Source organism: Gymnoscopelus microlampas, assembly GCF_963454915.1.
Source record: "Gymnoscopelus microlampas genome assembly, chromosome: 5".
Lineage (NCBI taxonomy): Eukaryota > Metazoa > Chordata > Actinopteri > Myctophiformes > Myctophidae > Gymnoscopelus > Gymnoscopelus microlampas.
The window spans coordinates 15,129,265-15,190,939 of record NC_139942.1 but is presented as its reverse complement, the minus strand read 5'-3'; the positions used below and the strand labels follow the sequence as shown (position 1 = coordinate 15,190,939).

General features: G+C 41.0%; 3 protein-coding genes across 3 annotated transcripts; all 3 read left to right on the top strand.

Moving 5' to 3' along the window:
- Positions 1–8,901: 8,901 nt before the first annotated feature.
- LOC311046265 (beta-1,3-galactosyltransferase 2-like) lies at positions 8,902–11,024 on the top strand. Its single transcript, XM_084058478.1, has one exon. It carries the CDS (start codon positions 9,001–9,003, stop codon positions 10,081–10,083), a length of 1,083 nt encoding a protein of 360 aa, XP_083914604.1. The 5' UTR covers positions 8,902–9,000; the 3' UTR covers positions 10,084–11,024.
- A 27,906-nt stretch (positions 11,025–38,930) lies between these two features.
- Positions 38,931–41,069, top strand: LOC311046264 (beta-1,3-galactosyltransferase 2-like). Its single transcript, XM_084058477.1, has one exon. It carries the CDS (start codon positions 39,159–39,161, stop codon positions 40,239–40,241), a length of 1,083 nt encoding a protein of 360 aa, XP_083914603.1. The 5' UTR covers positions 38,931–39,158; the 3' UTR covers positions 40,242–41,069.
- Positions 41,070–44,768: 3,699 nt separating this feature from the next.
- LOC311045944 (beta-1,3-galactosyltransferase 2-like) lies at positions 44,769–46,007 on the top strand (the record flags this gene model as incomplete). Its single annotated transcript, XM_084058015.1, has 1 exon — positions 44,769–46,007. Exon 1 carries the CDS (start codon positions 44,925–44,927, stop codon positions 46,005–46,007), a length of 1,083 nt encoding a protein of 360 aa, XP_083914141.1. The 5' UTR covers positions 44,769–44,924.
- Positions 46,008–61,675: the final 15,668 nt, after the last annotated feature.

Sequence of the window (61,675 nt, the reverse complement as noted above, 5' to 3'; positions counted from 1 at the left end):
AGTAACTCCATTTATTGTAGCCTTTGGCCAACATTCATACAGTTTATACATTCTTAATGTTTAAAGTGAATGTCCATATCACCACATTGCAGGTCACCTTAAAATAAATTATGTTTATGATGTAATAGTAATCATAAAATAATGGTTCAATAAATTAATTGGTTTTACATGTACATGTGTTTTGAATTTCCCCAAAATAATAAAATAGGGTGAAGAGTGTGTTGATTTGAGGTAGCCTATCTGCAGAGATGAGGTAAGTGTGTGTTTGGGTTGCTTAGACCAGAACAAATATGTCAGTCTCTATGCTGTTGTTCTCAGCACACAATCAAGAATCTCAATAAAGAGAAAAATAATTTTAGGTGGGGTACAACAAGGAGACAGAACCCCACAAAGAGTATTTATCAGCTTCAATTGTAGTGTTTTTTTGTCAGCTCAATTTTTTTTTCTTCACTTCCAATTGGCCACTTGTTTGACCTGGATTCTGTGTGAGTTCTCTGTCCTAATTGGATGAAATTGGTATCCTCACTATCCTGACCCGAAAACGTATTTTCTGTTTACTAAACTAAAGAGCTGGAGAGACATGGAGAGCCCTGTTAGAACAAACACTCTATAGCAATAATTACTATCACAACATAGAGCTAATTAGTGTTTTAACAATAAACATTTAGTATTCACCCCACAGAAATATCACATACAGCACCTCTAAGCCCTATATACTTCTAGCCTGGCATGGGCAGACTATTATTCCTGCCAAGAGCTTTTTCTTTTTTCTTTTCCACTGTACTTGTCTGGTTTCCAGGCTAATGTACTTCGTCGTACGATTGATAGTGAAAATACCCGATCATCGGGTTGAAATCGGTTAACCACTTGAACCCCAGCATCCATATTCCGGGGGGAACATTAGCGATGTAGAGAGAACCAGTCGGTCCAAGTACAGCGCTAATTCGGGTCCAGTTGTACTTAAGTATAATTTTTACTTAATTGGGTAGGCTATTTCCTCTCTTTCCTTCTCTTGATTATATTTCTACTCCACTACATCTCAGAGGCAAATATTTGTACTTTTTACTCCACTACAATTATTTGACAGCTATACTGTGCCGATTGATTATCGTCTCTGTCGGGTGGAAACCTCATACTGTATGTTCAAAACTGTCACTTTCCAGGATTCAAATTCAAAAATAGTAGCTGATCTACAAGCTCGAAACAAAGTGTTTCGAGCTTGTGGATCTGCTACTTTTGATGCTTTTGAGTGACGCTGTAGTATGATCAAGTAGGGTATTAATTTAGCAAAAAACACAAAAAGTTAAAAACAAAATGAGATACAAGGTTTCTACCCGACAGCAACGTTATGTATTATGATAGGTTAATCTACCCAGCAACACATAAAGTAATTAAAATAAGTCCCACCTTTACCAGCTGCAACATTAAAGTGATGAACACGTTAATGCATTAACATTTACAATCCAATAATATGCTTGTGAAATGGACCTTTCTGCATGAGTACTTCAACGTTTGGTATTGTACAGTAAGTATATTTTGATGCCTATACTTTTGTACTTTTACTCAAGTCAAATTATGAATACATACCTTTTACTTGTAACAGAGTATTTTTATATTGTGGTATTGCTACAGTTACTAAAACAGGGAGTGTGTGTGAGGTACATATGCAGTTCTGGGGGCATCTTTAGTGCTAACCAGTTGGTTGTATTAACAGGTAATATAATAAACATCAAACTTGTACTACTAGAAACCTCTTATCTCCATATTTTAACTTTTTTTCTTTTTCTCAACTAACGCACTAATTGATCACACCACAGCGTCACACAAAAGCATCCAAAGTAGCAGATCTACAAGCTCGAAATGCGACGCGAAGCGACACGTTTTGAGCTTGTAGATCTGCTACTTTTGAATTTGAATCCTGGAAAGTAACCGTTTTGCACATGTGAGGTTTCCACCCGACAGAGACAAAATTCCAGAATGTGATCGTATTTGATTGTTATTATTTTGGAAATGAGAAACATGAAACGATTGGAAAAAAAGAAGGCTTGTTCCTCTGGAGTTTAATACAGCTTTTTGATTGAATACTTAGTCAAAAATGTAAACAGCACGGAGGTACAGTGAAACATTTATGCTAAAAGGATAGTCCCGGGGACTTGCTTCCATTGTGGTCCTATGTATTCAATAAATCGACAGAGCATAGAATATTAACACATTAATACATGTCATCAACAAATACAAATAGCTATATTTACAGTACAGGGGGGAAAAGAGGGAAACATTAAAATCGGGCGGCAGTGTATGACCCCTCATCTCCGCTTTTGCAGGCCAGTGATTCACATCGTCCTAATGGATGCTGCCAGGGCATTCCACACTGGGTGGAAGAGTAGTAGAATAAAAATGTCCCCATGTTTATGCTAAATTTGGGGGGTAGGCGCTCCCTCTGGTGTTGTAACTGTGGGTGTCACTCACTGAAGCTAATATAAATATTTAAGGCTTAGAAAGAAATATCAGAACATATATGTGGTATGGTTTTGTTTACATTTTGTCTACAAGATTTTTTTCTACACTGTGGTATTGCTACTTTTACTTAATCAATAAACCGGAGTTTCCCGCCAACCAGAAATCTGTCAAAATCGTCTATGAATAGTCACAAGCCACAGGTTCTTTTTAATGTTTTTAATTCCCTAATTAATCCTTGCATCTTACCACCTGTTGTGCAATCATCAGCTCTTTGCGCGAGGTTTTTAAAGTTTTTCATAGACACAACAGTAAACCTTAGGTCAGCTCTTGTCACTCCTGAACCGATCCCTCCATTATGTCATGCTGTCCTTGATACCTTTTTACCCATATCTCTGCCATCACTCTCTGGTATTGTTAAGCCCCTGCGACGCACAGCTTGCCCCTTTGACACTATTCCCTCTCGTCTCCTTAAGGACGTTTTTCATGCTATTGAGCCCAGTGTGCTATTTATTATTAACACATGTCTTTCCTCAGGATGCGTTCCTGCTGTTTTTAAACAAGCGGTGGTCCAGCCCCTTTAAAAAAAAGCAAAATTTGGATCCCACCATCCTGTCAAACTTTAGACCTATCTCCCAACTCCCATTCCTTTCAAATATCCTTGAAAAAGTGGGCTACGCCCAGCTTCAGTTGTTTTTAACCACAAATAACATCCATGAAAAAATTCAGTCTGGATTCAAGCCTGTTTATAACGACCTACTCTTATCAGTTGACTCTCGTAATTTTGCTGTCCTAGTGCTGTTAGGTCTGACCGCAGCCTTTGACACGATCGACCATAGAATCCTATTACACAGGTCGTAACATTATGTAGGCATCACAGGCACCGGCCTGAGCGGCCTCAAATGGTTTCAGTCATACTTAGCTGATACAGTAAAAAAAATCTTGGTGTCACCTTTGATGCCAACTTCAAATTCGATAAGACGGTCAGCTACGTGCAAACGATCCAGTTTCTTCCAGCTGCGCCTATTGGCAAAGGTCAAGCCTACCTCTCTCCCAGTGACCTTGAGAGAGTGATCCACGCCTTTATTTCAACCAGGCTGCATTACTGCAATTCACTCTATGTCGGCATAGACCAGTCGCTGCTTAAGGCGTTTGCAGCTCATCCAGAATGCTGCTGCCCGCCTCCTCACTGGTACAAAAAAAAGCGTGATCACATTACTCCATTGGCTCCCGGTCCATTTTTAGAATAGATTTTAAGGTTTTAATGTTTGCTTTTAAAGTGAGAAATGAGCTTTCCCCGCCTTTCCTCACAGACCTTATTGAGGATTACATTCCACCCAGACCCCTAAGGGTTGAGCTCACAAACAAGAAAAGGACTAGAGGTGATCGAGCCTCTCAGTCCATAGACATTTTTAAATCATTATTGAAGACATATTTATTTTCTCTGTCTTTTGAGCACAGCTAACCTGATACACCATGACCACTGACTCTACCTCACTATTTCCTGCTGTGCATTTTTAAACAGTTTTTCAATTGCTGCATGTAGTTGTATTATCCTACTGTGACATTGTTGTTCTCTACTTCTGTGTTGTATAGCACTTTGGTTGGCTTCGGTCATTTGAAATGTGCTCTATAAATAAAGTTGGAGTTGAGTTGGAGTTGGCCTAGGCCTACTTCTTCCACCACAGTATTAAGTATGATATTGTTAATCCCATGCCCTGGACGTATAGGAGTAGGCTAATTAGAGCAGTTTATGTTTAAGCAATATTACACGAGAGGGTGTGCTTTACCGTCATTATTGGCACGCCAGTGATGCGGTCAGGAACGAGGCGGAGCCAAGTTCTGCAAGCATCACTGAAGTGCCAATAATGTAGGTAAAGCACACCCTCGAGTGTAATATTGCCATAGGCGGATTAGGAAGAAACGGGCCCCTGGGCCGAGACACGCAAAAGGCCCCCCCGACCCCTTCCGTGGGTGCACGCGCGTGCAGCGCGCGTGCACGCACCCACCCCCTTTTGCGGTTAAATCTCGGTTAATAATGGAAATTAATAGGGTTTTTTTCGGTTAAAAACGTCTGTGCACGGCGGCAGATAGGCTAATATAATGCATGTTTTACCTATAACTTAAATACAAAGAAATTGTTCGGTTATATTGCGGTTAATAAGGGAAATTATTAGGTTTTTTTTATGTTAAAATTGTTAAAAAAATATGTTAACATTTTTTTTTATTAAAAAAAAAGAAAAGGCTCAAGCTCAGGGGCCCCCTAGCTCAGGGGCCCCTGGGCCTGGGCCCAGTCGGCCCGTTGGGTGATCCTCCTCTGAATATTGCTGTTATACAACAGTTACCAACAAAACACATCCAAATGTATTCATATTGTGGGGCAATTCATAATAAAAATGTTTCGCTATTATCCGTTTCCCTGTAAAGAGAAGAGTTTATTTGACTGAGACATTAGATAGTCCCTGTAGCAGCGCTCTGAGGCAGCGTCTCATCAACACAGCTGATTCCAGTAGGCTATATGCTCCGTCGTACGACCGTGTCACGTGGCCAAAATAGCTGATCTACAAGCTGACAACGCGTCGCGATGGCGACGCGTTGTGAACTTGTAGATCGGCTATTTTCGCATACATAGTCCATTTTGCATAGCTGTTTGTTCACCGGTGGTGGCGGTGGGTCATGCTACTGTCTGTTTGTTTTCCTACCGTGGGACAGCGTGACGTCACAGCACAGCTGTGCCATACTGTAGCCTATATGGTCTAATCAGGTGTGGACTGCAGTGCGGAGTGATTTATTAATGTGATTAGGCCCGTGCTATCATGCTGGTTTGAAGCACGGCTAGATAGCTATTTCAACCAATCAGATTGCTTGGTCGGAACTACCTGTTGTATAATTTTCTTTCACAGAGCCCCTTGCTCAAACAAATTTGGAGCTATGCTTTGCTGCCATCTAGAGGACATTTTCCAGATTGCTCAAAGTACTACATTTTGGGGTAAATAGTAGGCTATATAATGTAAATGTCTTTTTTTTATTAGTATAGCATGACTTTTTTATGACAAAGTGACCACTGTCTGTGGTCAAATGCACACATTTGATGACTCCGATACTCATGCATTAATGCGAAGTAAAGAAACTTCCTCTGATGACTGAGAATGTCAATGCAGTACATGATCAGACAGTATTTCGACAACTACATAGAGAGGGATGTTATAGTAGGGTTGCAGTGCATAAACCCCTCATTACAAAGTCAAATGCACATTTCACAGTTCAGTTGTTCGAAAACCATCTAAGCACTGGTCTACAGAGATGTGGAAAGAATGATATGTTCAGAAGAGTTATCTTTCACTATATTCTTCACAAGTGGGTGAGTCTATGAGTGGTTTACACAGAAGAACAGGCCTGAATTATTGACTCCTACAGTGAGGGGACATTTCCTCCTATGGTTTGGGTCAGAGTGCTCATATTGTGCATATTGGCTCACTGGAAACACTTCAGCTGCACCAGTGGGTCTAAAATTCAGGTCCAAATGGCCCCTTACGGATGTGTAACTCTGAGAGTGTACAAATGGTTCCATTTGTACACTCTCAGAGTTATGGGGGTCGTGGAAATGTAAAAGTCTGAGAACTACGGTGCTACACTAAATTGAACAGAGCCTTCATTAGTATCATTGGTAACACCTGTGAAGGAAGTGATAATATTGCTGCTGTGCATAGAACCTATTGCTCAAATCAGAGAGAATTTAGGAGACTGCATTTGAAAGCTTAGTTGTCTCAACCCATGTTTTGAACTTTAAGCCTTGTACTGTAAGTAATAAATCTATAATTGAGAGAGTAATGAGTCATCATAGTTCCACACTATTGTTTGCTGTGTTATTTACAAGATGGTTTGGCCACCATCGAATGGTTGCATATATTATGTGTCTTAGAGAATTCTAATTGAAGACTTTTAAATGATGATGCAGTTTTCAAGTGACACTGTTGTAACTTTACAATCTATAACCTATGTCTGAAATTAGAGTTTCCTGGCCGTTGATGTTGATGCTATCAGGGCTCTTTGCCACACCTTAGCTTTACCTGAATTGACACAACAAACTTGTCAAGAATGTACCGGTGCATGACATGTATATTTGTGAATTTCCACATACTGTAGATATCAATAAATACATGTGTACATATGTATGGTGATACAGGTGAAGTGGGACACTTAACATTTTCTCCTGTATTTGCTATTTATGTGTATTGTGGTATGGGGAAGGCCCAATACAAGTCATACTAATCGGTCACTCCCACAAACGTTCAGGAAGAGACAGACTCTGTCATGACAGGCTGGGCATTTCATCTTAATAATTTACAAAGGTTTTGGCCTCAAAATATACTTAAAGTATCTAAACTAAAAGTACTCATTATGCAGAATGTCCCGTTTCACAAGGTATATATAAAATGTATTCAAATCTTTTGAAAATAGCAGATATACAAGCTCACAACACGTTGCGATCTTGTAGATCAGTTATTTTCAAATAATAAGTTTGAATCGGGCTGAAGTGGTTAATGTGTGTTTTATAATAATCAAATCTACAAAGTAACAAGTAACTAAAGTTTTCAATTAATTGTAGTGGAGTAAAAAGTACAATATTTCCCTCTGGGATGCAGTGTAGTGGAGTAGAAGTTAAAGTATTTAAATGTGTAAATACTCCAGTAAAGTAGAAGTACCTCACAATTGTACTTAAGTACAGTACTTGAGTAAATGTACTTAGTTACTTTCCACCACTGCAACTTGATGGCACCCATAGGTCAAGATGATTTGAGGAAAACTATTGTTTTGGCTCAGTAGCCCTAGCAACAAGGTATGTGTTCATTATACTAAACATGTGTCACTGCCACTGGAATACTAAACATCCATTGCTGTGGAAAACACATCACAAAGGCAACTACGCAAATGACAATAATGTGTATGTTTACATAATGTCTGAAATAGTATATTGCATATGCCACATACTGTATTACCATAATAAAAAAAGCATAGGCTTTGGTGTGCAAAGGTTTGGTGCACTATCAATTTAGGCTACATAAATATTGTACTTTTACTCCACTACAATTATTTGAAAACCACCATTTGTGATCTTGTTTTAGGTTTATTTTCATGCTGTGTTCCCTATGTATGTAATGTATGTATGTACATAATCTATGTAATGTATGTTAGGGACCAGTCGAAATTTACAGAAGGGGTTCCCTGGAGGAAAATAGGGGAGGGTCATGCCTTTCTAATTTTAGTCCAAGGGAGGGTCAGCTAATTTGACTTTGAATCCAAGGGAGGGTCATGCAATTTTGAATTGATAAAATAGTCAGTTTTTTATATACCTTTTTAGTACAACAGAACAGTGGTCAATGACCCCTCTCTATTTCAAAGGATACAAAGGATTCACCCTAGAGCCTAGGGTCTGCCTGACGTTTCTTCCAGTTAAGCGTTAAGCGAGTTTTTCGTTGCCACTGTAGCAAAATTGCTTGCTCAGGGTGGGATGTCGGGTCTCTTCTCTACATGTAAAGTGTCTTGAGACAACTTGTTGTGATTTGACACTATAATAAAATTGAATTGAATTGAAATTAGGCTTGGGGGCACCCACCAAGCCAAGATTTACGTTTTTTTAAATAATAGAAAAATATACATATTTGGGCCTGATTCACTAAGTTGTTCGTAAATAGTGCCTAAATAAAGTGACTAAAAGGGTGCGTATTTTCGATTAGCACAAATGGACGTGCGTGCCAACCGTGCATAAGTTGGGAGTGAAACCCGTTTTTATTTAGAACTTAATATACATGAACTTAAATAGACTTTAACGTGTGTGTGCGGGCAGGGGTGATGGCCTCCATAAGATGAATTTGAGGGCGGAACACACGTGTTGCATGATGAACAAAAAATATGATGAATGTAAAAACGTCAGAGGCTTGACATGTTTGACATTTCAAATCCGTTTCAATATGCAAATAACTCGACCTGTATTGTTAGAAGGGTGCATTCCACCGGTTTATAATTTCATGGTACTACCATGAAATTATAAACCGGTTTGCGTCATGTACTTTCTGTACCATGATGGTACAGAAAGTACATGACGCAAACTTGCGTGCAAAATGCACATGCAACGGCCACGTGAATGGCAATGACGTGTTAACTTACATTTCTTTAATAAGACTTTCAGAGTCTCTCTCTCTCTCTCTCTCTCAGTGGCTCTAACAAGGGGTTAAATTCATTCTCCTGCTATGCCACAAAAATGTGGAACGTCCTGCCAACAGTCGTAAGGATAAAAGCTTGCTGCTTGCTTACAGAGGAATCAAACTAAACTGAATCATAACTCACCGCCCATAATAGAGGACCTTCCTATCATAGGAGGGTACATTCACAACTCGCAGAATTAGATAGATCTCTAGATTAGAGAGCTGCCGTCACATTACTTCCACGTTTTATGCAGCTGTGAGAAGCTGCTTGCGACTTCCCTGACCAATGTGACTGAGGTCCAAGTGGATTAAAGGTCCCACAGAGCCTCTGGACACCATGCAGTGGAGGACACATCTCTGCCGTCCGCATATCGCTGGACTCCTGTTTCTCCTCTTACTCCTGGGGGTCATGGTCTTTCTGGTCCATCAGCCGTGGTGGAGAGAGCTTCCCGTGGAACTTTATAATAACATCAGATTCTGGCAAGATGCGGATGACTCCTCTCCTCAGGGGGAGACAGGTCTGGAGAACTCTCTGGCAGCTAAAGCCATCCAAAGTGAAGAGGGCGGCCTAAGTGGCATGCTGTCCCCCGGGTCGTACTCCTACATCATTAACGAGGCAAACAAATGCCCAGAGGGGAAAGCACAACCATTCCTGGTGTTGCTGATAAGCACCCGTGTCTCTGAGGTAGAGGCACGGGACGCCATACGGCAGACGTGGGGCAATGAGAACCTCGCTCCAGGCTTAGGAATCATCCGGCTGTTCCTGCTGGGGAAGATTAAAGGCGAGCTGGGACGCCTACATCAGATGAACGTGGAGTCCGAGAGCCAGAAGCACCACGATATCCTTCAGAAGGACTTCTTGGATACCTACAACAACCTGACTATAAAGACACTGATGGGGATGAACTGGGTGGCCATGCATTGTCCACAAGCCAGATTTGTAATGAAAACTGACGGTGACATGTTTGTCAACACCAATTACCTCATCCACAAGCTGCTCAGACCCGAACTGAATCCTAATCCTAAGAACTACTTCACAGGATGTATCTTGAGAGGCGAATCCCCGATCAGAGACAAAATCTATAAGAATTACATGTCCCCGGAGGAGTACCCGGGTGACGAGTACCCCGCCTGGCCCTCCGGTTCAGGTTACGTGTTCTCCGGAGACATGGCGGCGAAAATCTACCGAGCCTCTCTGAGCATTCCCCGGCTGCATTTGGACGATGTGTACGTGGGGATCTGCCTGGCCGAGCTACGGATCGAGCCCACACCGCCGCCCAACGAGTTCCTGTTCAACCGCCGGCGAGTGGAATACTCCAGCTGCAAGTACAGCAACCTGATCACGTCCCACGGGTTTCAACACAGTGAGCTGCTCAAGTACTGGCACGATCTGCAGAACAGCGCCTGTATCAACGCCTAGGGCTGGGGACAATAACTGCTTCACCTCGGTTATGATGTGTACTGTGGGCGCAATTATTAAAATTTGATTTTATTATGATTATGATTTTTGCTGGTAAGTTACAGGAGTGGATATGGTGAGCTTACCATATACACAATATTTGTTTAGTTAAAGCAGCACTGTAACTTTCCTCTTCTACCCTGGATTTCAACTGGTTTCATTCGCAAGTGCTGGATTTTTTACCATTGATTGAGCTAATAGAACCTGCCTGCTTGCTCAGGTTATAAATTGAATCTTGACCATCAGGTCAAAATTTGTGTCAGATCCTGTGTTTAGGTGTGTAAAATACAACCACCCCAATTATATAAGTTATATTGTATTAACATACTCAACCATACAGATTGGACAACATTTAGATGTATTCATTAAAAAAAACTTATCCAGTGAGGCTTTAATATCACTAGGGCTGACCTACAGACCTAGTGATAATAAAGAAGTGAATGAAAGCAGCCTGTAACTGCAAGTTCTTGTTTGCTGATGAAACTGTTTGTTTTGTGAAATTGAAAATGTGGTTCACTTTTTATTGCTCTAAATATGATGATATAAGAGAGGTATTTGTTATGTCTTCTATTTGTGGTGATTTCCTTGAGTTTATGAAAAACTGTGTTATATGTTTTGTTAAAGGAGATTTTGTTGTGGCAGATTGTATTTGTCAAGCTTGGGAGAAAAGACAGAACAGTCTGTGTAATTCTGAGATGTAATTGAATGTATATATGTGAATATATTGTAAGCTTAAAATGGTGTCTTATAAACGTTTTGGAAGCTCTCAGATCTGAACATAGTCAAATCCGTACTTGGCTTTCTGATAACAAACTGTCATTACACCTTGGTAAGACAATCCATTCTTTTTGGGTCCAAACACTCCCTTAGTAATGTAAATGTAAATGATTTCAAGGTCAGAGTTGACAATATAGTAATCTCAAGCAAAGAAGTGGTTTCCTATTTGGGCTTGACATTATTCTTGACAACAAACTGATAGGATCAAAAGTAAATAAAAAATAACAATTGCATGAAAGTCAATCAAATAACAAGATTTTTGGGCAGACTTTTCTCTTTTGTCAACAAAAGTGCTCTTGTCGGAGCCTTCATTCAATAGCATTTTTACTATGTTTGCACCTCTTGGTTCTCCAACATCTCAATGTCACTAAAAACTAAGCTTCAGACCTCACAAAACAAACTGATTCGACTACTTCTGGGGAATACCAAAACGCTTGCCCCAAAACACAGTCGCCCGGGGAGCCTATTCACCTGGTATTCCTAAACCTCAGTAAAGGTATACCTAAACCTAGTGGTGTAAAGTAACTAATTACATTACTCAAGTACTCAAGTACAATTTTGAGGTATGTTTTACTTTACTGGGGTATTTCCAATTGTCAGTACTTTTACTTCTACTCCACTACATCTCAGAGGCAAATATTGTACTTTTACTCCACTACAATTATTTGAAAACTTTTAAAACTAGTTACTTTGTAGATTCTGATTATTATTACAAAACATACAGTAACCACTTCAGCCCTATAATATACATTTTGGCTTCAAATGGTTTCAGTCATACTTAGCTGATACAGTAAAAAAATCTTGGTGTCACCTTTGATGCCAACTTCAAATTCGATAAGACGGTCAGCTACGTGCAAACGATCCAGTTTCTTCCAGCTGCGCCTATTGGCAAAGGTCAAGCCTACCTCTCTCCCAGTGACCTTGAGAGAGTGATCCACACCTTTATTTCAACCAGGCTGCATTACTGCAATTCACTCTATGTCGGCATAGACCAGTCGCTGCTTAAGGCGTTTGCAGCTCATCCAGAATGCTGCTGCCCGCCTCCTCACTGGTACAAAAAAAAGCGTGATCACATTACTCCATTGGCTCCCGGTCCATTTTTAGAATAGATTTTAAGGTTTTAATGTTTGCTTTTAAAGTGAGAAATGAGCTTTCCCCGCCTTTCCTCACAGACCTTATTGAGGATTACAGCCTCTCAGTCCATAGACATTTTTAAATCATTATTGAAGACATATTTATTTTCTCTGTCTTTTGAGCACAGCTAACCTGATACACCACGACCACTGACTCTACCTCACTATTTCCTGCTGTGCATTTTTAAACAGTTTTTCAATTGCTGCATGTAGTAGTATTATCCTACTGTGACATTGTTGTTCTCTACTTCTGTGTTGTATAGCACTTTGGTTGGCTTCGGTCATTTGAAATGTGCTCTATAAATAAAGTTGGAGTTGAGTAGGAGTTGGCCTAGGCATACTTCTTCCACCACAGTATTAAGTATGATATTGTTAATCCCATGCCCTGGACGTATAGGAGTAGGCTAATTAGAGCAGTTTATGTTCAAGCAATATTACACAAGAGGGTGTGCTTTACCGTCATTATTGGCACGCCAGTGATGCGGTCAGGAACGAGGCGGAGCCGACTTCCGCAAGCATCACTGAAGTGCCAATAATGTAGGTAAAGCATGCACACCATCGAGTGTAATATTGTGATTATACAACAGTTACCAACAAAACACATCCAAATGTATTCATATTGTGGGGCAATTCATAATAAAACATTTTCGCTATTATCCGTTTCCCTGTAAAGAGAAGAGTTTATTTGACTGAGACATTAAATAGTCCCTGTAGCAGCGCTCTGATAGCCTGATTATCAGACAGAAGCTGCGTGGAGCTTCAGTCTGACATTGGCTGCAGTGTCCGCGATTCCGCGAGGGAGGGGATTCGAATTTCCCTAAACCAATCAAAAGAGATTCACGGATCCGCCTACATCTGACGTCATCGTACAGCTTGTTTTAGCAGATATTCACTGATTGGCTTGTCGTTAGACCACTCCCACCTCCGACTCTGATTTGTCAGGTATCTCTCGGTATCTCTTCGATCGCGACAAGCCATAGGCCGACATTATAATGCCAGACCAAGAGGAGCTCACTCAGAGAGTGGGCGGGGTCTATGGTCAGGAACCAGGCTAGCGCTCTGAGGCACCGTCTCATCAACACAGCTGATTCCAGTAGGCTAGGCTATATGCTCCGTCGTACAACCGTGTCACGTGGCCAAAATAGCTGATCTACAAGCTGACAACGCGTCGCGATGGCGACGCGTTGTGAACTTGTAGATCGGCTATTTTCGCATACATAGTCCATTTTGCATAGCTGTTTGTTCACCGGTGGTGGCAGTGGGTCATGCTACTGTCTGTTTGTTTTCCTACCGTGGGACAGCGTGACGTCACAGCACAGCTGTGCCATATATGGTCTAATCAGGTGTGGACTGCAGTGCGGGTGATTTCTTAATGTGATTAGGCCTGTGCTATCATTCTGGTTTGAAGCACGGCTAGATAGCTATTTCAACCAATCAGATTGCTTGGTCGGAACTACCTGTTGTATCCACCTGTTTCTTGGCTGTGTGTTTTCCACTTCCTGTCGGATTTCATTGGATATCACTAGCGGTTTCATTGGATTTCATTGGATCAAAAGACAGGAAGTGGAACACAGTTAAGAGCCTAGGAAACAGGTGGATAATTTTCTTTCACAGAGCCCCTTGCTCAAACAAATTTGGAGCTATGCTTTGCTGCCATCTAGAGGACATTTTCCAGATTGCTCAAAGTAGGCCTACTACATTTTGGGGTAAATAGTAGGCTATATAATGTAAATGTCTTTTTTACGGGGCCAGCATGGACACGTTTTGTTATTGGCATTATTCCATTTCTTCTGCCACTTTTGGCAGTTCTGGCTGAACCGTGCAGTCGCTTTTTATGAAACTCGGCCATATGATAGATGTTCATGAAAAACGATCAAGAAATAATTCTCACAATTTTTCGTCAAAAGGTGGTGCTATAGCACTCAATTGAAAAATGCCAACTTTGAACAGGTACAACTCATGCCCTATTTGACCTACAGCCATGAAACTTCAATACACATATGCGTCTCCTCATGCTGAACAACTTTCACACTCTGACTTTTGACCTCTGACCTTTAGATCTCCCACCATTTTGAATTATATGAAAAACAGTTAAAACCTATCTCCTCCTGGGATTTTTGAGTAATCTGCACGAAACTTTTTACACATGAACTTTGGACCTATGCCAAAAAACATTTGCAAAATATTTCCCATAAGTGAAAAAATGAAGCTTTAATGAGCCAATGAATATTGCAGTTTTATGACAATTATTCATCTGCCCCTAACACATACATGCAGACTTACCATTCTTTGAAACTTTGCAGAAATGTAAAGGGCCATTCCAAATATCACTGAAACCAATCTTACTCCAATTGGTCAAACGGGGGCGCTATAGCAATTTTTTGAAAATTGAAACTTTAAACAGGCAAAAGTCATGCCTCGTTTGGCCGACAGCCATTAGACCTGCTTACACATGTGCCTTGACTAATGAGGAACACATCTATCACGTTGACCAGTAAGCACCGCCCTTAGGTTGTCCGCAATCTTGAGCAGTTTGAAAAACACTTAAACCCAGGATTTTTCAGCTATTTGCGTGAAACTGTATCATCTGTGTGATCTCCTTTTTCACAGGTTCTTGTCTGTTGGTGGCTTCTCGCTTAAATGTGTGCCCCACAACCTGAAGGTCACCAGTTCAAGCCTCACTTGGTGCAGACTTCATCTAAGTTGCATTTCACACAACATGACTATCAATGAATACATCTGCAATTGTTAAAGATAACATGAAATACTTAATTGAGTGTTTTTTACATACAGCTGATCTACAATCTCACAACTTTTCAGATAGCAATGAGAGTATGTTTTTTCAATGTATAACATACTTCATTGTGAAAATAGCCGATGTACAATCTGACAACTTTTAATGGTTTGTGAGCTTGTAGATCGGCTACTTTCACTAGTTTTGCTTCTGAGGAGATGTACAATTTCTTAATTGGTAAATGGTTTGTGAACGAGTGATCTTAGTGTTAGTGAAACAGGGGCTTGGGTCATGACAGAAGGCAAGAGTTTGTGATCCTCAACAGACAACATCAGCCTGGACAAAGCTATAGCACTATAGGTAGTGTTGCAGCTACCTAAGAGTGCCTCACGACCGCAAGGTTGCTGGTTCAAGCCTCACTTGATGCACACTCATTTAAGTTGAATTGCAAAAAACATGACTCAATCTATTCCGTTTCCATGGCTCTCTCTCTCTCTCTTCAATCTATTCCGTTTCCATGTCTTTCTCTTCAATCTATTCCGTTTCCATGTCTCTCTCTCTGTCTCTTCAATCTATTCCGTTTCTATCTTCAATCTATTCCGTATCCATCTCTCTCTCTCTCTCTCTCTCTCTCTCTCTCTCTCTCTCTCTCTCTCTCTCTCTCTCTCTCTCTCTCTCTCCTCTCTCTCTCTCTCTCTCTCTCTCTCTCTCTCTCTCTCTCTCTCTCTCTCTCTCTCAAGGGCGGCCATAGCTGAGTGGTTAGTGAGCCCGCCTAGGGAGCCAGAGGCTCTGCTTGCCCCAGGTACGATTCCAGGCCAGGTCAGCAAATGTGTCGATGAAATTTGTCATCGACACAAGCAAGACTCTTAACCCCTAATTGCTCACAGGCCCTCATTGGAAACAAGACCGCAAGGACTTTCATGAACTGACCTGTTAAAGGAATTATCATTTCTCTTTCTCTCTCCTGGCCCCGTATTATCGCTGCTTGCAGCTATATTTGAACTTTTAATCCTGTTGTTTTTCTTCTTTTTTGTGTGTTTTTGGTCTCCCCTACCTCTCTTCTATCCTCAAAAATACCCCAGTTTGAACACTCAGGCTTTCACAGCAAATCTGTTTTTAAGGTTTCGAGAGCCTATCAGGCTTCGAAGCCTTATTACATCTCTACACTTTCACGATCTTCTGCCGGTTTTGCCAGTTCTGGCCTAACCGCGTGGTCACTTTTTACGAAATTCGGCAATATGGTAGAGGGCTATGCCAAACGGCGAAAACCCGAAATTCACAGCCATTGGCCAAAGGGTGGCGCTGTAGCACTCAATTGAAATATGCCAAATTTGAACAGGTACAACTCATGCCCTGTTTGACCCACAGCCATGAAACTTCGATGCACACATGCGTCTCCTCATGCCTAACAACTTTCACTGTTTGACTTTTGACCTCTGACCTTTAGATCTCCCACCATTTCGAATTCTATGAAAAGCAGTAAAAAAGACTCTCCCTTCGTACAGATTGAGCAATCTGTACGAAACTGTATACACATGAACTTTGGACCAATGCCGACAGACGTGAGCAAGCGGATTTTCCATAAGTGAAAATGTTAAGCTTTTATAAGCCAATGAAAATTGCAGTTGTATGACAATTATTCATCTGCCCCTAACACATACATGCAGACTCGCATTTGTTTGACACTTTGCAATATTGTAGAAGGTCATTCCAAGTATCACTGATATCAATTTTACTCCAATTGGTCAAAGGGGGGCGCTATAGCAATTTTTTGAAAATGCAAACTTTAAACGGCCGACAGCCGTTAAACCTGCTTACACATGTGCCTTGACTCATGAGGAACACATGTATCACTTTGACCAGTAAGCTCTGCCCTTAGATTGTCTGCAATTTTGAGCAGTTTGAAAAACATTTAAATCCAGGATTTCTGAGCAATTTGCATGAAAGTGTGTCATGTGTGTGAACTCCCTTTTCACTATTTCATGTCTGTTGGCCCAATAGCTTGATCGCTTAATCATCTGCCTTGAAACCACAGGGTTGCTGGTTCGAATCCCACCTCATGTAGACTTCATTATAATTGCATTGCACACAACATGACTGTATCAATGAATGCATGTGCAATTGTTAACCTATTTAAAAATCTCACAACTTTTCAGATAGCAACGCGTTGTGAGCTTGTAGGTCGACTATTTTCACTAGTTTCCATTCCGAAATATATTGAGCAGTTTGAAAAACATTTAAAGCAAGGATTTCTGAGCAATTTGCGTGAAACTGTGTCAAATAAATCTGGCCCTTTTTTACAGGTTCAGGTGTGTTGGATCAATAGCTTGATCGCTTAATCATCTGCCTTGAAACCACAGGGTTGCTGGTTCGAATCCCACCTCATGTAGACTTCATTATAATTGCATTGCACACAACATGACTGTATCAATGAGGAACATATCTATCACTTTGACCAGTAAGCTCCGCCCTTAGATTGTCTGCAATTTTGAGCAGTTTGAAAAACATTTAAATCCAGCATTTCTGAGCAATTTGCGTGAAAGTGTGTCATGTGTGTGAACTCCTTTTTCATCAGTTCGGGTCTGTTGGCCCAATGGCTTAATCATCTGCCTTGATACCACAGGGTCGCCGGTTCAAATCCCACGCCATGCAGACTTCAACTCAATTGCATTGCACACAACATGATTGTATCAATGAATAAACATGCAATTGATAAATGAAATGCTTATTGAGAGTAGTTATTTTCAATATATGATGTACTTCATTCCCTCTTTTGTTTTGTTTTGTTGGATTCTCCTTTTTCACTGACTAAGGCTGTGGATTGAATAGCTTGATCAATACACTCTTAGTCTCATGTGCCAGAGGTCCGTGGTTCAAACCCCACTCGTCACAGTTTACATTTAAATTGCATTGTACAAAACATGACCCTGTTAATTCAGACATGTGCAATTTGATGCATGTTCACTTCTTCTCTCGCGCTCTCTCACTGCCTCTCTTTCTCACTGCCTCTCTTTCTCTTTTCTCTCTCTCTCTCTCTCACTGCCTCTCTTTCTCACTGCCTCTCTTTCTCTTTCTCTTTTCTCTCTCTCTCTCTCTCTCTCTCTCTTTCTCTTTTCTCTCTCTCTCTCTCTCTCTCTCTCTCTCTCTCTCTCTCTCTCTCTCTCTAGCCAAATTCCATTCCCCAAAGCTCGGTCACTCGCTCACTTTCCTCGCTTCCTCCACTCGCGCCTAAGCCCCGCCCCTGCGAGGAGCCGAGGATTATTTGTGAGGACGAGTGGTCGAGTGGTTGCCCTCAAAGGATCGGACTGCACTCAGCAGCGTCATTTCAAAGCGACGGCAAATTCCACGATCACTTATGACATCTCACACAGCTGGACCAGAGCGTGGATGAAAATATGCATGCATAGAATAATATGCGGGTATAGAATTATGATAGAATAGAATAGACAATTCAATTCCCCAATGCTGATGGCCACACCGTTATCTTTATAGTTAACATTGTTGTGCAAAGCCATTTATTCCTGAAATAGTGAATGAAGCGCCAGGATGAGCAAACTTACATTTATGAATTTAATCCTGACCTCTCTTTGCTCGTACAGTCCCCAGAACCCCAGTACAAAAATGTAGGCCTACTCCATGAAGTGTAGATGTGTGGCAAAAAGGAAACGTCGCAGCCAAGGGGCGCGCAGAACGGTGGATGCATATTTATAGCAGAAACAGGTTCACATTTAACTATAGCCCTACTCATTCAATTCTGAACCGATTCTTAAAATGAAAAATTCTCTATTAGCTGTGAAGGGTCTTCTTTCATGTGTATCAGTCATGATTTTCCACCCGTTGTCTTTTCTTTTTCTTTTTCTTCGTCCCAGAAGTTAACAATGTTAATATAATCTTTGTCGCAGTCATTTATAGTAGTCCGTGCACTGCATTGAGTCATGCGTAGAGAGAAACTATCAGCTTTTGAGACAGAATAAATGTGCACAATATATTTTACAATGTATAATTGTATTATGCTTTATATCATACAACTCTCTCTCTCTCTCTCTCTCTGCCTCTCTCTCTCTCTCTCTCTGCCTCTCTCTCTCTCTCTCTCTCTGCCCCTCTCTCTCTCTCTCTCTCTCTCTCTCTCTCTCTCTCTCTCTCTCTCTCTCTCTCTCTCTCTCTTATTCTCTAAACCGCTTATTGCTGCTTGCAGCTATATTTACGGGGCCAGAGCTCTGCTCTGGACACGTATTGTTATTCGCATTATTCTGTCACTTCTGCCACTTTTCGCAGTTCTGGCTGAACCGCGCTGTCGCTTTTTACGAAACTCGGCCATATGGTAGATGGTCATGAAAAACGATCAAAAAATAATTCTCACAATCTTTCGTCCAAAGGTGGCGCTATAGCACTCAATTGAAAATGCCAACTTTGACCAGGTACAACTCATGCCCTGTTTGACCTACAGCCATGAAACTTGGATACACATATGCGTCTCCTCATGCTGAACAACTTTCACACTCTGACTTTTGACCTCTGACCTTTAGATCTCCCACCATTTTGAATTATATGAAAAACAGTCATTGGCTCCTAACTTCTGCATTTTTTCACTTATGGAAAATCCGTTGGAAATTTTTGTAGAAAGTGGTCCAAAGTTCAAGTGTGAAACGTTTCGTGCAGATTGCTGAAAAATCCCAGGAGGAGATAGATTTTAACTATTACAGTTTTATGAAAATTATTCATCTGTGCCTAAAACATACATGCAGACTCACATTTCTTTGAAACTTTGCAGAAATGTACAGGGTCATTCCAAATATCACTGAAACCAATCTTACTCCAATTGGCCAAAAGGGGGCGCTATAGCAATTTTTTGAAAAGGCAGATTTTAAACAGGCATAAGTCATGCCTCGTTTGGCCGAAAGTCGTGAAACTTGCTTACACATGTGCCTTGACTCATGAGGAACACACGTATCGATTTGACCATTAAGCTCCGCCCTTAGATTTTCCGCAATTTTGAGCAGTTTGAAAAATACTTGTTTTTGCCAGTTCTGGCTTAACCGTGCATACGCTTTTTACGAAACTCGGCCATATGGTAGATGCTCATGAAAAACTACCAAGAAATAATTCTCACACTCATTCGTCAAAGGGTGGCGCTATAGCACTCAATTGAAAGTGCCAACTTTGAACAGGTACAACTCATGCCCTGTTTGACCTACAACCATGAAACTTCGATACACACATGCGTCTCTTCATGCCCGACAACTTTCGTGGTCTGACTTTTGACCTCTGACCTTTAGATCGCCCGCCATTTTGAATTATATGAAAAACAGTCATTGGCTCCTAACTTCTGCATTTTTTCACTTATGGAAAATCCGTTGGAATTTTTTGTAGGCAGTGGTCCAAAGTTCATGTGTAAAATGTTTCGTGCAGATTGCTCAAAAATCCCAGGAGGAGATAGATTTTAACTATTACAGTTTTATGAAAATTATTCATCTGTGCCTAAAACATACATGCAGACTCACATTTCTTTGAAACTTGGCAGAAATGTACAGGGTCATTCCAAATATCACTGAAACCAATCTCACTCCAATTGGCCAAAAGGGGGCGCTATAGCACTTTTTTGAAAAGGCAGACTTTAAACAGGCATAAGTCATGCCTCGTTTGGCCGAAAGTCGTGAAACTTGCTTACACATGTGCCTTGACTCATGAGGAACACATCTATCTCTTTGACCAGTAAGCTCCGCCCTTAGATTGTCCGCAATTTTGAGCAGTTTGAAAAACACTTAAACCCAGGATTTTTCGGCTATTTGCGTGAAACTGTATCATCTGTGTGATCTCCTTTTTCACAGTTACTTATCTGTTGGGCCAATGGCGTCTCCCTTAAATGAATGCCTCACAATCTCAGGGTCGCCAGTTCAAGCCTCACTTGATGCAGACTTAATTTAAGTTGAATTGCAAACAACATGACTGTATCATTGAATACATGTGCAACTGGTAAAGGTAATGATGAAATGCTTCTTGGAGAGAGTATGTTTTTGCAATGTATGACAAACTTCATTGTGAAAATAACCGATCTACAATCTCAAAACTTTTCAGATAGCAACATGTTTCTGAGCTTGTAGATCGGCTGCTTTCACTGGTTCACTTTTATCTTCAACAGATGACCTCAGCCTGGACAAAGCTATAGCCCTATAGGTAGTGTCTCAGCCTGTGAATCCAAAGGTCGAGAGTTTGATTCCTGTCAATGGCAATAGGTTGAGATGTCAATGGGTGAGGTTTTTCACCTGGGATTGCCCCCCTGCGTCCTATATATGACCACCTCAGCTGGGTTGGGCTGAAAAGAATATTCGCCTGTTGGAATCATTTGCTTTGTCTCAATTTCAATCTATTCCCTTTCCATGTCTTATTGTGCTATTATTACGGGGCCAGAGCTCAGCTCTGGACCTGTTTTGTTATTGGCAGTATTCTGTCACTTCTTCTGCCACTTTTCGCAGTTCTGGCTGAACCGTGCAGTCGCTTTTTACGAAACTCTGCCATAAGGTAGATGGTCATGAAAAACGATCAAGAAATAATTCTCACAATCTTTCGTCCAAAGGTGGCGCTATAGCACTCAATTGAAAATGGCAACTTTGAACAGGTACAACTCATGCCCTGTTTGACCTAGAGTAATGAAACTTGAATACACATATGCGTCTCCTCATGCTGAACAACTTTCACCCTCTGACTTTTGACCTCTGACCTTTAGATCGCCCACCATTTTGAATTATATGTAAAACAGTCATTGGCTCCTAACTTCTGCATTTTTTCACTTATGGAAAATCCGTTGGAAATTTTTGTAGGCAGTGGTCCAAAGTTCAAGTGTTAAACGTTTCGTGCAGATTGCTCAAAAATCCCAGGAGGAGATAGATTTTAACTATTACAGTTTTATGAAAATTATTCATCTGTGCCTAAAACATACATGCAGACTCACATTTCTTTGAAACTTGGCAGAAATGTACAGGGTCATTCCAAATATCACTGAAACCAATCTCACTCCAATTGGCCAAAAGAGGGCGCTATAGCAATTTTTTGAAAAGGCAGACTTTAAACAGGCATAAGTCATGCCTCGTTTGGCCGAAAGTCGTGAAACTTGCTTACACATGTGCCTTGACTCATGAGGAACACATCTATCGCTTTGACCAGTAAGCTCCGCCCGTAGATTGTCCGCAATTTTGAGCAGTTTGAAAAACACTTAAACCCAGGATTTTTCAGCTATTTGCGTGAAACTGTATCATCTGTGTAATCTCCTTTTTCATAGTTCCTTGTCTGTTGGTCCAATGGCGTCTCCCTTAAATGAGTGCCTCACAGTCTCAAGGTCGCCAGTTCAAGCCTCTCTTAACGCAGACTTAATTTAAGTTGAATTGCAAACAACATGACTGTATCAATGAATACATGTGCAAATGGTAAAGATAACCTGAAATGCTTATTTGAGAGTACGATTTCTCAATGTATGACATACTTCATTCTGAAAATAGCCGATATACAATCTCAAAACTTTTCAGATAGCAACATGTTTCTGAGCTTGTAGATCGGCTGCTTTCACTGTTTTCGGTAGCGAGGAGACATACAATTTCTCTATTGGTAAATGGTTTGTGAACGAGTGATCTTAGTGTTGGCTTGGTTCATGACAGAAGGCAAGAGTTTATGATCTTCAACAGACAACATCAGCCTGGACAAAGCTATAGCACTATAGGTAGTGTTGCAGCCTATTAGCCTATCATGGGGCGGCCATAGCTGGGTGGTTAGTGAGCACGCCTAGGGAACCAGAGGCCCTGGTTGCCCCAGGTTTGATTCCGGGCCATCCCAGCATATGCGTCGATGAAATGCAATTTGTCCCTGAGCAAGACTCTTAACCCCTAATTGCTCACAGGTTCTCATTGGAAACAAGACCACAAGGACTTTCATGAACGACCTGTTAAAAGGAATTATCCTTATCCTAGTCCGAAGGTTGAGAGTTCGATTCCTGTTAATGGCAATAGGTTGAGATGTCCAATCTATCCATTCTGTTTCCATCTCTCTCTCTCTCATCAATCTATTCCGTTTCCATGTCTCTCTTCAATCTATTCCGTTTCCATGTGTCTCTCTCTCTCTCTCTCTCTCTCTCTCTCTCTCTCTCTCTCTCTCTAGTCTCTCTCTCTCCAGTTTCCATGTCTGTCTGTCTCTCTCTCACTGGCCCCGTATTATCGCTGCTTGCAGCTATATTACGAATTGTTTTTCGCTCCCTCTCAATTCAAGGCTAATCTTAGTTCTGGCTGAACCGTGCATACGCTTTTTACGAAACTCGGCCATATGGTAGATGGTCATGAAAAACGATAAAAAAATAATTCTCACAATCTTTCGTCAAAAGGTGGCGCTATAGCACTCAATTGAAAATGGCAACTTTGAACAGGTACAACTCATGCCCTGTATGACCTACAGCCATGAAACTTCGATACACACATGCGTCTCTTCATGCCCGACAACTTTCGTGGTTTGACTTTTGACCTCTGACCTTTAGATCTCCCACCATTTTGAATTATATGAAAAACAGTCATTGGCTCCTAACTTCTGCATTTTTTCACTTATGGAAAATCCGTTGGAAATTTTTGTAGGCAGTGGTCCAAAGTTCAAGTGTTAAACGTTTCGTGCAGATTGCTAAAAAATCCCAGGAGGAGATAGATTTTAACTATTACAGTTTTATGAAAATTATTCATCTGTGCCTAAAACATTCATGCAGACTCACATTTCTTTGAAACTTTGCAGAAATGTACAGGGTCATTCCAAATATCATTGAAACCAATCTCACTCCAATTGGCCAAAGGGGGGCGCTATAGCAATTTTTTGAAAACGCAAACTTTAAACAGGCAAAAGTCATGCCTCGTTTGGCCGAAAGTCGTGAAACTTGCTTACACTTGTGCCTTGACTCATGAGGAACACATCTATCGCTTTGACCAGTAAGCTCCGCCCTTAGATTGTCCGCAATTTTGAGCAGTTTGAAAAACACTTAAACCCAGGATTTTTCAGCTATTTGCGTGAAACTGTATCATCTGTGTGATCTCCTTTTTCACAGTTACTTGTCTGTTGGGCCAATGGCGTCTCCCTTAAATGAATGCCTCACAATCTCAAGGTCGCCAGTTCAAGCCTCACTTGATGCAGACTTCATTTAAGTTGAATTGCAAACAACATGACTGTATCAATGAATACATGTGCAAATGGTAAAGATAACCTGAAATGCTTATTTGAGAGTACGTTTTTTTAACGTATGACATAATAGCTGATCTACAATCTCACAACTTTTCATGGTTTGTGAGCTTGTAGATCGGCTACTTTCACTAGTTTTGGTTCTGAGGAGATGTACAATTTCTTCATTGGTAAATGGTTTGTGAACGAGTGATCTTAGTGTTAGTGAAACAGGGGCTTGGTTCATGAAAGAAGGCAAGAGTTTATGATCTTCAACAGACAATATCAGCCTGGACAAAGCTATAGCACTATAGGTAGTGTTAGAGCCTATTAGTCTGAAGGTTGAGAGTTTGAATCCTGTTAATGGCAATAGGTTGAGATGTCCAATCAAACCATTATGTTTCCATCTCTCTCTCTCTCATCAATCTATTGTTTCCATGTCACTGTCTCTCTCTTCAATCTATTCCGTTTCCATGTCTCTCTCTCTCTCTATTCACTGGCCCCGTATTATCGCTGCTTGCAGCTATATTGATAATTGTTTTTCGCTCCCTCTCCCTCCAAGGCTAATCTTAGTTCTGGCTTAACCGTGCTGTCGCTTTTTTACGAAACTCGGCCATATGGTAGTTTGTCATGAAAAACTGTCAAGAAATTAATCTCACAGTCATGCGTCAAAGGGTGGCGCTATAGCACTCAATTGAAAGTGCCAACTTTGAACAGGTAAAACTCATGCCCTGTTTGACCTACAGCCATGAAACTTCAATACACATATGCGTCTACTCATGATGAACAACTTTGATGGTCTGACTTTTGACCTCTGACCTTTAGATCTCCCACCATTTTCAATTATATGAAAAACAGTTAAATACTATCTCCTCCTGGAATTTTTGAGTAATCTGCACGAAACCTTTTACACAAGAACTTTTGACCTATGCCGACAAAACGTTAGAGGCGGATTTTTGAAGTGAAAAAATGAAGCCAAACCAATCTTACCCCAATTGGTCAAAGGAGGTTTTAGCACACCTTACATCTCACCCACGCATGCTTTAAGGGCGGATTCACACTGCGGCCTTGGAACCAGCCTTGAGGCTGGTTGGAAGGAATACCTGGGAAGGAATTGGTAAAGCTAGCATCTATTATAAGTGTACTTTGTGAGAAGTTTTAGATTTTTGGAATGGTATTAGGTAAGGGTATAGCTTTTTAAAAAACATTGCAAACAAGTTAGGCTCGCCCCCTATTGAAAACCTTATAAAACTTCTCACAAAGTGCACACGCTTTACCAATTCCTTCCCAGGTATTCCTTCCTACCAGTCTCAAGGCTGGTTCCAAGGCCGAAGTGTGAATCCGCCCTAAGACTCTCTCATCAACACAGAATACCTGTTCACATGAATGGAAACCACAGCTATTAAAGCTATTCCGTGACAAACACACATCTGGTCAAACCTGATCTCCTCTTGTCCTCAACTAACACTGTCCTCACGCTGTGGCATCCACACACCTGCATTATTATGATTTATTATTATCCACACACCTGCTTTATTATGATTATTTATTATTATTATTATCATTATTATTTATTATTATCCACAAACCTGCTTTATTATTATTATTATTTATTATTATTATTTTCCACAAACCTGCTTTATTATGATTTATTATTATCCACACACCTGCTTCACTATTAGGATTTAGTATTATCCACACCTGCTTTATTATTATTATTTATTATTATCCACACACCTGCTTTACTATTAGGATTTAGTATTATCCACACACCTGCTTTATTATTATTATTTATTATTATCCACACACCTGCTTTACTATTAGGATTTAGTATTATCCACACACCTGCTTTATTAAGCAGGTGTTATTATCCAAACACCTGCTTTACTATGAGGATTTATTATTATCCACACACCTGCTTTATTATTATTATTTATTATTATGATTTATTAGTATCCACACACCTGCTTTATTATTATGATTTATTATTATCCACACACCTGCTTTATTATTATTATTATTTATTATTATACACACACCTGCTTTATTATTATGATTTATTATTATCCACACACCTGCTTTATTATTATGATGTATTATTATCCACACACCTGCTTTATTATTATTCTTTATTATTATCCAAACACATGCCTCATTTCTTTATTTTATTTTATTCCATTTTTGTCATATAAGCCAAGAGCCTAAAAATAGCTGATCTACAAGGGCTTGTAGGTCAGCTATTTTTCGGTGCACAACACCAACTTGCAATAAAGTGTAAATGAGTCATAACTATCTCTAATCACTAAACCAAACCTCTAAATGTCTAACCCTAACCTGAATATTTTCATAATTGTAAACGTGTCTCTAAAACACACACACACACACACACACACACACACACACACACACACACACACACACACACACACACACACACACACACACACACACACACACACACACACACACACACACGCACACAGGTGCAAAACATAGTCTCGGTCACGCCTTCGGATTTGGAGGAGACAATAATAATAGTCTGATGGCAGTTAGGAGCCCTGGCATCAAACCACTGACACTGCATTCCTTTAAAAGGTCTCATACCTTCATTAATGTGTTATCAGGTTCAGTATCTGTTCCCATTGTTCCTTTTAGCACACCTTACATCTCACCCATGCATGCTTTAAGACTCTCTCATCAACACAGAATACCTGTTTACATGAATGGAAACCACAGCTATTAAAGCTACCGTTACAAACACACATCTGGTCAAACCTGATCTCCTCTTGTCCTCAACTAACACTGTCCTCACGCTGTGCCATCCACACACCTGCTTTATTATGGGGCCAGGCTCTGCAGAGCAAGGCTCCGTTTTGTTATTGGCATTATTCACAATTAATGGGGCCAGGCTTCAAGCATGGCTCCGTTTTGATATTGGCATTATTCTGTTTCTTCTCCTTTTTCTGACGTTTTTGGCAATTCTGGCTTAATACGCTTTTTACGAAACTCGGCCATATATGGTAGATGGTCATGAAAAACTATCGAGAAATTAATCCCACGATCTTTCGTCAAAAGGTGGCGCTATAGCAGTCAATTGAAAACTTTAAACAGGTACAACTCATGCCCTTTTTGACCTAGAACCATAAAACCTCGATAGGGTAATTCCAAATATCACTGAAACCAATCTTACTCCAATTGGTCCAATTGGCGCTATAGATTTTTTTTGAAAATGCAAACTTTAAACAAGCAAAAGTCATGCCTCGTTTGGCCGACAGCCATTAAACCTGCTTACACATGTGCCTTGACTCTCTCTCTTTGTCTCAATTTCAATCTATTCCGTTTCCATGTGTTATTGTGCTATTATTGCACTATGCTCTTTTGTCTGTCTGTCTCACTGTCTGTCTGTCTGTCTGTCTGTGGGTGGGTCATTCCACTTTTTAATTGCATCGCACAAAGCATAATTGCATCAAATAATGCATGTGCAATTTTTAAAGATAACATGAAATGCTTATTTGAGAGTATGTTTTTACAATATGTGACTTCATTGTGAAAATAGCCGACAATCACACAACTTTTCAGATAGTAACCCTTTGTGAGCTTGTAGATCGGATACTTTCACTAGTTTTCGTTCCGAGGAGACAAAAGAAATGAGGCTTGGTTCATAATGGACGGAAATAATTATAGATGTCAACAGATACTGTCAGGGAAGCCATACAGTATATCTAGATCAATGAGAAGAAAGGCAGCCTGTGAGTCCGTAGGTCGCTGGTTCGATCCCTGTCCCGACAATGTATTGAGGTGATCATGATTTGGCTTTCTTAGGTTTACATAGTGTTTCTTGAGGATAGGCTTAGGCGTTGTTTTACTGAGGTTAGTGTTAGTGAGGGTTTAAAATGCTCATTTGTTAATTGCATGGTCTTCTTTCTCTCAAGTTCAGTCTTCTATGTTTCTATGGCTTATTGTGCATATTACTTATCATTGCTTCTTTCTTTTTTCTTTCTGCATTCACTGGCCCCGTATTATCGCTGCTTGCAGCTATATTACGAATTGTTTTTTGATCCCTCTCAATTCAAGGCTAATCTTAGTTCTGGCTTAACCGTGCTGTCGCTTTTTACGAAACTCGGCCATATGGTAGATGGTCATGAAAAACTATCAAGAAATAATTCTCACAATCTTTCGTCAAAAGGTGGCGCTATAGCACTCAATTGAAAATGCCAACTTTGAACAGGTACAACTCATGCCCTGTTTGACCTACAGCAATAAAACTTCGGTACACACATGCGTCTACTCATGATGAACAACTTTCACACTCTGACTTTTGACCTCTGACCTTTAGATCTCCCACCATTTTGAATTATATGAAAAACAGTTAAAATCTCCTCCTGGGATTTTTGAGTAATCTGCACAAAACTTTTTACACATGAACTTTGGACTTATAGCCGACAAAACGATGCAGCGGATCCTTAACAATTGCATGTGCAATTGTTAAAGATAACCTGAAATGCTTATTTGAGAGTATGTTTTTTCAATGTATGACATACTTCATTCTGAAAATAGCCGATCTACAATCTCACAACTTTTCAGATAGCAATATGTTTCTGAGCTTGTAGATACTTTCACTAGTTTTGGTTCCGAGGAGACGTACAATTTATCCATTGGTAAATGGTTTGTGAACAAGTGATCTTAGTGTTAGTGAAACAGGGGCTTGGTTCATGACAGAAGGCAAAAGTTTATGATCTTCAACAGACAACTTCAGCCTGGACAAAGCTGTAGCACTACAGGTCGCGTCTCAGCCTGTTGTGACAACAAATGCAAAGTTAATAACTGTGACATCATACAGAGGCAGTGGTGGATCCCGAGCGGGCTTAGTGGCCCCAGGGCCAGGGGCGGCCCTCTAGAATAATGGGCCGACTGATATCCACTGTTCCAGAGCCCGAGTCCGACCCTTAATTAAATGAAAACTAAATAGGCCCCCACATAGAGAGCCCCCCCGTCCAGCTCTCGTCTATTGAATTTGTATTTTTTTCCCTGTGTCCGTCCGTCTGTCTGTCAGCAGCTAATCTCCGGCACCGTTGGCCCGGTCACTGCGCAATTGTGCATACCCACTCCCTGGATGCCAATTCAGAACCCCTTTTTTCAGATTGGTCTGTTATAGCGCCACCAGGAGGCCAATTTGTGCAAAACATGTTTGGATATTACCCCAACAGATTTTGTCCAAACATCACACAAATCGGTACACAGTATCTCTATAGTCATGTGAGCAACAAGGATCTACCCAATTTCCCATATTCCATCCTGATTGCCTAAGATTGGCTTCCAAAGTTTGCAGGCTTGGTTCGTTTTGAACAAAATGCCTCAAATCATGAACGCAGCATGCAATATCCGTGAAATATTGCGCATACATTCCCACTAGGCCGGGGAAGAAATGCCACTTGAACATTTTCAAATCAGCTTCATGGTGGTGCTATAACATGTCTGTGTCGCGTTTTTACCTATAACTGCACCGATCTGTGTGAAAGTTTGCACGCACACTCCCTATAGAGGCCAAGGAAAAACCTTTGCCCTGCATTTTTTGGAACCCCTGTTTTGTTGTGGGTACTTGTATTGTTGTGGAGCATTTCCTATAACAAAGTATAGATAGCCTACACCCTACAGTAGTGTCATCGCTGTAACTTGGTATCTGGAATGTGATGCTGTTGCTGCAGGGTGAACTATGGGTATCATATAATATAATGGATGTCATTTAGCCCCCCACCCAAAATCACCGCCAGCCGCTACTGAAACTATGCATATGATAAAGAACTTGCACACAACAAAGCGATGACAGCGTTTAACGTTCGCATGATAGAAACAGAAGCAGAACATGACCTGAGGACTGAAATGAGACGAAGCCTTGTCCAATGAAAATCTTTTATTGTACACATCTGTTCTAAAGAGGATACAATCGTTGCTGTCAGTTAGAATCCTTTTATCTCCATATTTTATATGTCCTACACTTCATCATACTACAGTGTCACACAAAAGTAGCAAAAATAGCAAATCTACTAGCTCTTGTAGATTGGCTATTTTAGCTACTTTTGATTTAGTTTTATGTGAAAGTGGTTACAATTTACAATGTAGGCATTTATCAGACTCTCTTTATCCAGAGTGACTTATAGTAAACAAGGTAAACACATACATAGAATGTAGAGAGACAGTGTAGTGTGTCAGTACATTTCCACCTGACAGAGACACATTGAAAAGCTGTTATAATACAGGTTTATTTTGTTAATAATACAGGTGCAGGGGATGAACGATTAAGTGACACTGAGATCAGTGGTAATGATCCCCACATATAGGCCCCCACATAGAGAGCCCCCCCGTCCAGCTCTCGTCTATTGAATTTGTATTTTTTTCCCTGTGTCCGTCCGTCTGTCTGTCAGCAGCTAATCTCCGGCACCGTTGGCCCGGTCACTGCGCAATTGTGCACACCCACTCCCTGGATGCCAATTCAGAACCCCTTTTTTCAGATTGGTCTGTTATAGCGCCACCAGGAGGCCAATTTGTGCAAAACATGTTTGGATATTACCCCAACAGATTTTGTCCAAACATCACACAAATCGGTACACAGTATCTCTATAGTCATGTGAGCAACAAGGATCTACCCAATTTCCCATATTCCATCCTGATTGCCTAAGATTGGCTTCCAAAGTTTGCAGGCTTGGTTCGTTTTGAACAAAATGCCTCAAATCATGAACGCAGCATGTAATATCCGTGAAATATTGCGCATACATTCCCACTAGGCCGGGGAAGAAATGCCACTTGAACATTTTCAAATCAGCTTCATGGTGGTGCTATAACATGTCTGTGTCGCGTTTTTACCTATAACTGCACCGATCTGTGTGAAAGTTTGCACGCACACTCCCTATAGAGCATCGCAGTTGCGCAGAATCCGGGTGCCGGAAGTAAATACTCAATGCATTTTTCCCATTGACTTTTCCAAAAATATTTATGTCAATGAATTTAAGCCTAGAATCAAGCCATCCAGGATTCTGGTGAATCATGACCATAAAACCTTTTTTTCTGTGATTTTTTTAAATTTTATATTTAATGATATGATATACTATGTTTAATAAATACCCTTTGTTTTGCCGTTTTCAAAAAAGTTTTTTCACAGAATCAAACGTTTTATGGTCATGATTCACCAGCATCCTGGATAGCTTGATTCTAGCCTTAAATTAATTTATATAAATATTTTTGGAAAAGTCAATGGGAAAAATGCATTGAGTATTTACTTCCGGCAACTGGAAGTGGGCGGGAACTGCGACGCTCTATAGAGGCCAAGGAAAAACCTTTGCCCTGCATTTTTTGGAACCCCTGTTTTGTTGTGGGTACTTGTATTGTTGTGGAGCATTTCCTATAACAAAGTATAGATAGCCTACACCCTTCAGTAGTGTCATTGCTGTAACTTGGTATCTGGAATGTGATGCTGTTGCTGCAGGGTGAACTATGGGTATCATATAATATAATGGATGTCATTTAGCCCCCCACCCAAAATCACCGCCAGCCACTACTGAAACTATGCATATGATAAAGAACTTGCACACAACAAAGCGATGACAGCGTTTAACGTTCGCATGATAGAAACAGAAGCAGAACATGACCTGAGGACTGAAATGAGACGAAGCCTTGTCCAATGAAAAGCTTTTATTGTACACAGCTGTTCTAAAGAGGATACAATCGTTGCTGTCAGTTAGAATCCTTTTATCTCCATATTTTATATGTCCTACACTTCATCATACTACAGTGTCACACAAAAGTAGCAAAAATAGCAAATCTACAAGCTCTTGTAGATTGGCTATTTTAGCTACTTTTGATTTAGTTTTATGTGAAAGTGGTTACAATTTACAATGTAGGCATTTATCAGACTCTCTTTATCCAGAGTGACTTATAGTAAACAAGGTAAACACATACATAGAATGTAGAGAGACAGTGTAGTGTGTCAGTACATTTCCACCTGACAGAGACACATTGAAAAGCTGTTATAATACAGGTTTATTTTGTTAATAATACAGGTTTATTGTTAATAATACAGGTGCAGGGGATGAACGAGTAAGTGACACTGAGATCAGTGGTAATTGTTGTCAAGACCGGTTCCATCTGGTCTGGATGGAGCCCTGAGGCCACAAACCAAGCCACGCCAACACTATAGTTGTGTGTCTATCACACTCACCACTACACAACACTAGTTGCGTGTCTATCACACTCACCACTACACAACACTAGTTGCGTGTCTATCACACTCACCACTACACAACACTAGTTGTGTGTCTATCACACTCACCACTACACAACACTAGTTGTGTGTCTATCACACTCACCACTACACAACACTAGTTGTGTGTCTATCACACTCACCACTACACAACACTAGTTGCGTGTCTATCACACTCAGCACTACACAACACTAGTTGTGTGTCTATCACACTCAGCACTACACAACACTAGTTGCGTGTCTATCACACTCAGCACTACACAACACTAGTTGCGTGTCTATCACACTCACCACTACACAACACTAGTTGTGTGTCTATCACACTCACCACTACACAACACTAGTTGTGTGTCTATCACACTCACCACTACACAACACTAGTTGCGTGTCTATCACACTCAGCACTACACAACACTAGTTGTGTGTCTATCACACTCACCACTACACAACACTAGTTGTGTGTCTATCACACTCACCACTACACAACACTAGTTGCGTGTCTATCACACTCACCACTACACAACACTAGTTGCGTGTCTATCACACTCAGCACTACACAACACTAGTTGTGTGTCTATCACACTCACCACTACACAACACTAGTTGCGTGTCTATCACACTCAGCACTACACAACACTAGTTGTGTGTCTATCACACTCACCACTACACAACACTAGTTGTGTGTCTATCACACTCACCACTACACAACACTAGTTGCGTGTCTATCACACTCACCACTACACAACACTAGTTGTGTGTCTATCACACTCACCACTACACAACACTAGTTGCGTGTCTATCACACTCACCACTACACAACACTAGTTGCGTGTCTATCACACTCACCACTACACAACACTAGTTGTGTGTCTATCACACTCACCACTACACAACACTAGTTGTGTGTCTATCACACTCACCACTACACAACACTAGTTGTGTGTCTTTCACACTCACCACTACACAACACTAGTTGTGTGTCTATCACACTCACCACTACACAACACTAGTTGTGTGTCTATCACACTCACCACTACACAACACTAGTTGTGTGTCTATCACACTCACCACTACACAACACTAGTTGCGTGTCTATCACACTCAGCACTACACAACACTAGTTGTGTGTCTATCACACTCACCACTACACAACACTAGTTGTGTGTCTATCACACTCACCACTACACAACACTAGTTGCGTGTCTATCACACTCACCACTACACAACACTAGTTGCGTGTCTATCACACTCAGCACTACACAACACTAGTTGCGTGTCTATCACACTCAGCACTACACAACACTAGTTGTGTGTCTATCACACTCACCACTACACAACACTAGTTGTGTGTCTATCACACTCACCACTACACAACACTAGTTGCGTGTCTATCACACTCACCACTACACAACACTAGTTGTGTGTCTATCACACTCACCACTACACAACACTAGTTGCGTGTCTATCACACTCACCACTACACAACACTAGTTGTGTGTCTATCACACTCACCACTACACAACACTAGTTGTGTGTCTATCACACTCACCACTACACAACACTAGTTGTGTGTCTATCACACTCAGCACTACACAACACTAGTTGTGTGTCTATCACACTCACCACTACACAAAACTAGTTGTATAATTATTACTGTTGGTTCAAAATAATTGAATGGTTTAGCTGATCTTGTGTGATATCATGAACTATCCAGACCGCTCAAGTCATCTGGGGTCAGGTCTACTTTCTGTCCCTAGAATCACAACTAAACATTCAGTTTTTATGCTCCATATATCTGGAACAAACTCCCAGAAAACTGCAGGTCTGCTGCCACTCTTATTCATTGTCTCCGCCAAGCCGAAAGGCAAGGCCGAGACATGCAGCTGGATCCGCTCTGACACCAGGCCCAAGACGACGGAGCTAGACGATACCATCCCGGCCCTCCCCAGTGCTTGGTCCCAAGCCGGGGCCAGACCCAAGGATCCACCTTTGGTCAGCTCCACTCCAGTCCCCTGGACAACGGTCTCCCGGGGGGGCACCCTGCCCCCACTCCCCTCCTCCCTCTACCAAAAATAAGTACTCCCTCTTTAGCCTGGCGTAGCCAGACTATATCACTGCGTGGATATGAGTCTGGTGCTTCCATGAGGACGTTTTTTTCCCCCAAGGGGCGGTATCAAAGCAATGGCCCTCGACGCAGTTGGTTAGACCTACAACCAACTACCAATTACAGTCTCCAATATTCGAATACTGGGCCTTGATTGGTCACACACGTCTTCGGGAGCAGGAAATGGATTCTCTATGGAGCGGTGCCAGACCCAAATTGCAGAGTGCAATTTTTTTTTGCACTCGCAGATTTGTCTGGTCCCAGGCTACTCCCTCTTGGCCATTGAAGATTTTCCACCGATCCCGACCACAATGTAACACCCTCGATGTGGCCTCAGGGCTACTGGCTCCCGGACAGGTAAATGACCTGTTGCTGAAGGCGGTGGTCGCTCCAGCTTTCGGCGAAAAAGTGTGTCCCCGTCACACCGGTCACACATCTCGGCCTTTCACTGTGCCCTCCGTCCCAGCCCCATCCACCCGTCCCCTTAGCCAACAATGTGGATTCCTTGCCTCCATCTACAGTCCTCCCCTCATACCTCCCTCAGCGGTGATCATTGGTGACTCTATTATCAGGCACACCCGTTTTCCCAACGCAATCACTCACTTCTTTCCTGATGCCACTATTCCAGCCTTCTAAATAAACTCCCCGGTCTCATAGAGTCACTCCCATCATCTGTCTCAAAACTCATAGTTCATATAGTTGTTATAGATGTTTCTTTGGCTTATGTGCATATTACTTATCATTGCTTAGTTCTTTCGTCTCTCTGCAATCGCTGGCCCCGTATTATCGCTGCTTGCAGCTATATTTTTTTATTAGTATAGCATGACTTTTTTATGACAAAGTGACCACTGTCTGTGGTCAAATGCACACATTTGATGACTCCAAAACTCATGCATTAATGCGAAGTACTGAGAATGTCAATGCAGTACATGATCAGACAAGAACAGTATGTCGACAACTACATAGAGAGGGATGTTATAGTAGGGTTGCAGTGCATAAACCCCTCATTACAAAGTCAAATGCACATTTCACAGTTCAGTTGTTCAAAAACCATCTAAGCACTGGTCTACAGAGATGTGGAAAGAATGATATGTTCAGAAGAGTTATCTTTCTCTATATTCTTCACAAGTGGGTGAGTCTATGAGTGGTTTACACAGAAGAACAGGCCTGAATTATTGACCCCTACAGTGAGGGGACATTTCCTCCTATGGTTTGGGTCCCCTTGTTCCACTAGAATTAAGAGGGAAGGATTATTACAAACCAACACTGTCCATGGTGCTAAATAGGCTCTATGCACAGCAGCCATATTGTGAAGAAATTCCCCAGGTGTTGCCAATGATACTAATGAAGGCTCTGTTCCATTCTGGTCAAACAGAGTCAGAGTGCTCATATTGTGCATATTGGCTCACTGGAAACACTTCTGCTGCACCAGTGGGTCTAAAATGCAGGTCCAAATGGCCCCTTACGGATGTGTAACTCTGAGAGTGTACAAATGGTTCCATTTGTACACTCAAAGTTATGGGGGTCGTGGAAATGTAAAAGTCTGAGAACTGTGCTACACTAAATTGAACAGAGCCTTCATTAGTATCATTGGTAACACCTGTGAAGGAAGTGATAATATTGCTGCTGTGCATAGAACCTATTGCTCAAATCAGAGAGAATTTAGGAGACTGCATTTGAAAGCTTAGTTGTCTCAACCCATGTTTTGAACTTAAGCCTTGTAAGTAAATCTATAATTGAGGGAGTAATGAGTCATCTTAGTTCCACACTATTGTTTGCTGTGTTATTTACAAGATGGTTTGGCCACCATCGAATGGTTGCATATATTATGTGTCTTAGAGAATTCTAATTGAAGACTTTTAAATGAAGATGCAGTTTTCAAGTGACACTGTTGTAACTTTACAATCTATAACCTATGTCTGAAATTAGAGTTTCCTGGCCGTTGATGTTGATGCTATCAGGGCTCTTTGCCACACCTTAGCTTTACCTGAATTGACACAACAAACTTGTCAAGAGTGTACCGGTGCATGACATGTATATTTGTGAATTTCCACATACTGTAGATATCAATAAATACATGTGTACATATGTATGGTGATACAGGTGAAGTGGGACACTTAACATTTTCTCCTGTATTTGCTATTTATGTGTATTGTGGTATGGGGAAGGCCCAATACAAGTCATACTAATCGGTCACTCCCACAAACGTTCAGGAAGAGACAGACTCTGTCGTGACAGGCTGGGCATTTCATCTTAATAATTTACAAAGGTTTTGGCCTCAAAATATACTTAAAGTATCTAAACTAAAAGTACTCATTATGCAGAATGTCCCGTTTCACAAGGTATATATAAAATGTATTAAAATCTTTTGAAAATAGCAGATAAACAAGCTCACAACACGTTGCGATCTTGTAGATCAGTTATTTTCAAATAATAAGTTTGAATCGGGCTGAAGTGGTTAATGTGTGTTTTATAATAATCAAATCTACAAAGTAACAAGTAACTAAAGTTTTCAATTAATTGTAGTGGAGTAAAAAGTACAATATTTCCCTCTGGGATGCAGTGTAGTGGAGTAGAAGTAAAAGTATTTAAATGTGTAAATACTCCAGTAAAGTAGAAGTACCTCACAATTGTACTTAAGTACAGTACTTGAGTAAATGTACTTAGTTACTTTCCACCACTGCAACTTGATGGCACCCATAGTTCAAGATGATTTGAGGAAAACTATTGTTTTGGCTCAGTAGCCCTAGCAACAAGGTATGTGTTCATTATACTAAACATGTGTCACTGCCACTGGAATACTAAACATCCATTGCTGTGGAAAACACATCACAAAGGCAACTACGCAAATGACAATAATGTGTATGTTTACATAATGTCTGAAATAGTATATTGCATATATGCCACATACTGTATTACCATAATAAACAAAGCATAGGCTTTGGTGTGCAAAGGTTTGGTGCACTATCAATTTAGGCTACATAAATATTGCACTTTTACTCCACTACAATTATTTGAAAACCACCATTTGTGATCTTGTTTTAGGTTTATTTTTATGCTGTGTTCCCTATGTATGTAATGTATGTATGTACATAATCTATGTAATGTATGTTAGGGACCAGTCGAAATTTACAGAAGGGGTTCCCTGGAGGAAAATAGGGGATGGTCATGCCTTTCTAATTTTAGTCCAAGGGAGGGTCAGCTAATTTTACTTTGAATCCAAGGGAGGGTCATGCAATTTTGAATTGATAAAATAGTCCGTTTTTTATATACCTTTTTAGTAGGCTACAACAAAACAGTGGTCAATGACCCCTCTCTATTTCAAAGGATAGGCCTACAAAGGATTCAAATCAAGTAACACCTTGGTCTATTTAGAATCAATGACGGTTACTGTTACTACCTGCACTGTATCTCTTTCTGTCTCTCCTCTGTCTCTCCCTCTCTCTCTCTTCTTTCCCCCGACACGGTCGAGGCAGAAGGCCGCCACCCTAGAGCCTAGGGTCTGCCCTATACAGTCTATGGGTCTGCCTGACGTTTCTTCCAGTTAAGCGGGAGTTTTTCGTTGCCACTGTCGCAAAATTGCTTGCTCAGGGTGGGATGTCGGGTCTCTTCTCTACATGTAAAGTGTCTTGAGACAACTTGTTGTGATTTGACACTATAATAAAATTGAATTGAAATTAGGCTGGGGGGCACCCACCAAGCCAAGATTTACGTTTTTTTAAATAATAGAAAAATATACTTATTTGGGCCTGATTCACTAAGTTGTTCGTAAATAGTGCCTAAATAAAGTGACTAAAAGGGTGCGTATTTTCGATAAGCACAAATGGACATGCGTGCCAACCGTGCATAAGGTGGGAGTGAAACCCGTTTTTATTTAGAACTTAATATATATACATGAACTTAAATAGACTTTAACACGTGTGTGCGGGCAGGGGTGATGGCCTCCATAAGATGAATTTGAGGGCGGAACACACGTGTTGCATGATGAACAAAAAATATGATGAATGTAAAAACGTCAGAGGCTTGACACGCAACGCCAGTGTGATGTAATCTCACGACAGCATGACATCACGCATGACATCACATCCTACCTATAAATTCTAGGATGCCGTCAGATCGCACCAGTTCGACGGCTTCCATAGTGGGTTTTGGTCATTGGAGAGGTGATGCACGTCACCTCTTTCTGAAGTGGGTACTTTCAAAGCCTGCCGTGGATTTAGGAGAGCACAAAACTCTCTCTCACACTGTGAGGTGCCTGTAAGGTGGCACTGCAAAGTGAACGACGCGTCACGCTAGACACTTCTAGTGTTTGACATCTCAAATAACTCGACCTGTATTGTTAGACCTGTATTGTTAGAAGGGTGCATTCCAGATAATAATGATAAGGAGTGCTGCAAATAATGATAGGATTATGCAGAAACCGGTTTATAATTTCATGGTACAGAAAGTACATGACGCAAACAAACAAACACTCTCTCTCTCTCTCTCTCTCTCTCTCTCTCTCTCTCTCTCTCTCTCTCAGATGTGGCTCTAACAAGGGGTTAAATTCATTCTCCTGCTATTATATGCCACAAAAATGTGGAACGCCCTGCCAACAGTCGTAAGGATAAAAGCTTGCTGCTTGCTTACAGAGGAATCAAACCAAACTGAATCATAACTCACCGCCCATAATAGAGGACCTTCCTATCATAGGAGGGTACATTCACAACTAGCAGAATTAGATAGATCTCTAGATTAGAGAGCTGCCGTCACATTACTTCCACGCTTTATGCAGCTGTGAGAAGCTGCTTGCGACTTCCCTGACCAATGTGACTGAGGTTCAAGTGGATTAAAGGTCCCACAGAGCAGCTGGACACCATGCAGTGGATGACACATCTCTGCCGTCCGCATATCGCTGGACTGTATCTCCTCTTACTCCTGGGGGTCATGGTCTTTCTGATCCATCGGCCGTGGTGGAGAGAGCTTCCTGTGGAACTTTATAATAACATCAGATGCTGGCAAGATGCGGATGACTCCTCTCCTCAGGGGGAGACAGGTCTGGAGAGCTCTCTGGCAGCTAAAGCCATCCAAAGTGAAGAGGGCGGCCTAAGTGCCATGCTGTCCCCCGGGTCGTACTCCTACATCATTAACGAGGCAAACAAATGCCCAGAGGGGAAAGCACAACCATTCCTGGTGTTGCTGATAAACATCCGTGTCTCTGAGGTAGAGGCACGGGACGCCATACGGCAGACGTGGGGCAATGAGAACCTCGCTCCAGGCCTAGGAATCATCCGGCTGTTCCTGCTGGGGAAGATTAAAGGCGAGCTGGGGAAACTACATCAGATGAACGTGGAGTCCGAGAGCCAGAAGCACCACGATATCCTTCAGAAGGACTTCTTGGATACCTACAACAACCTGACTATAAAGACACTGATGGGGGTGAACTGGGTGGCCATGCATTGTCCACGGGCCAGATTTGTAATGAAAGCTGACGGTGACATGTTTGTCAACACCAATTACCTCATCCACAAGCTGCTCAGACCCGAACTGAATCCTAATCCTACGAACTACTTCACAGGATATATCTGGAGAGCCGAATTACCGATCAGAGACAAAAACCATAAGAATTACATGTCCCCGGAGGAGTACCCGGGTGAGAAGTACCCCCCCTTCCCCTCCGGTTCGGGTTACGTGTTCTCCGGAGACATGGCGGCGAAAATCTACCGAGCCTCTCTGAGCATTCCCCGGCTGCATTTGGACGATGTGTACATGGGGATCTGCCTGGCCGAGCTACGGATCGAGACCACACCGCCGCCCAACGAGTTCCTGTTCAACGGTGGTCGGCGAGTGGAATACTCCAGCTGCAAGTACAGCAACCTGATCACGTCCCACGGGTTTCAACCCAGTGAGCTGCTCAAGTACTGGCACGATCTGCAGAACAGCGCCTGTATCGACGCCTAGGGCTGGGGACAATAACTGCTTCACCTCGGTTATGATGTTTACTGTGGGCGCAATTATTAAAATTTGATTTTATTATGATTATGATTTTTGCTGATAAGTTACAGGAGTGGATATGGTGAGCTTACCATATACACAATATTTGTTTAGTTAAAGCAGCACTGTGTAACTTTCCTCTTCTACCCTGGATTTCAACAGGTTTCATTCGCAAGTGCTGGATTTTTTTTTACCATTGATTGAGCTAATAGAACCTGCCTGCTTGCTCAGGTTATAAATTGAATCTTGACCATCAGGTCAAAATTTGTGTCAGATCCTGTGTTTAGGTGTGTAAAATACAACCACCCCAATTATATAAGTTATATTGAATTAACATACTCAACCATACAAATTGGACAACATTTAGATGTATTCATTAAAAAAAACTTACCCAGTGAAGCTTTAATATCACTAGGGCTGACTTAGTGATAATAAAGAAGTGAATGAAAGCAGCCTGTAACTGCAAGTTCTTGTTTGCTGATGAAACTGTTTGTTTTGTGAACTTGGTGAAATTGAAAATGTGGTTCACTTTTTATTGCTCTAAATATGATGATATAAGAGAGGTGCAGTATTTGTTATTTCTTCTATTTGTGGTGATTTCCTTGAGTTTATGAAAAACTGTGTTATATGTTTTGTTAAAGGAGATTTTGTTGTGGCAGATTGTATTTGTCAAGCTTGGGAGAAAAGACAGAACAGTCTGTGTAATTCTGAGATGTAATTGAATGTATATGTGAATATATTGTAAACATGCTGTAAGCTTAAAATGGTGTCTTATAAACGTTTTGGAAGCTCTCAGATCTGAACATAGTCAAATCCGTACTTGGCTTTCTGATAACAAACTTACTCAAGGTGTCACACCTTGGTAAGACAATACATTCTTTTTGGGTCCAAACACTCCATTAGTAATGTAAATGTAAATTATTTCAAGGTCAGAGTTGACAATATAGTAATCTCAAGCAAAGAAGAGGTTTCCTATTTGGGCTTGACATTATTCTTGACAACAAACTAATAGGATCAAAAGTAAATAAAAAATAATAATTGCATGAAGGTCAATCAAATAACAAGATTTTTGGGCAGAATTTTCTCTTTTGTCAACAAAAGTGCTCTTGACAGAGTCCTCATTCAATGCCACTTTTACTATGTTTGCACCTCTTGGTTCTCCAACATCGCAATGTCACTAAAAACTAAGCTTCAGACCTCCCAAAACAAACTGGTTCGACTACTTCTGGGGAATACCAAAACGCTTGCCCCAAAACACAGTCGCCCGGGGCAAATCCGACAGTATTCACCTGGTATTCCTAAACCTCAGTAAAGGTATACCTAAACCTAGTGGTGTAAAGTAACTAATTACATTACTCAAGTACTCAAGTACAATTTTGAGGTATGTTTTACTTTACTGGGGTATTTCCAATTGTCAGTACTTTTACTTCTACTCCACTACATCTCAGAGGCAAATATTGTACTTTTACTCCACTACAATTATTTGAAAACTTTTAAAACTAGTTACTTTGTAGATTCTGATTATTATTACAAAATATACAGTAACCACTTCAGCCCTATAATATACATTTTGGCCATTTGAAAATAGCCGATCTACAAGTTCACAACGAGTTGCTTTGCGAAGCGCAGGGGTCATCAACATGTCTGTAGATGGACAAATATGTCCGTGGCAAGACTTGCCTATGTCCGTGGCACTCTTTTTTTTTCTTTTCTTTTCTTAAAGAAAAATATCGCCTTTTACTACTTTTTCATTATAATGTAAAAACATAATTCACAATTGAATCTTAAACATTTTTGAATCATTTTGGTGACTCATAAAGTGTCAGGATGACATGCTCATTAATATGTTGCAGGAGATTTATGGTATTGTATATTGTGATGCAATCATGCACGGAACATGATTACATCATGTGAGGACAACGAGACAACAAGATTCCCTGAAAATGTCAAAACATCCGTTCAATCCTTTGTGGGATACTAGTATTTTTTATTTTTTAAGACAATAGATTAATGGAGTGTATGACGTGTGTCAGACAATGAAACAATTAAAGTCAACGGTATGTGAGTGACCTCCGTGAAAAATGGTGCAGGAAAAGAGCAAAAATAGATGGCATGTCATCTGTTGAGCAGGAGCACCAAGGCAGAGGAGGGCAGCACTAGAAGTAAAGCTGATTTATGTCAGTTGAAAGAAAGTGTTTCAAAGTGTCCAATAATACCAATAATAACCATAATAGCACTCCACAATCATAATCCATGGAAACCCTTGATCCACACAAACTATTGTGACACTGCATTCCTTTAAATCCTGATTAATAATCATGCATCGTGTACATATTAATCTGTTTTGACTCTGAAGTCAATGTTCCATTGACTTCACCTTAGACTTTCTCATAACATACAGTACCTGTCTTCACCATACTGGAATCCACAACTATTAAAGTTGACAAACAAGAAACTAGTTTAGCCTGGTAGAACTTAATCTCTTTCTGTCCTCAAGTATTTCCCTTTTGCTCCTGTAATGTAAAATGGAAGCACTCTGTACTGGCAGAAGACACAATTATTGAAATCCCAAAAATGGAAAATAAGTGGACCATGCCACATGTTATGCCAGTCTCAGGACTGCCACATGCCAGTATACAGTGGATAACTTCCCAGTCTCTAGGTTTTCTAAAGTATAGCTAATCACTTTAACCCTGACATCCCAATTTATGTCATTATAGGCTAAAAATAAAAGATAATTGCTGATATACAAGCTCACAACATGCTGTGATGTGTTGGGAGCTTGTAGATCGGCTTTCCCCCCACAATAATTTTGATTCTATTTAATTTTGTATTCATTTGATAAGTGTCTCGTTTTAAAATGTGTAGCGCAGTGGAATAGAGTAAACACTATGGCACATCAGGAATCCATTAGTATACATTTCGGGCTAGGTCTATGTGATTGTGGTAATATTACTGATCACTTGTTTTGTATATGTCCGCAGCAAAAATAAAATATTGATGGAAATATCCATCACAAGCTTGCATGGTGATGACCCAATGTGACACGTTATGCGGCTGTAGATCTACTTTTTTTTTATTGAGTGCTTTTACTTTGGTACTCAAAGTATATTTTGATGCCAATACTTTTGTACATTTCAAGCTACACACACACGCACGCACGCACGCACGCACGCACGCACGCACGCACGCACGCACGCACACACACACACACACACACACACACACACACACACACACACACACACACACACACACACACACACACACACACACACACACACAGTACTTTTTATACAATTATTTTTTGTCTTGAAGCGAGTCCACATTGTTTCTTGAGGAACAATATTTTCTAGTTCTCTATTCTTACCTTTGTTTTGCTGTATCCGACAGTACTTTTCTTACTCTGTATCTGTAAGGATTAAAGGGCAAGACCACTTTGGTAGAGGTTTGGGTTGTGTAGTTACCTTGCCATGATGTAACTCCAAAGGTGGACAAGATATCTAAAATAATTGCCCCGTTGATTAGAAATTGATAATTCAAAATATGCTCCTCATTGACTTACAGTAAAACAGCTCTCAAAGTCACTATTTTAGCACGTAAACGAACACAAACAAAGCTGATTCTGTTGCCATCTGGCCGTCGTCTGGGTGCCCCTGGTGTCAAAAATAACAGATATAAGCACTCCTTTGTCCCTGCCTCAATTCGTGCAGTCAACGCTGCCAGTAACAGGTAAAGGATATGTTGCTGATGATGACGATGTTGAAACAAGCACTTTATGCCGGCACTTTATATCCTAGCACTTTTTTTCTGAATGTAGCCTTTTATTTTCTATCTCTTGCACTAGATGCGACCAGACTTCTGTTTTATGCTGCTATGGTGTTTCATGTCTGTTGTTGTCCTGTACTGTCTGTATGTTTTAAAACACTACTGTTGCTGTAAACCTAATTGCCCTTTTGGGACATTAATAAAGGCCTTGAACCTTGAACCTGATTCAGACAATATAGAACATCACCAAACCCCAGTACTTGGGTTTTTCTTTTTTTAATAAAAATGACAACTTTCTGTTGATTTTACCATTTGAAGATCTGGCGCTGGATCCACGGATCCAGTCCGGGTTTTCTTATTTTAAAAAAATAGCAAAATTGACAGGAAGTTGACATTTTTATAAATAAATAAAAAACGATGTACTACCAAAATATAGAACAAACATGGGGAAATTGTCATTCTTCTTCTCTGCCACCAAAATGTGGAATGACCTGACACCATCCCTTAAAAAGTGTGGATCACTGGCTTCTTTCAAACAGCACAGCACGTTAAGTTACATTTCTTTGATAAGACTTTCAGAGGTCTTTTAACTCCAGTTTGCTGCCTCCCATTTTCATTCTCTCTCTCTCTCTCTCTCTCTCTCTCTCTCTCTCTCTCTCTCTCTCTCTCTCTCTCTCTCTCTCTCGCCGCCCATAATAGAGGACCTTCCTATCATAGGAGGGTACATTCACAACTAGCAGAATTAGATAGATCTCTAGACTAGAGAACTGCCGTCACATTACTTCCACGCTTTGTGTAGCTGTGAGAAGCTGCTTGCGACTTCCCTGACCAATGTGACTGAGGTTCAAGTGGATTAAAGGTCCCACGGAGCCGCTGGACACCATGCAGTGGAGGACACACCACTGCCGTCCGCATAACGCTGGACTCCTGTATCTCCTCTTACTCCTGGGGGTCATGGTCTTTCTGATCCATCGGCCGTGGTGGAGAGAGCTTCCTGTGGAACTTTATAATAACAGCAGATTCTGGCAAGATGCGGATGACTCCTCTCCTCAGGGGGAGACAGGTCTGGAGAACTCTCTGGCAGCTAAAGCCATCCAAAGTGAAGAGGGCGGCCTAAGTGGCATGCTGTCCCCCGGGTCGTACTCCTACATCATCAACGAGGCAAACAAATGCCCAGAGGGGAAAGCACAACCATTCCTGGTGTTGCTGATAAGCACCCGTGTCTCTGAGGTAGAGGCACGGGACGCCATACGGCAGACGTGGGGCAATGAGAGCCTCGCTCCAGGCCTAGGAATCATCCGGCTGTTCCTGCTGGGGGCGAGTGAAGGCGAGCTGGGACGCCTACATCAGATGAACGTGGAGTCCGAGAGCCAGAAGCACCACGATATCCTTCAGAAGGACTTCTTGGATACCTACAACAACCTGACTATAAAGACACTGATGGGGATGAACTGGGTGGCCATGCATTGTCCACAGGCCAGATTTGTAATGAAAACTGACGGTGACATGTTTGTCAACACCAATTACCTCATCCACAAGCTGCTCAGACCCGAACTGAATCCTAATCCTAAGAACTACTTCACAGGATGTATCGTGAGAGGCGAATTACCGATCAGAGACAAAAACCATAAGAATTACTTGTCCCCGGAGGAGTACCCGGGTGAGGAGTACCCCGCCTGGCCCTCCGGTTCAGGTTACGTGTTCTCCGGAGACATGGCGGCGAAAATCTACCGAGCCTCTCTGAGCATTCCCCGGCTGCATTTGGACGATGTGTACGTGGGGATCTGCCTGGCCGAGCTACGGATCGAGCCCACACCGCCGCCCAACGAGTTGCTGTTCAACCGCCGGCGAGTGGAATACTCCAGCTGCAAGTACAGCAACCTGATCACGTCCCACGGGTTTCAACCCAGTGAGCTGCTCAAGTACTGGCACGATCTGCAGAACAGCGCCTGTATCAACGCCTAGGGCTGGGGACAAAACTGCTTCACCTCGGTTATGATGTGTACTGTGGGCGCAATTATTAAAATTTGATTTTATTATGATTATGATTGAAGTTGAGCGGATAGGGTGAGTTGACCATATACACAATAGTTGTTTAGTTAAAGCAGCAATGTGTAACTTTCCTCTTCTACCCTGGATTTCAACTGGTTTTATTCGCAAGTGCTGGATTTTTTACCATTGATTGAGCTAATAGAACCTGCCTGCTTGCTCAGGGTATAAATTGAATCTTGACCATCAGGTCAAATTTGGGTCAGATCCTGTGTTTAGGTGAGACATGACCTTTGACACAATCTAAATGTCTCAATAGAAGAGCAGGGAGACAAAATACAACCACCCCAATTATATAAGTTATGTTGTATTAACATACTCAACCATACAGATTGGACAAAATGTAAATGTATTCAATAAAAAAAAACGTACCCAGTGAGGCTTTAATATCACTAGGGCTGACTTAGTGATAATAAAGAAGTGAATGAAAGCAGCCTGTAACTGCAAGTTCTTGTTTGCTGATGAAACTGTTTGTTTTGTGAACTTGGTGAAAATTAAAATGTGGTTCACTTTTTATTGCTCTAAATATGATGATATAAGAGAGGTATTTGTTAGTAAGATGTCTTCTATTTGTGGTGATTTCCTTGAGTTTATGAAAAACTGTGTTATATGTTTTGTTAAAGGAGATTTTGTTGTGGCAGATTGTATTTGTCAAGCTTGGGAGAAAAGACAGAACAGTCTGTGTAATTCTGAGATGTAATTGAATGTATTATGTGAATATATTGTAAACATGCTGTAAGCTTAAAATGGTGTCTTATAAACCCAAGAGGGTCTTATTGTGTGCAGGACACGGAAATACAATTATCTATCTATCTATCTAAAAATGACTCGGCAATCCTGGTCTCGGGCGAGGAGAAAATACAAGTTGTGGAAGCTCTCAGATCTGAACCCAGTCAAATCCGTATTTGGCTTTCTGATATCAAACTGTCATTACACCTTGGTAAGACAGAATCCATTCTTTTTGGGTCCAAACGTTAAATGATTTCAAGGTCAGAGTTGACAATATAGTAATCTCAAGCAAAGAAGAGGTTACCTATTTGGGCTGGACATTATTCTTGACAACAAACTAATAGGATCAAAAGTAAATAAAACATTAATAATTGCATAAAAGTGATCAAAAAAGTCAATCAAATAACACGATTTTTGGGCAGAATTTTCTCTTTTGTCAACAAAAACAAAACAAGAGTCCTCATTCAATGCCACTTTTACTATGTTTGCACCTCTTGGTTCTCCAACATCTCAATGTCACTAAAAACTAAGCTTCAGACCTCCCAAAACAAACTGATTCGACTACTTCTGGCGAATACCAAAACGCTCGCCCCAAAACACAGTCGCCCCGGGGCAAATCCGACGGTATTCACCTGGTATTCCTAAACGTAACCTCAGTAAAACTATGCCTAAACCCAGTGGTGTACTGCACCTGGGCACTTGATGTGCATGCACTACCCTTCCTCTGCAATTGCAATCGAGATTGTCATTGCATTACTTAAGTGTTTTTATTATCATTATTGTAATGTTATCTATTGTATCTAATACATTTGTACTAAAAGACATTTAGTTGCAATTCTTCATTATCTCACCAAGGAAATATTTAATTTCCACAACACAGGCTTGCAGCAGCTTGTAGCACTGCCACATGTTTAAAATAGGATTTATTTCATTATGGCATTTAAAAGAATATGCTTATGAATTAAAGTTGTCCTTAAATAGACTTCCAGTATAGGCGTGGCTAAGCAGATGGCTGCTCTCAGCCCTCTCCGGTCAATAAAATACTGGAGATAAAAGATTCAATTGCAGTAAAAAAAATGTATTGAGTGAGAGGAGACAAACAAGGAGTCAAACAGTTAAAACTATACGACGGGACATCACGGAAAGCAACGGAATGGACGAAGTAAGACTAAAGAACTAAAGAAATAATGTATCTTAAAAGTGAGCTGAAGAGTGGGAGTTATGCACTTTCAAAGAATAATTCAAAAAAGAACTGATGGCAGACCTTATAGATTTCAGACAAGAAATAAATAAAACATTTGACGATTTACACTACACACGATTTACACTACAAGGTCTGTCTATAAAGGCCAGTCTAGGGATAAAAGCCCAGATATGGACCAATATCCGCATAGTGTTGCGCTGACCTGTGACCTGTTTTACATGTCATTAAAAGTTATGATAAGGTTGTAGATCAGCAGTCCTACTCTGACAGTTGATAAATAAGCCCCCTGAATTTATTGTTTCAAAATATCCTTATTTTTTCATGTTCTGTTTGCATAATAGGAGTGGCAGGGTGTACAGATCCTGTACACCCTCTGTAAACTACTTTGGTGTTGACTCTAGTTGTATTGATTGGATCCTCCCCAATAGAAGACGGTGAGGCTGATTGAGAGCATGTCATGTGAGCTCTGTTTATCTACTGTGTTCTGTAATTACTTATTTATATTATATATGACTGTCAGGGCCAGTTTCAAACCGATATATACTGAAGATTGACAATTGACCATGACGATGAGGGGGGTGCAGCGCGGGGGAAAAAATGACGCTTCACCGGCGTGTTTCACTGTTTTAGCGCTCCTTCAGCAGCCGCTGCTTCTAAATGTCTGCGCTTTTCGCCGATAGTTCTGTCTTCTTTCACTTTCTCCACACCGTTTGGTGCCCCCCCCCCTCCCCCCCAAGGCTGGTGCCCTGTGAGACAGAGAGAGAGAGAGAGAGAGGGGGGGGGGTTGCTGTACAATAAAACAACTTATTTCCATACACTGTACGCAAATTACAGCCTTCACTGATGTTACGGCCCTATGTGGCCTCATATTGTGTTTTTAACCCTCTGAGTAGTCTCGCGTAGCCAGACCCCACAGAAAATGAAAAACAGCGACCTCTGCTGTTTGTGATTTAATCTGTGGGGTCTGGAGGGAGGCAAATGGGAAGCCAGTGCGCAGGGAAACCCCGGTTTCATGTCTGCCTTCAGCGCATCACTTCCGGTTGGTGCGACTACGTTTTCATTCCCACTAACAATATTTCTACACGGAACACTAACACCACTTCTCCCAGAGAACATGGATGGTTTTGGTTATAAGCCCACTTGTTTCTATTATGAAAGAGTAATTTAAAATGTGAATATCTTTCCGTGGTTTTGTCAGCTCCGAGGACGCTATTGTTAAATTAGTTTCGGCTAGTTTCGAGGGGGGGAGGGTGGATGGACACGTGAATCCCGCCCACTACATTTGATTGGGTAAAGCGCGGCCTACTTCCTGATCTGAAGGCACGCCCACTTGTAGCCAATGCGCACACGTTATGACGAACCTCTCCGACAGATTCCACCGCAGGGCAGAATCTGTTCTTGAGAGATTACCCTCTGAGTGATGGCAGTGCCCTACTTGGAAATGGAGGGTGGAGTGGAGATTGGAGGAGTGGCATGGTGCCTGGAGACACACCTGGGCCTCATTCCTCAATCAGCCCAGCCAGCATAAAATCCTGGGAGAAGCTCCACATCAGCCCCTTTAGCCATCCGTCACCATTTGCTGCCGAACCCTTTTCTGCTAGTTAGGTGTGTTTATTACTGTAGGTCTGTTGGCTGTGTGCCTTACCTTTTCAGGCTTAGTTCGTAAAGGTTACTTTATTACTGAGTGTTTAAAGTACAGACAATTCTAATACAAGCCAGTCTTAATTATATTTCCAAACCTTTTTCCTGAGTACCTCTGAACAGGGAAGCTGGTAGGGGTGTGCTGCCATTTTCTTGTTCCCCCTTTTCCCCCTGTTTTTCTTAGGTAGGGAGTTTATATTGTACTTTTTGTTTTGGTGTAGCTTAGATTGTTTTTCTTTTAAGGTAGGGTTTGTTCTGGCTTTGGCCACCCCGACGTTGGTGCTTCCCTGTTTGTTTTTCCCTTGTGAATTTGAGTTAATTAATAAACTGTACACTTTTTTGGGTGAACCTGACTGGTCTGAAATAATTATGTTACGCCTCTATGATCCTCTAGACCTCATAAGGTCGTAACAACTGACTATGTAAGCATTTCCTGATGCCATCCTTATATAGCGTATAGATCTATAAGATCTGTAATATGCATTCTCAGATTATTATAGCCTACCCTTGTTTTCTATACGTTAGCTAACTAGCCAAAGTTCTGATTGCATGCAGACACATTTTTGCATGTAATCAAGTTAATAATTTACACAAGTATAATAATCTTCTATTTCTCATGTCTAGGTTTGTAATGGGTCCAATATACATCATCTCCAGAGGAGATTCTCTCCCCAGAGTAGAGTAGCTTGCTGCCAGTGCCATGATGTGCTTCAGCCATGCATCCTCCTTATAAGAGCAACACACTCCCCGTGTTAATGAGTACGGTAGGCTGTTCATATTTACGGGTTGTGTAGTTGTGTATGTTAGTGTATACTATAATCGAACTATTATATTCATGGGTTGTGTAGTTGCGTATGGGTTGTGTCATTTACTTTACTCAAGGCTCCAGAACACTGAGGGATGTGTTCAGGGGCGGGTTGGGACCAAGATTCAGCCCTGGCATCTGGACATTTTGTCAACGGGGGGGGGGTTACTGTAACGCAACTAATAATTGGGCCGCGCGAACCGGAAATGACCGTAATAATCCTAAAACGGGAGCAAAAAATATATATATATATATTATTTTTTTTGGGTGGCCCATGGCGGCCTGGTCGGCCTGGAATGGCGCGGCCGTTCTGGAATTGTCCCAAATTTCCCAGTGGCCAGCACGTCCCTGGATGTGTTTCAGTAAAAGTGGTGGTATTAAGGGCTTGTGTGTTTGTATGTGCTTCGATGGAACGGGGTGGTAGAGATCTGCGTGCTGGCTGTGGTGGGCCGGTCTGGGCCAAAATGTCTAGGACCTAAGCTTTTGTCCCAGTCTAGCTCTGGATTTAGCTGTAGCAGCAGTCATTCTCATAATCACAGCACGACCAGGCAACCCTGGCCACGACCAGGCAAGTGTTTCCAATTGGACTGAACTGAACCCTATTCATCAGATCCAAAATAGACTAGGTCAGTTTTTTTTGCAACCAATAGACCATGTATTATGCAAGTAGCCTACTTAATGAAGTTGATAATAATAATAATAATAATAACCTAATTGAACCTACAAGGGAAATTTAGTTTTTAGCTTCACTCAGCTGATTGCTGCCCAAGTTAAGTGGTCAGACTTGAGCAAAAACCTAACTGTGTGATGGCTGATGGTTGATTGAAGTAGTCTCACCTGGCCTGAGTCAAACAATTAGTCTAATTGGTTTGACTCAGGCCAGGTCAGACTACTTCAACCAGCCATCCCCCATCCCACAAAAACAATCTGCATGGAGCTATTTGAAATTATTTCAGTTGTAACTAGAAAAAGTGTTCCTCGGAGCACAGGTCTCCGCCAGGTCAGGTAGGTTATTGTGGGCCAGCAATGTTCGGAATTCACATTATCTCTATAGTCAAGTGATCAAGACGGAGTGCTATTTTTCATATTCCATCCATTGCTGGCCCACAATAACCTACTTGAACTGGCGGAGACCTGTGCTCCAAGGAGCACTTTTTCTATTTTCAGGAATGTGGCACAAAGGGCCTGGCCGTAGCAGTTTGTGTACTTCATAAGGTCACAGAACAGGACGGAGAACAGTGCTATGCAGTACAGTCAGTTAGTTCTCCATTAGGTAAAGGTTAGAGAACAGGATGGGGAACAGGACTGTGCAATACAGTTAGTTTGTACTTCATAAGGTCACAGAACAGGACGGGGAACAGTGCTGTGCTGTGCAGTCTGTTTGTACTTCATAAGGCAAAGGTTACAGAACAAAATGGAACAGGACTGTGCAGTACAGTCAGTTTGTACTTCATAAGGTCACAGGACGGGGAACAGGACTGTGCATACAGTCAGTGGCGTTTGTCCAAAGGACCCAGTCTGCTTTTCACTTCAATTAAACAATGAGGACCAGAGCAGATGCTGCTGCTCAACAGAGATGACGATGTGTGTTTCTCTCTCTCTCTCTCTCTCTCTCTCTCTCTCTCTCTCTCTCTCTCTCTCTCTCTCTCCCCCCCCCCCATTGGAGAAGTGAATAGGTATAATTATGAAAACAATTTAATGCACATCAAACAATAATAAAAACATTATTCGTGATTAACATACTGATGATTGCACTTGACTTGATATTTTAATATGGCAATGGTTGAAATGTTAGTTCCTCATTTATTTTTCTCAGTTCTCTGTCTGCTGTAAATGTCTAGTCAAATGATTTGTGGTTTGTCCGCAAGTGTCTTTCCAAGTTCTCTTTCTTCACCATCACTGTGCAGTTCTTGCTGATGAGACAAATACTTACATAGTCCAGGGGCCAACACTGATATTCAACACAAATTGGTACCACCTAAGGTGACCGTAAAGTTTTTGTATTTTTGTCTTCCTACATGTCTCTAGTTTATATTTTGGTATGATAACCCTTCCAATCTTGTAGCTTAATGGCAGTTATCACTACCTACCGGCTAATGTATCCGGTAGGAGACACAAAGTAGAATCTTTGTGTCTCCTACCCCAGGCATCAACTTATTGCGACAAAAAACAAATATATCCATGTATTCAAGGCTTCATGGGGTGTGCAATTGATAGAAAATAAATATTTTTTTGGGTGAACTCCTCCTTTAAGTTTTTCAGGGGGACTCTCTACCCATTCAGCTATGACCACCCCAGACCGAAGGAGGGTCAACTTTTACAAGCTTATGGAAAGCAGTCTTTTTGCAAACACCAAAAATCTGAGAAGTTATCAATTGCACACCCCATGAAGCCTTGAATACATGGATATATTTAGTTTTTTGTCGCAATAATTTGTTGCCCGGGGTAGGAGACACAAAGATTCTACTTTGTGTCTCCTACCGGATACATTAGCCGGTAGGTAGTGATAACTGCCATTAAGCTACAAGATTGGAAGGGTTATCATACCAAAATATAAACTAGAGACATGTAGGAAGACAAAAATACAAAAACTTTACGGTCACCTTAGGTGGTACCAAAATATGTCTTGGCCCCTGGACTAACAGTAGAATAATGACGAGAGAGCTCTATCCCGTTCCATGTATGGTACACAAATACATACTGTATGGCTGAGATTTCAGTTCTACTACCGGAGCTGCTGCCATCAAATTATTGGCTTAGGAATGCATCAAAAACAAAAAAAAATTGAAAAAGTGCTCCTCGGAGCCAACGGTGCGAGAGATTAGCTGTTCACAGACAGATCGGACGGACGGACGGACGGACAGGGGGTAAAACATACTCTCGCCATGCTTTTCCGAGGTGGAGACCATAAAACTGTTGCAGTAGGTTATCAGCAGTCATTACAGTTGGAGCACATAACATGTTGCCTATCCAATCATTCTGGCATAATCCTTTTCGCTAAAATGCTAAAGGTTGTCACAGCCCCTATGTACAGAGAAATAAATGGTGTGTGTGTGTGTGTGTGTGTGTGTGTGTGTGTGTCATTCTGTGTGTGTGTGTGTGTGTACAGCTAATCTCTCTGGCTTGATCCCTGTGAAACCACCTGATTCGGATGCTATCAATGCATAGAATGGGAGATTATCACGTTCTATCAGACCATTGAATGGGCGAAGTAGGCGACCTACTGTCTACCCCGCGATTTATCAGACCATTCATTGGGCGTAATCAGGAGCTACTGACCTACCGACGGAGATGACTTAAATACTTCAGTTTCGGTTTTGGTTTTGGTTGTTTCGGTTTCGGACCATGACGGAGGCGCGCAGTCTCAGGCGAGCTGGAGCCCCGCGACGGGCCACCGAAGGAGCTAAGGCGACTGAGTTGCCGTCCGGAGCGGTGCGACGCTCGCCTGTGCCTACTCAGCGCCGTTCGAGTTATGTACCGATATGGACAGAATCGTAAATATTGTTGTGGGGACTGCTCCGCCTCCTCTCTATTACCTTCAAACTAAAGGCACGGCTATGGGCAGCACCATGGCTCCCAACTACGCCAATCTGTATATGGGTTTATTTGAGATGTCTTTTGTGCTCAATGCTGAGTTCGCTTGCTGAGTTCGCTTTAGCCGACACAGCGCCATCCGAGTCATGCACCGATAGGCACAGAATCGTATATCATGTTTTGGGGTGAGCGTTTGCCCCAACTTTCATCAACCCACAGAATAACGACAAAACACCAATCAATCAATCGTCTGATTAAACGTGATAATGTCCCATTCAGTGCATTGACAGCATCCGAAGCCGGTGCTATTGCACATGGTACCTGTACACACAATTGCATCAGGTGAAGACAACAAGACAGCTAAAACAAATGATTGCTATAGCTGCCTCAATTCTGTGAATATAGCAAAATTGTGCTTCTTTCTTTTTTTTAGGACAACGTAGAGTGTATGTGTTGTGGTCAGACAATGAAATAATCAATGTCAACGGCATGCGAGGGACCACAGTGAAAAAATGGGGCAGGAAAAGAGCAAAAACAGAAGGCATGTCACCTGTTCAGATTAGAGGTCATAACCATGCAAGGTTGTGATGGACATTTCCATCAATATTTAATTTTTGCCACAGACATGCAAAACGAGTAATCAGTATTACCAGAATCACATAAGCCTAGCCCTAAATATATAGTCATAGTGCCATATAGTGTCTACTCTATTCCACAGCGCTACACATTTTAAAACGAGCCAAATATTGTTTTAATTAGTGGGGGGAAAGCCGATCTACAAGCTCACAACACATCACAGCATGTTGTGAGCTTGTAGATCAGCAATTTTCTTTTCTTTTTAGCCTATACATGCCCAAAATGTAAAATAGGGATGTCAGGGTTAAAGTGGTTTGCCATACTTTCGCAAACCTGGAGACTGGGAAGTTATCCACTGTACGAATACTGGCAGGTGGCAGTCCTGAGACAGGCTTTAAATGTGGCATCATGGTCCAAGTATATTCCATGTTTGGGATTTCAATATGTGTCTTATCAGTACAGACAGTGCTTCCATCTTACATTGCAGGAGCAAAAGGGCCATACTTGAGGACAGGAAGAGATTAAGTTCTACCTGCTGAACACGTTTTTTGATTGACAACTTTAATAGTTGTGGTTTCCATTAAGGTGAGGTTGATGAAGGAAAATGACTTAAGAGTCAAAACAGCTAATTACAGTATGTACAGTACACAATGAGTGATTCATGAAGGGCATGACAGGATTTAAAGGAATGCAGTGTCACAATAGTTTGATGCAAAGGTGCCTAACTTTGATCAGAGGTGAGGAGGAGGTCTGATGGTGAGGCTGTGGATCAAGGGTTTCCATGGATTATGATTGTGGAGTGTTACTATGGTTATTATTGGTATTATTGGACACTTTGAAATGCTTTCTCTCAACTGACATAAATCAACTTTACTTTTTGACATTTTCAGGGAGACTTTTTGTCTTGTTGTCCTCATATGATGCAATCATGTCCCGTACATGATTGCATCACAACATAAAATAAAATCTCCTGCAACATATTAATGAGCATGTCATCCAGACACTTTATGAGTCACCAACATGATTCAAACTCATTTTTTAAGATTCAATGGTGTATTTTAGAATATGTTTTTACATTATAATGAAAAAGTATAGGCGATATTTATTCTTAAAAAAGATAAAATAAAAAAAAGAGTGCCATGGACATAGACAAGTCTTGCCATGGACATGCAAACGAGGCCAGAACTGGAAAGTGAAACTGGTTGTCGTTAGTTGAGTGTTTCAAAGTGTCCAATAATGACAATAACAACTACTATAATAACACTCAACAATCATAATCCATGGTAACCCTCCATCCATAGCATAGGACCTTCTCCAACCTCACCTCTGATCAAAGTTAGGTGCATTCGCATTAAACTATCGTGACACTGCATTCAATTAAAATCCTGGCATGCCCTTCATTAATCACTCAATCATGAAGGCCTACATATCTTTTTTGTCTCTCAAGTTTCCTTGTTCCAGTGTTCCATTGGCATTTTATCCTTGACGTTTCTGTGAGAAGCATTTAACATGTAATTATTACGTCTAACAAATCCAAACAAATCAAATGTAGCTTGTAGGGTGTGTCTTTTTTCTATTGTTACATTTGCATGCCTTGGACCTTTTCATCAACAGAGAATGCCTTATCACCTTAATGGAATCCAACAACTATTGAAGCTACCTTGCGAAAAGAAACCAATGGTTTAGCTGGTAGAACATGATCTCCTTCTATCCTCAAATAACACTGTCCTCAGTCACTCAGACTCCGAGTGACCAATGGAGAGGTGTCTTACATCTTTAAGCGTAGGACCCGCCTTCTGACCTTTCACCCCTAACACAAAATCAGAGAGAGAGAAGAAAAGAATCGAGAACGAGAAGAGTTTTGAGCGAGAAGGCTTTAGCAATCGCAAAAGATAACTTTCATCCCGTCACCTTGCTAAACTATTGGCCTAAGTCATTTTCTTTTGTTTTTCAGAAAAAAATTAAAAACTGATCCAAAACAAAACTATTTCTTAATCATTTCACCCAAAATCTTTATAACAAATTAAACACTATTAAATAAAAAATAACACTGTCTGTCAGTTATGTTACATAAGAGATTTAAGTAGGATTACATCTGACTTAGGCCCCAAAAAAATGCCAAAAAATTGCCTAAATCAGTAAACAATTTGGCCTAAGTCACAAAACCATGTGACTTAGGGCAGAAAAATTACCTATTTTTTAAGTCACATTAGGGAGTTAGGCCAATATACTAAAAGGGGAGGGAACAGCATGATCCTTTTCAATTAGGATATTTTACCAGAGGTGGCCAGTGTCATGAGGAGCTGACTTAGGCAGAAATATAATTTTCCTAAAAAAAATGACTTATGCCATTAGTTTAGCAAGGTGACAAATAATTGTATTAACATTACACATTTGAATTACACACACATTTTATTGTGTATTTTGTTTTATGTAGTTTAAAAAGGTTTTCCTTATTTTTTTTACTCTTGAGTTCTAAAAGTTGTGTTTCTTTTCTTTCAAGTATTTTTTTGGCTTGCAAATATATATTTTTTGAATGCCGTTTTAATTAGTTTTCATTCAAAAAATGTTTTTGCTCTGTTCATTATTTTTCTCCCTCAAATCTTTTTCTTTTGTTTGGTTAATAAAGACACATATGTAACTCCATATATCTCCTCTATTGTTATTTTTGCAGTCATGATTTTATTTTGTATTTCTCCGATAGAGGGCAGATCTAAGGAATCCAGGAATGACATTGCGGCTTCATTATTCATTTGAAATGGTTGCGTGTAAAGATTTTTATAATTATGTCTCAAAGGCTCTCTCAATATCATCCAGCTTTAACAGGTTAAACCAAACCTCTTCAGTGGCAGCTATTAATTTCCCTGGGTATAACTTGTTTAGGAGGGATAGAATAGGGGAGATATATGTAAAATATATGTTTTAAAAAAACACAATTAAGTGTAGTCTTATTAAATGGTCACATCATGAAATGGAATTCGAATGTATTGGGCTGAATATTACACTGTCTCCAGAAATGTATTTTATTATATTTGTTTATATAGACCACCCTCAACCAACAGTCTGTTTTACGAGCACCTACATACCATGCTTAAAGAATGTGATAGTAAAAAGGAACTTTTGATCTTTGGTGATCTAAATTTTAATTGGACTAATAAATCAGATAGGAAAAAACTTAAGGAGATAACAGACAAGTTCAATCTCACTCAGCTGGTGAAAGGTCCAACAAGAATAACAAATTCCTCACAGACACAAATTGATTTAATGTTCACAAATAGGCCAGAGAGAATAACAAAATCATATCATTTTATAACTGGTATGTCTGACCATAACATCATATTACTGGTGAGGAAACTCACCAGTAAACGGTTTGACAATATCCCAAAACCTAAATCCTTTCACCAGATATTTCCAAAAAATAAAAATGATAATCTTGATAGGGCTCTAAAACAATCTGATTGGTCTACTCTAATCTGCTGTGTAGTCAGGAAGTAGAGAATAGCAGCAGTATTTTTGTGGCAACTACAAACAGAGTAGTGTCACCCTTCATGAGGAAGGTGTTGTGTAAACCTGGACAAAAAAAACACCCTGCCATGGCTCAATGGCGCCCTCTGGCAGCAGATGAGAGAGCGAGATTTTGCATTGAAGAGATCACTCAAATCAGGTTACAGCAGTGATAGGCAGATTTCTTAAGTCTTAGAAATAAGGTAGTAAGGAATTTAAAGTATTATTAAAGTAATAGAAGATACAAGGGGAAATGGGATTTTTTTGGGGGAAACCCTTAATAAATTAACTGGGAGAAATAAGGAACAGAAAACAAAGGAATATGAACTTAAAGTGAATGGAACTTTAACTAAAAAATACTTTAAATAGTTATTTTATAAATACAGTTAGGGATCTGGCCCAATAACCTGACGCTGCCAGTTCCAAGAAGCTTGCTTCACACATTTGTTTGGGGAACCTGGTTACTCAATACCGCCCCCATCTGGCAGAGTCAGGTTACTGGCCCAATGCTTCCCCACTAGAATTCTGACATGTGCTCCTATTAATGATGACAAGCCATTTTTTTGGAGAACACGAGCTCCTTAAGAGCTCATGTGCTTATATGGACACAACATTTCTAAAAACACACAAGGATGCTCTGGTCATCAACAACCTCCTTGTTGATGACCTCTGGTTCATTTGATAAATCTATCAATTAGGCAATGCATTTTCCCAAGTACTTGGAAATCAGCTGTTGATACACCCATTTTTAAGGCTGGTGACCAGACAAATGTGGCAAATGACAGGCCCATAGTGCCTGTAGTGTCCAAGGTGGCCGAGAAATGGGTTGCTCAACAACTGACCGCTCATTTTAACACAGGCCACACTCCTTCGTGACCACTGCAGTTCGGTTTTCGCTCCAACCACTCAACAGAAACTGTTATTTTCTCGAAAGTGTCAAGTCAAGTTTGGATTAAGGTGATAGAGTGGGTGCAGTATTTCTGGACCTTAAACAACAGGCTTTGACACTGTAGACCATCAGGTGCTCTTGTCAAAACAAGGGTTCGTATTGGTAACAAAGAGTCAACATATCTCAACAGTAACATTGGAGTTCCTCAGGAATCAATACTGGGTGGGCCCTATTTTATTCAGTTTGTATATTAATGATCTGCCTTCTGTCTGTCCATCTGTCTCCAAACAAATGTATGCTGATGACACAGTTCTCTATATACATGTTGAAAACAAACAACTAGCAGCAGAAAAAACGAGAAGCCCCTGACTTGAAACAAGCTCAGTGCTTTTATGAGTCTTCCAGTTTAGTAGACCTTGTATTGTGAATTTGTACTTCCATGTACTGTTGTTCTCATGTCTTACTAAATAAAGTACATCAATCAATCAATCAATATCCCAGTTGGTACAATCCAGACAGCCCTGTAGAGACAGACAGGCGTCATCATTCCAGTCCTTAACCCGGATGGTCTGTACTTTTTCCCTTTTCAACACAGAGCGATATGTAGGGATAAGGTGCACACAGTTATGGTCAGACGAACCCAAGGGGTGGAGCGAGATGGACTTATATGCGTCCTTAATGTTACCATAACACAGATCCAGTATATTTTTTCCCCTTGTGGGACACGTGACATATTGGGAAAAGTCTCGCAGGGTGTCTGACAGTGTGCAGTGATTCATATCACCTAGAACTATATTCGGGGCATCGGGGGATATGGCTTGGAGCCTCTGAGTTACTTGCTGAATCAGTTCACATGCATTGCTCTTATTTGCTTTCGGATGAATGTACACGAGCGTAACAAACAGCTGGGGGAATTCGCGTGGCAGATACAGAGGCCGTAGTGAAACAGAGAGCAGCTCCAGATCCACTGTACAGATCCTCTCTCTGATGATGACATTTTTACACCAATGCTCATTTATGTAAAGACACACACCCCCGCCCGTTGACTTGTCCGTGACAATAGCGTCTCTATCCAGCCGGATAGGGACACCGAATCCGTCAATTCGATAAACTCCGTCCATATCACTGCCTGCCAGGAATGTTTCCATGATCGCGAGGATACACGCATCTCTGAATTCATGGCACAAATGAACCCGTGCCTGCAGGGTGTCCGTTTTATTACGGAGAGATTGGACATCGGAGAGTATGATAGAGGGAAGAGGTCTGCGTGTCAGGGGCTGGTTTTTTTGGGGTTTTGCAGATGACTCCTCTCCTCGGGGGGAGACAGGTCTGGAGAACTCTCTGACAGCTAATGCCAGCCAAAGTGAAGAGGGCGGCCTAAGTGGCATGCTGTCCCCCGGGCCGTTCCTGTTCAACCACTGGCGAGTGGAATACTCCAGCTGCAAGTACAGCAACCTGATCACATCCCACTGGGTTCAAGGCAGTGAGCTGCTCAAGTACTGGCATGACCTGCAGAACAACACCTGTATCACCTATTTGTCTTGCCGTTTGTCTCGCTTATGTTATGTCTTGTTCTGTTCTGTTTTGTGTTTTTTGTTCTGTTTGTGGTCATGTATGTCTTGTATTTTAAAATGAAAAAAGCTAATACAAATACACATTAAAAAATAAAAATAAAAAAAATAACGCACATCCTCCGTTCCTTGGTGCTGAGCCTTAACTGCAAAACAGTAATATAAGAGAACAAAGCGGGGCTCGCAACTCACTTTTTCAATGCTCCAAGGTTTATTAACAAACAACAGATAGTATACAATGTTTCGACCCTTTCTGTCTTTTTCAAGTATAAACAACAAAGGAGGAAATTACCTCTTTTTAAACAAGAATGAATAATTTTGTTACCAGCCCCACCTGGTGAACAGGGGCGGTACCAAGACTTAATACACATTTGATCAATGACAACACTTATATATTTCTAAAATAAAAAAATAAAAAATATATATATATATCTTCTGACCCGGTCCAGATCCTAGCCACTGTAATTAAAAAGTAACAAGCAAAAAAGTATACTATAACACCAACAGGACTCAATGAGGACTTTGATATTAGGCCTTATTTATAAATAAGCCAATGGAGGGAACGGTTTATATGTAGTCTTCAAAACGTTTCACTTTGTTTGTTTTTTTTGCTTGTGAGAAAGTCCAAGGCATGCACATATAACAATGGAAAAAGACACACCCTACAAGCTACACTTGATTTGTTTTGATGTATTAGACATAACTAGAAAGTACTGTTCCTGAAGAAACAGTGTGGGATTGCTAAGAATGTTGATGGTATTGAGTATTGATAGTTTTATAAGTGTTAAAGGAAAGGTGACAAAGTATTAGTAGTGTTAAAAGTTTTAAAGGTTTAAGGTTCGAAAGGTTTGAAAGGTTTGAAAGGTTTGAGAGGTTTGAGAGTTTTGAGAGGTTTGAAAGGTTTGAAAGGTTTGAGGTTCTGAAGGTTTGAAAGGTTTGAAAGGTTTAACGTTCTAAAGATTTAAAGGTTTAAAGGTTCTAAAGGTCTATGGTTATAAAGGTTTGAAAGGTGTTAAGGTATTAGTAGTGTTGAAAGTTTTGATAGTGTTGACAGTGTTGAATAGTGCAGGGGCGTCACGCCGATTCACTGTGCGTGCGACTCTCACAGATCCGTGATTTCATACCCCCCAC

What these genes read in the sequence shown, in the direction of transcription:
- LOC311046265 (XM_084058478.1), top strand. Translation starts at nt 9,001, where the DNA reads ATGCAGTGGAGGACACATCTCTGCCGTCCGCATATCGCTGGACTCCTG.
- LOC311046264 (XM_084058477.1), top strand. Translation starts at nt 39,159, where the DNA reads ATGCAGTGGATGACACATCTCTGCCGTCCGCATATCGCTGGACTGTAT.